The sequence below is a fragment of the Triticum aestivum genome, chromosome 6D (genome assembly GCF_018294505.1).
Source record: "Triticum aestivum cultivar Chinese Spring chromosome 6D, IWGSC CS RefSeq v2.1, whole genome shotgun sequence".
NCBI classification, from domain to species: Eukaryota; Viridiplantae; Streptophyta; class Magnoliopsida; order Poales; family Poaceae; genus Triticum; species Triticum aestivum.
The window spans coordinates 483198414-483250421 of NC_057811.1; the positions used below are offsets into that span (position 1 = coordinate 483198414).

Genomic DNA, 52008 nt, shown 5'->3' on the forward strand with positions numbered 1-52008 from the left:
ATATACATGGTCAAGACATATGATCATATTTTCAATAGATGGTCAACATTTTTTCTTTACACATTCAACATTTTTCAAACGGTTGATTAATTTTTTTTCAAGTACTTGTTTTTTTCAAATGCTTGATTAGCATATTTTAAATACATGATCAAAAATTTTCACATGAATTGTATATTTTTCGTATACATGGTCAACATTTTTTAATACATATTTAACATTTTTCAAATGCATGATTAACATTTTTTAAAACATTATGAAAAGGATATTTTGTAATATATATGTTTAGAATTTTTGTAAGTGTAAACAAAATTAAGAAAATAAATTAGAAAAAGAAAACAGAAGGTCAAACAAACAAAAAAGCGGCAGTGGCCTCACGCTAGCTGGGCCAGCCCATTTAGGTCGGCGCCTTCAACGAGAGCTGACTGTCTCGCTTGCAGCGAGACATAGTCGTGCCCGATTGCAGCGGGGGACTAGTACTAATAATATTAGGTTTAATTATTCGGCCACCGGGCCATTAGCAAAGATATGTATGGGTTAAAATCATGTCAAGCCCAAAAGCAACAAGGGCCATGGCTGCACGTTCTCAGCAATCGTGGAGGTCCCCTAAAAAAACAATCGTGGAGGTAGATGTCATAGTGCAACCCACTGGTCATAATGTCCCGATCTCACTTCAGTTGATATGACACCCCCCTCTCCCCCCGAGCAAAATATCGAGGCATTTGTAGAAGTTCTAGAACAACAAAGAATCGGAAGCACACCATTTGAGCGAGACCATGGCACAAACAAATTTGGGAACTCCCTCTTGATAAGCAAAATGAAGCACACCAATTCTATATTTCCGAAGGCCGATACATGCCATACATGGGAGAGTACCCATATAATGATGATCCACCAAAACATCATCGGCGTTTCCAATACGAATGGCTCGAGTTTTCACCTTACACAAAGCGTGCATATTGCTGCCATTGTTTCCTCTTCTCAAGAAAGCCAATTGGGAAGTGCGGGTCAGAAACATTTAATGTCTTGGGCTTTGATAGGTGGAAGAAGGTGAATAATGGGAAAGAGTGTGCTTTTTAAACTCATATGGGTAAAGATGCTGGTTCAACCCATAAGTTCTCGGTTTGTTGTTATGAGAATTTTAAAAACATCATGACTCATATCGATAAGGTGTTTGTGAAAGCATATGCAAAAACGACTGTAGATGCAAGGTGAAGGCTCAAAGTTACAATTGATTCCATTCGGTAAGCAATATTTTTCTTACATCTTCTGTTACAATAATAAAAATATTGTATATTTTGTAGTATCCTAACAAAAAAATTATACGATATGATGCAGGCGGTTAACATTCCAAGCTTTTGCTTTTAGAGGCCATGATGAATCTCCAGGATCCATTAACCGGGGTAGTTTCATTGAACTGGTAAAAATTTTGGCTTCTCATAACAAGGAGGTGAAAGATGCTGGCTTGGAAAATGCTCCTGGAAATGCAAAGTACACATCTCATTTTGTTCAATAGGAAATTCTTAGTATACTTTCTCGGAAGGTGCAAAGAAGAATTAGAGAAGAAATTGGTGATCGCAATTTTTGTATAATAGTTGATGAAGCTCGCGATGAATCCAAAAAAGGTCAAATGACATTGGTCCTCCGGTTTTTCGACACTGAAGAGTTCATACAGGAGCGTGAATGACACTCTTGCATTGACTCCCAAGGAGACAATTTGTACTATCCTAGCAGATAACAATTTAAATGTGGAAGATATCAGAGGTCAAGCATATGACGGGGCCAACAATATGCGAGGGGAGTGGAATGGATTGAAAGCTTTAATTCTGAAGGAGTGCCATTATGTATATTACATTCATTATATGGTGCATCAACTTCAATTGGCTCTTGTTGGAGAGGTACATGAAGTGCATACTTTTTTTTTCAACATGCCAATTTCTTCCTAAATGTTGTTAGTGCTTCACCTAAATGCAATGACGAATTACTAGCAAATCAAGCCTCCGAGATTGCACGTGAAATTGAACCGAGGGAGCTTGATACGGGAAAAGGGGCAAACCAGATTGACTCTTTACAGAGGCCAGTAGACACTAGATGGAGTTCACACTTCAATTCAGTTCAGATCTTGAGGAAGATGTTTGGTGCTGAAATTACAGTCCTACGAAGTATAGCAAATGATTGTTCGGTCACAAAATATTCCCGTGAAGATGCTGGAGGCGCCCTAAGGATAATTATTTCTTCTGATTTTGTGTTCATTTTGCACCTCATGGAGAGGATTACGAAAATCGCAGATGTCTTGTGCCAAACACTCAAGAAGAATCTTTGGACATTTTGAATGCATTAGATACAGTCTCGAACACTGAGGTGCTCCTCTCTGATCTAAGAGAAGAAGTATGGGAACCTCTCACAGAGGAGGTTATGACATTTTGTATGAAGCATGAATTTGAGATCCCCGATATGAGTCGCAAGTATGTCCCTTTCCTCTATCTATATAATAGAATAATATGAATCACATCTGCTTTACTCTAAGACATATATTGTATCTGCAATTTGCAGGTATATTGACTAAGTCTCATAATAAACATAATGACATCATAGTGCTTCACCACTACAAAATAGATGCGTTCAATGTGGCGATAGACCAACAACCGGTTGAGCTGAATGACCGTTTTAGCATTCAGACTACAAAGCTTATGACACTCTGCGCATCCTTGGATCCAAGGCATGAGTCATTTGACATGTCAAAGATTTGCGGGCTTGGGGAAAAATTCTATCCAACATATTTTTCTAGTCAAGAGCAGGCTCAACTGTAGCCACAACTTCCACACTATCAATTAGATGTTCGCAACCATCCAGAACTAAATTTATTTTCATCACTTGCTGATTCGAGTGTTGCATTGCATCAAACATGTAAAGCTTCTATGTATCAAATGGTTGATAGATTATTGCGACTGGTCATCACTCTCCAGGTGTCAAATGGTTGATAGATTATTGCAACGGTGGAGAGAGCTTTTTCAGTAATGAAGCTTACCAAGACACATCTCCGAAGTAAAACGGGTGACAATTTTCTTCGACATTACATGCTTGTATACATCGGGAAGTAAATAGATACAAAGTTCAATGTCAATGGGATTATTGATTTGTTCGATCGACTGGCCAGGGGGCATAGATCTTCATTCAAACTAGTAGAAATGTAGTTTGTTTAATTGTAAAGCTTATACTGTTACATATTTGATACCGATGCAATATTCAAGACTTGAAATATTTTTGTGTTATGTCTCTTGTGTGTTTCAATGTCCCCCCACCCCCCGCCCATGCCCCCAATGGTGAAATCCTAGCTCCGCCCCTGATTGTGTAGGCGAGGCTTTTAGCAGGGTGAGCACAACAACCTTTAGTGTCGCATGGGGCAGGTCCTCCTCCCCCCAACACTGAACCTAGTCTATTAGTGAGCCCCAACTTCAGCCCTTAGCCGACGCGGCTTACTGCTTCATCAAGCGCTGGAGCGGTCGCTAGACACCTTGTTGGTTCGGCTAAACCAGAGTCAATTGTCCGGAAAGTGTCCTCTTTGATAACTACATGTATGCCATGAATGTGTACCCACATGACAACGGATGGGCCCTTCTTGTCATTTTGGGAGCAACATGGTGGGAGGAGGGTGCATTGTGTCAACAAGTTTGCTAAATGGAGTACATTGCACGAAAATATCCAATGGGTCATGGTGCCATGCAAGGATGGAATGAACACCACACGTTCAGTTGAGATTCATGCTCTTCACTTACCCAGAAACTTGTATAAATCCATTCCTTGTCTAGTTTAGTTTTTACACCCGTGTATATCAACAGAGAGTTATGACGGCCAGACTGTAAGTGCTCAAGTGCCCTCTTAGTGGTTTTGTAGTATTGAAGATAAATAGGTTAGGGACTAATGTGTTTGTGAGTATACACAGGAGTCATAGTCCCTGAAGATTTGGTTTAATTGACGGAAGACGATCCCTAAAAATATATTTCTTCAAGTGAAGAAATTGGTACAGCCTCTGAAGAAATTGATGTGAAGACTTTTGAACCTTGAAGACTTTGTTTTCATGTTTCTTTCTTCTTATTTGAGTCATAGGAAAAACCGTACTATTAAATGGGGTCTAGGTTAAATATGTTTCATATTTCCAATGTGATGCTCAATCCTATTCTACACTTGCAGCTTCTATTGAAGCCTTTGGAAACCTCTGGAACAGCTGACGAATTCGCTAGCGACATTGACGCAGTTCATCTGATCGCTGACGAATTTGGTCAGGCAAAGGAATTAGGATTTCGTCAGTGTGATCTGACTATCGTGAGGAAATTGAGTGCCCCGACGAAATTGAGAGTATAATTTTCCGACCATTGTTGTGCCGCGTGCCAGTTGTCGACTGGATCCTTATCCTTACAATGGTCATGTCCGAAGGGGCATTTATTGTTGGAAATATGCCCTAGAGGCAATAATAAAATGGTTATTATTATATTTCCTTGTTCATGATAATTGTCTATTGTTCATGCTATAATTGTGTTTCGTAATACATGTGTGAACACATAGACCATAGCATGTCCCTAGTGAGCCTCTAGTTGACTAGCTCGTTGATCAATAGATGGTTACGGTTTCCTGACCATGGACATTGGATGTCATTGATAACGGGATCACTTCATTGGGAGAATGATGTGATGGACAAGACCCAATCCTAAGCATAGCACTAGATCGTGTAGTTCGTTTGCTAAAGCTTTTCTAATGTCAAGTATCATTTCCTTAGACCATGAGATCGTGCAACTCCCGGATGCCGTAGGAGTACTTTGGGTGTGCCAACATGGGTATCCAGATCCCGCTGTTGGTTATTGACCGGAGAGTCGTCTCGGTCATGTCTGCATGTCTTCCGAACCCGTAGGGTATACACACTTAAGGTTCGGTGACGCTAGGGTTGTAGAGATATTAGTATGCGGTAACCTGAAAGTTGTTCGGAGTCCCGGATGAGATCCTGGACATCACGAGGAGTTCCAGAATGGTCCGAAGGCGAAGAATTGTATATAGGAAGTCCAGTTTCGGCCACCGGGAAAGTTTCGGGGGTCACCGGTATTGTACCGAGACCACCGGAAGGGTCCCGGGGGTCCACCGGGTGGGGCCACCTATCTCGGAGGGCCCCATGGGCTGAAGTGGGAGGGAAACCAGCCCCTGGTGGGCTGGTGCGCCCCCCTTGGGCCTCCCCCTGCGCCTAGGGTTGGAAACCCTAGGGGCGGGGGGCGCCCCACTTGGCTTGGGGGGCAAGCCACCCCCCTTGGCCGCCGCCCCCCTGGAGATTGGATCTCCCAGGGGCCGGCGCCCCCCAGGGCCTCTATATATAGTGGAGGGGAGGGAGGGCAGCCGCACCACAAGCCCTGGCGCCTCCCTCCCTCCCGTGACACCTCTTCCTCCCCGCTTGCGCTTGGCGAAGCCCTGCCGGGATCCCGCTACTTCCACCACCACGCCGTCGTGCTGCTGGATCTCCATCAACCTCTCCTTCCCCCTTGCTGGATCAAGAAGGAGGAGACGTCGCTGCTCCGTACGTGTGTTGAACACGGAGGTGCCGTCCGTTCGGTGCTCGGTCATCGGTGATTTGGATCACGACGAGTACGACTCCATCAACCCCGTTCACTTGAACGCTTTCGCTCGCGATCTACAAGGGTATGTAGATGCACTCCTCTCTCTTGTTGCTAGATAACTCCATAGATTGATCTTGGTGATGCGTAGAATTTTTTTTAAAATTCTGCTACGATCCCCAACAGTGGCATCATGAGCTAGGTCTATGCGTAGTTACTATGCACGAGTAGAACACAAGATTGTTGTGGGCGTAGATCATGTCAATTTACTTGCCGCTACTAGTCTTATCTTGATTCGGCGGCATCGTGGGATGAAGCGGCCCGGACCGACCTTACACGTACGCTTACGTGAGACAGGTTCCACCGACTGACATGCACTAGTTGCATAAGGTGGCTAGCGGGTGTCTGTCTCTCCCACTTTAGTCGGATCGGATTCGATGAAAAGGGTCCTTATGAAGGGTAAATAGTAATTGGCATATCACGTTGTGGTTTTACGTAGGTAAGAAACGTTCTTGCTAGAAACCTATAGAAGCCACGTAAAAACATGCAACAACAATTAGAGGACGTCTAACTTGTTTTTGCAGCATATGCCTTGTGATGTGATATGGCTAGAAGATGTGATGAATGATATATGTGATGTATGAGATTGATCATGTTCTTGTAATAGGAATCACGACTTGCATGTCGATGAGTATGACAACCGACAGGAGCCATAGGAGTTGTCTTTATTTTTTGTATGACCTGCGTGTCATTGAATAACGCCATGTAAATTACTTTACTTTATTGCTAAACACGTTAGCCGTAGAAGTGGAAGTAATCGTTGGCGTGACAACTTCATGAAGACACGATGATGAAGATCATGGTGTCATGCCGGTGACGAAGATGATCATGGCGCCCCGAAGATGGAGATCAAAAGGAGCAAAATGATATTGGCCATATCATGTCACTATTTGATTGCATGTGATGTTTATCATGTTTTACTTCTTATTTGCTTAGTACGACGGTAGTAAATAAGATGATCCCTTATAATAATTTCAAGAAAGTGTTCCCCCTAACTGTGCGCCGTTGCGAAAGTTCGTTGTTTCGAAGCACCACGTGATGATCGGGTGTGATAGATTCCAACGTTCACATACAACGGGTGTAAGAGAGATTTACACATGCAAAACACTTAGGTTGACTTGACGAGCCTAGCATGTACAGACATGGCCTCGGAACACAAGAGACCGTAAGGTCGAACATGAGTCGTATGGAAGATACGATCAACATGGAGATGTTCACCGATGATGACTAGTCCGTCTCACGTGATGATCGGACACGGCCTAGTTGACTCGGATCATGTATCACTTAGATGACTAGAGGGATGTCTGTCTGAGTGGGAGTTCATTAAATAATTTGATTAGATGAACTTAATTATCATGAACTTAGTCTAAAATCTTTACAATATGTCTTGTAGATCAAATGGCCCACGCTAATGTAAACCTCAACTTCAACGCGTTCCTAGAGAAAACCAAGCTGAAAGACGATGGTAGCAACTATACGGACTGGGTGCGGAACTTGAGGATCATCCTCATAGCTGCCAAGAAAGCATATGTCCTTGAAGCACTGCTAGGTGAAGCACCCGTCCCAGCACACCCAGACGTTATGAACGCCTGGCAAACACGTGTTGATGATTACTCCCTGGTTCAGTGCGGCATGCTTTACAGCTTAGAACCGGGGCTCCAAAAGCGTTTTGAGCAGCACGGAGCATATGAGATGTTCCAAGAGCTGAAAATGGTTTTCCAAGCTCATGCCCGGGTCGAGAGATATGAAGTCTCCGACAAGTTCTACAGTTGTAAGATGGAGGAGAATAGTTCCGTCAGCGAACACATACTCAAAATGTCTGGGTTGCACAACCGCTTGTCTCAGCTGGGAGTTAATCTCCCGGATGACGCGGTCGTTGACAGAATCCTTCAGTCGCTCCCACCTAGCTACAAGAGCTTTGTGATGAACTTCAATATGCAGGGGATGGAAAAGACCATCCCTGAGGTATATTCAATGCTGATATCAGCGGAGGTAGAGATCAAGAAGGAACATCAAGTGTTGATGGTGAATAAAACCAATAAGTTCAAGAAAGGCAAGGGTAAGAAGAACTTCAAGAAGGACGGCAAAGGAGTTGCCGTGCCTGGTAAGCCAGTTGCCGGGAAGAAGACAAAGAATGGACCTAAGCCTGAGACTGAGTCCTTTTATTGCAAGGGAAACGGTCACTGGAAGCGGAACTGCCCTAAGTACTTAGCGGATAAGAAGGCCGGCAATACCAAAGGTATATGTGATATACATGTTATTGATGTGTACCTAACCAGCGCTCGTAGTAGCTCCTGGGTATTTGATACCGGTGCGGTTGCTCATATTTGTAACTCAAAGCAGGAGCTGCGGAATAAGCGGAGACTAGCGAAGGACGAGGTGACGATGCGCGTCGGGAATGGTTCCAAGGTCGATGTGATTGCCGTCGGCACGCTACCTCTACATTTACCTACGGGATTAGTTTTAAACCTCAATAATTGTTATTTAGTGCCAGCTTTGAGCATGAACATTGTGTCTGGATCTCGTTTAATGCGAGATGGCTACTCATTTAAATCCGAGAATAATGGTTGTTCTATTTATATGAGAGATATGTTTTATGGTCATGCCCCGCTGGTCAATGGTTTATTCTTGATGAATCTCGAACGTGATGTTACACATATTCATAGTGTGAATGCCAAGAAATGTAAGGTTGATAATGATAGTCCCACATATTTGTGGCACTGCCGCCTTGGTCACATTGGTGTCAAACGCATGAACAAACTTCATGCAGATGGACTTTTGGAGTCTCTTGATTATGAATCATTTGACACGTGCGAACCATGCCTCATGGGAAAAATGACCAAGACTCCGTTCTCCGGAACAATGGAGCGAGCAACCAACTTATTGGAAATCATACATACTGATGTGTGCGGTCCAATGAGCGTTGAGGCTCGCGGTGGCTATCGTTATGTTCTCACCCTCACTGATGACTTGAGTAGATATGGGTATGTCTACTTAATGAAACACAAGTCTGAGACCTTTGAAAAGTTCAAGGAATTTCAGAGTGAGGTTGAGAATCAACGTGACAGGAAAATAAAGTTCTTACGATCAGATCGTGGAGGGGAATATTTGAGTCACGAATTTGGCACACACTTAAGGAAATGTGGAATTGTTTCACAACTCACGCCGCCTGGAACACCTCAGCGTAATGGTGTGTCCGAACGTTGTAACCGCACTATTGGATATGGTGCGATCTATGATGTCTCTTACCGATCTACCGCTATCATTCTGGGGTTATGCTTTAGAGACTGCCGCATTCACTTTAAATAGGGCTTCGTCTAAATCCGTTGAGACGACACCGTATGAATTATGGTTTGGAAAGAAACCTAAGCTGTCGTTTCTTAAAGTTTGGGGATGCGATGCTTATGTCAAGAAACTTCAACCTGAAAAGCTCGAACCCAAGTCGGAAAAATGCGTCTTCATAGGATACCCTAAGGAAACCATTGGGTATACCTTCTACCTCAGATCCGAAGGCAAGATCTTCGTTGTCAATAATGGGTCCTTTCTGGAGAAAGAGTTTCTCTCGAAAGAAGTAAGTGGGAGGAAAGTGGAACTTGATGAGATGACCCCTCTCGAACCAGAAAGTAGCACAACACAAGAAAATGTTTCTGTGGTGCCTGCGCCGACTAGAGAGGAAGTTAATGATGACGATCATGATCAAGTTGCCACTGAACTTCGTAGGTCCACAAGGACACGTTCCGCATCAGAGTGGTACGGCAACCCTGTTCTGGAAATCATGTTGTTGGACAACGGTGAACCTTCAAACTATGAAGAAGCAATGGCGGGTCCAGATTCCAACAAATGGCTTGAAGCCATGCAATCCGAGATAGGATCCATGTATGAAAACAAAGTATGGACTTTGACAGACTTGCCCGATGATCGGCGAGCGATAGAAAATAAATGGATCTTTAAGAAGAAGACGGACGCGGATGGAAATGTTACCATCTATAAAGCTCGACCTGTCGCTAAGGGTTATCGACAAGTTCAAGGTGTTGACTACGATGAGACCTTCTCACCCGTAGCGAAGCTGAAGTCCGTCCGAATCATGTTAGCAATTGCCGCATTCTACGATTATGAAATATGGCAAATGGACGTCAAAACGGCATTCCTTAAGGAAGAATTGTATATGATGTAGCCGGAAGGTTTTGTCGATCCTAAGAATGCTAACAAAGTATGCAAGCTCCAGCGCTCAATCTATGGGCTGGTGCAGGCATCTCGGAGTTGGAACATTCGCTTTGATGAGATGATCAAAGCGTTTGGGTTTACGCAGACTTATGGAGAAGCCTGTGTTTACAAGAAAGTGAGTGGGAGCTCTGTAGCATTTCTCATATTATATGTGGATGACATACTATTGATGGGAAATGATATAGTATTCTTGGAAAGTATAAAGGCCTACTTGAATAAGTGTTTTTCAATGAAGGACCTTGGAGAAGCTGCTTACATATTAGGCATCAAGATCTATAGAGATAGATCGAGACGCCTCATAGGTCTTTCACAAAGCACATACCTTGACAAGATATTGAAGAAGTTCAATATGGATCAGTCCAAGAAGGGGTTCTTGCCTGTATTGCAAGGTGTGAGATTGAGCACGGCTCAATGCCCGACCACGGCAGAAGATAGAGAAAAGATGAGTGTCATCCCCTATGCCTCGACCATAGGGTCTATTATGTATGCCATGCTGTGTACCAGACCTGATGTAAACCTTGCCGTAACTTTGGTAGGAAGGTACCAAAGTAATCTCGGCATGGAACACTGGACAGCGGTCAAGAATATCCTGAAGTACCTGAAAAGGACTAAGGATATGTTTCTCGTTTATGGAGGTGACGAAGAGCTCGTCGTAAAGGGTTACGTCGATGCTAGCTTCGACATAGATCTGGATGACTCTAAGTCACAAACCGGATACGTGTATATTTTGAATGGTGGGGCAGGCAGCTGGTGCAGTTGCAAGCAAAGTGTCGTGGCGGGATCTACATGTGAAGCGGAGTACATGGCAGCCTCGGAGGCAGCACATGAAGCAATCTGGATGAAGGAGTTCATTGCCGACCTAGGAGTTATTCCCAATGCATCGGGGCCGATGACTCTCTTCTGTGACAACACTGGAGCTATTGCCCTTGCCAAGGAGCCCAGGTTTCACAAGAAGACTAGGCACATCAAGCGTCGCTTCAACTCCATTCGCGAAAATGTTCAAAATGGAGACATAGATATTTGTAAAGTGCATACGGATTTGAATGTCGCAGATCCATTGACTAAACCTCTTCCACGAGCGAAACATGATCAACACCAGAACGCTATGGGTGTACGATTCATCACAATGTAACTAGATTATTGACTCTAGTGCAAGTGGGAGACTGTTGGAAATATGCCCTAGAGGCAATAATAAAATGGTTATTATTATATTTCCTTGTTCATGATAATTGTCTATTGTTCATGCTATAATTGTGTTATCCGGAAATCGTAATACATGTGTGAACACATAGACCATAACATGTCCCTAGTGAGCCTCTAGTTGACTAGCTCGTTGATCAATAGATGGTTACGGTTTCCTGACCATGGACATTGGATGTCATTGATAACGGGATCACTTCATTGGGAGAATGATGTGATGGACAAGACCCAATCCTAAGCATAGCACTAGATCGTGTAGTTCGTTTGCTAAAGCTTTTCTAATGTCAAGTATCATTTCCTTAGACCATGAGATCGTGCAACTCCCGGATACCGTAGGAATGCTTTGGGTGTACCAAACTTCACAACGTAACTGGGTGGCTATAAAGGTGCACTACAGGTATCTCTGAAAGTGTCTGTTGGGTTGACACGGATCGAGACTGGGATTTGTCACTCCGTATGACAGAGAGGTATCTCTGGGCCCACTCAGTATTGCATCATCATAATGAGCTCAATGTGACTAAGTAGTTAGCCACGGGATCATGCATTACGGAACGAGTAAAGTGACTTGCCGGTAACGAGATTGAACGAGGTATTGGGATACCGACGATCGAATCTCGGGCAAGTAAAGTACCGATTGACAAAGGGAATTGTATACGGAATTACTTGAATCCTCGACATCGTGGTTCATCCGATGAGATCATCGAGGAACATGTGGGAGCCAACATGGGTATCCAGATCCCGCTATTGGTTATTGACCGGAGAGTCGTCTCGGTCATGTCTGCATGTCTCCCGAACCCGTAGGGTCTACACACTTAAGGTTCAGTGACGCTAGGGTTGTAGAGATATTAGTATGCGGTAACCCGAAAGTTGTTCGGAGTCCAGGATGAGATCCCGGACGTCACGAGGAGTTCCGGAATGGTCCGGAGGCGAAGAATTGTATATAGGAAGTCCACTTTCGGCCACCGGGAAAGTTTCGGGGGTCACCGGTATTGTACCGAGACCCCCGGAAGGGTCCCGGGGGTCCACCGGGTGGGGCCACCTATCCCGGAGGGCCCCATGGGCTGAAGTGGGAGGGGAACCAGCCCCTGGTGGGCTGGTGCACCCCCCTTGGGCCTCCCCCTGCGCCTAGGGTTGGAAACCCTAGGGGTGGGGGGCGCCCCACTTGGCTTGGGGGGCAAGCCACCCCCCTTGGCCGCCGCCCCGCTGGAGATTGGATCTCGCAGGGGCCGCCCCCCCAGGGACTCTATATATAGTGGAGGGGAGGGAGGGCAGCCGCACCACAAGCCCTGGCGCCTCCCTCCCTCCCGTGACACCTCTTCCTCCCCGCTTGCACTTGGCGAAGCCCTGCCGGGATCCCGCTACTTCCACCACCACACCGTCGTGCTGCTGGATCTCCATCAACCTCTCCTTCCCCCTTGCTGGATCAAGAAGGAGGAGACGCCGCTGCTCCGTACGTGTGTTGAACGCGGAGGTGCCGTCCGTTCGGCGCTCGGTCATCGGTGATTTGGATCACGACGAGTACGACTCCATCAACCCCGTTCACTTGAACGCTTCCGCTCGCGATCTACAAGGGTATGTAGATGCACTCCTCTCTCTCGTTGCTGGATAACTCCATAGATTGATCTTGGTGATGCGTAGAAATTTTTTAAAATTCTGCTACGATCCCCAACATTTATGACATTTCATGTCGGGTTACCCCCTGGCTATAAATAGCCGCCCCCTATAACCACTTATTGGTTGGCTGCTCTAGAGAGAACTTGACACTTGTCATTTGGGAGCAATCCTTCCTCTAACGACTTTGAGAGAAATCCAAGTGAGGAAAAACCCAACCAGAGCCAAAGTGATTGAGCATCACTGAAGAGATTGATCTGTGTGATCCGACACCTGTTATCTTTGAAGACTCTCATTCTTTCAGATGATTAAACTTCATGTTCCGGGCACCCAAGAGTAATTGTGTTTTGCCGGTGAACAAGTCTGTGAAGGTTTTGGAAGTCTATCTTGAAGACTTATCACAAGTTATTGGGCGAGATCTAAGTGACCTTGGGTCAAGAAGAATACGGTGAGAACTAAGTGTCTTCAGAGTTCAACTCAACCGCCTCAACCAGACGTACAATTGATACAGCAACTGGAACTGGTCTACCAAGTCGCTGTATCTTCATCGAGCCTACCTGGTTTCAAATTTCTCACCCCTTTACCTTTAAGTTATTCCGCTGCTGAAGAATTTGCGATCTACCTTTTGAAGAATTTGAAATGAAGACTTTCATAATGCTGCGTTTCATTTCTTCAGCTCATCTTCCTCATGCTTGTCTGCTTGTATGATTATATGTTCTTCACCCGTATGTATCCTGTATGCATGCTCTCTGTATCTGTGATGATTTAGTTTCGTTCTTGTCTTTATTCCTTCACTGTGATCTTCGTCAAATTCCTTAGATTTTGACGAATTTCTAAAAATCTTCCATTCGAACCCCCTCTGGGAGTTAACCTGCGCTTTCATGAACCCGTACCAGCGTCGACGGTCACTAGCGAATAAATGCTCACCATCAAATGGCACACTCCCATTCAACCTACTTGTACTCTCCATAGTATTTACTTCACTTCCCCTCTCCCGAACATCATCGTTCACATCATACTTCCACTCGCTTCCATCTCCTCGACTCACCTTCTCAAGAGCGTTCATATGTTCATACTCAAAAAAACCTCAAGCTTGTCGGTGCCAGCAGCCTATCTTGTCAACGAGGCGGCTCCACTCCAACTAATCATTTGCCCTGAATGCAAGATTGTTCATGTGTAGTGATTCGTCTCAAGGACTAGTCAGAACCGCGGGATACACTTCTATCGATTCCGGCCTCTGACAAATCCTCCTTGGTGACCTCATCAATAGTGTCTAGTCAACTTGGATCATCACCAGAAACCCGCAAATTAGGGAGCTGGGCGTGATCCCATGATCCATCCAGATTGTTATGTTCTCCCCTGACAATACGCTCATGTTTTGGTACAGGGTTTGAAGAGAAATAGAGGTGCTAGCATTAAAAATCATGAACTAACCTGGACATATCTTGCACGTTATTGTCCGGCATGTAAGCGTAGCCGCCATCTGCCACTTCGTTGTTCCTTGAGATCAGACCGCGCGCCATGAAGCTCAACCGGGTTAGCCGCCGCCGTCGTGATGTAAGCCCCCGTTGCTTGTGTCCTCCTCCTCAAATTTTTGTGCATGACTCATTGAACTTATCAATCTATATCTATCCAGCTGTTGAAAGTCGACAGGCTAATCAAACTGCCCGACCATGTGCTGCTCAACATCCTGGAGAGGCTCGGCATGCTCGACGCCGTCAGGACCTGCCTCGTCTCCAAGCAAACGCTCAACCTGCCGGCCTTGCTCTCTCGGATTGTCGTCGACTTCAGCGACGGCGATCTACGCTGGATGAACCGTGATGTAACCGACGCGACTGTCAAGATCCTGAGCACGAGGTCTCCTGGGATCCCCGTCCGCATGCTGAAGCTCAGGTTCATCATGAGAGGCGACGACCATCTCAAGATCGGCAGGGCCGTCGCCCTCGCCATGGCGACCCAGAAGATTTATGAGGCAGAGTTCGAGATCCTGACCAAGGACGTCTATTATAAGACAACTGATGCGGATCTCCTCGACTCTGCGAAGATGTTCAACAGTTTTATCGGGGAGTGTCCGGACGCGTTTGCCGGCCTCACGCGGCTGCATCTGCACAACCTCAGGTTCCGTCAATCGGACATACCCAACATCCTAACCACCTGCAAGAGGCTCGAGTCGTTGCATTTGTCCCGGTGTGATGCAGGGGACAAGTCGGTGCTGCGCGTAGAGCACGCCAGACTCGTTGAGCTTACATTCGTCTATGGGGAATTTTTAAGACTAGAGCTTCACAGTCTACCCAAGCTTCAACGGATGACCTTGCATAGATGGGCATATTGTACTAACAATCCCTTGTTCCTTGGTTTTTGTCCCTCGGCTATCCAAACTAAGCCTCGCTAACGCGTATCATTCATCAAACAACCACAAGCTAAGCCAATTGCTTGTTAATGTCCCCTCGATAAGTGATTCCATCTGGATTTTCTAAGTGAAAAGGTACGTACTCACAAATGATCATCTTTCTTTCTTTCTTTTTGGAAAAGCTCACTACGATCATCTTTGTCTGGTTTTGTCTATTATGATGGATGGTTATATATATGTTTTAAAGGATTTTATATTATCACAATGTTAACAAGCCACCAAAAGAATGTATCCAATTGATCCTGTTATAAATATGCATGTACGCCATCCAAAGCGGGATATAAATTCACTTGTAATCCACAGTTCTACACTGAATTTTTGTGGTCAAAATATGTCACGCCCAATATGCGATACTATCCTAAAGAGACTCGAAGGCCCACCAAGGATAGAACCGCATATTGAAACGCCTTCGCAAGGTGGATATCATTACATCAACATTACATAATATTCGGGGATACATACAAGGCATACAAATGCCGCAAGAATACATCAATACATCATACATGAAGACAACATCCGACTACGGATGAAACATAAACAGAAACCCAAACGACATCCACCCTGCTAGCCCAGGCTGCCGACCTGGAACCTATCCTCTGAACGAAGAAGCAGCAGAAGAAGAACTCCAAAACAAGACATCGCTCTCGCGTCATGATCATCGCATAAACCTGTACCTGCAACTGGTGGTGTAGTAATCTGTGAGCCACGAGGACTCAGCAATCCCATTACCATGGGTATCAAGACTAGCAAACCTTAAGGGGAAAGGAAAGGATAAAGTGGTGAGGTTGCAGCAGCGACTAAGCAAGATATGGTGGCTAACTTACGCAAACAAGAGCGAGAAGAGAAGCAAAGGAACGGTCGTGAACTAGCCATGATCAAGAAGTGATCCTGAACTCCTACTTACGTCAAACAAAACTCAGACCGTGTTCACTTCCCGGACTCCGCCGAGAAGAGACCATCACGGCTACACACACGGTTGATGCGTTTTAATTAAGGTCAAGTGTCAGGTTATCTACAACCGGATATTAACAAATTCCCATCTGCCACATAACCGCGGGCACGGCTTTCGAAAGATAATACCCTGCAGGGGTGTCCCAACTTAGCCCATGATAAGCTCTCACGGTCAACGAAGGATATTCCTTCTCCCGGGAAGACCCGATTAGTCTCGGAATCCCGGTTACAAGACATTTCGACAATGGTAAAACAAAACCAGCAAAGCCGCCCGGATGTGCCGACAAATCCCGATAGGAGCTGCACATATCTCGTTCTCAGGGCACACCGGATGAGCAAGACGTCGGGTTGGCATAGACCCTGGTTGCCCAGGGGGCGCCGGACATCGCTCGGTTTGGACCAGCACTTGGAGAAGCACTGGCCCGGGGGGGTAAAAATAAGATGACCCTCAAGAGAGCGACTCCCTAGGGAAAAGAAATAGGCTAGGCAAATGGTAAAACCAAGGTTGGGCCTTGCTGGAAGAGTTTTATTCAAAGCGAACTGTCAAGGGGGTCCCATAGATCACCCGACCGTGTAAGGAACGCAAAATCCGGGAACATAACACCGGTAAGACGGAAACTAGGGCGGCAAGAGTGGAACAAAACACCAGGCATAAGGCCGAGCCTTCCACCCTTTACCAAGTATATAGATGCATTAATAATATAAGAGATATTGTGATATCCCAACATAAACATAATCCAACATGGAGCAATCTTCATCTTCACCTGCAGCTAGCAACGCTATAAGAGGAGCTGAGCAAAGCGGTAACATAGCCAAACAACGGTTTGCTAGGAAGGGCTAGAAGGTGACAAAGGTTAGAGGTTCATGGCAATTTGGGAGGCTTGAGTAGCAAGTGAATAGGTGGCGCAGCAAAGCGATAGAACGAAGCAACTAGCATAGCAATGATAGTAATGAGATCCAAGGTGGCGGTCATCTTGCCTGAAATCCTGCTAGGAAGAAGAACGAATCCATGAAGAAGATGAAGCCACGAAGACGAACGAATCCTCACGATCGCAATGACACGGGAACTATCGAGAAGAAGCACACAACAAGGTAAACACACCACACATGAACAAGACATGATGCTCAACCAAGAATGATGCATGACAAGTCTAAACGAAGCTACTCATGACAAGAGATGATGCATACAAGAGCAACACATCAAGGCAAGTTTAAATGAGGCCGGAAACAACATATAACAATTCCGGTAAGTCCTCATATGCAAATTTCGAAATTGGTCCAGAACTGAATAAGCATTAAGTTGAAGTTGTTAAACAGCAAGTTAAATAGCACCATGATGATCTAGACGAAATTGTAGTCAAGTTACATATAAAGTTCATTAGATTCGGAGCTACGGCCTATAAGATATGAGCAAAACAAGTTAAACATGGCATTGATGCAAAATGCATACAAACATCAAGCAAACACCTCAAAACAAGGATGCAACATGATAATATGGAACTACATACAATTCTAAGCAAGTTTCATATAGAGCATGCTCAAAACGGAGCAACGGTGCAACACATACACTCCAAACAATACATGGCAACAATCTGTCCAAAACAGCAACTAAGCATCTAGCAAGCATCAAAACAATATGCTATAGCAACTCAACATGAAAACAAAAGGCATGGACATGATGTACAGGTAAAGCACAACAAAACATGAACAGTGAGCTATCTCCAGAAATCACTAGAACATGCTCAAAAGGACATGGCAAGATTGCAAATAATAACAGGTTCGCAGACTTAGTGAAATTACTGGACATGGCAGAAATAACATCAGGTAGCACTGTTCAGAGCACGAAATCAACATGCTACAGAACTTAACATGGCAAAACAAAGCATGGCATTAATCTACTCAAAGCATATGATAAAAGTACCTTACTAACCATAAGCCAAAAAGGACCAGAAGATATGATGGCAAGCATGTAAACATAGCAAGTTTCGTTATCAGGTTTCAGACTTGGCAGAAAACAGAGCATGGCAGAAATAATAATATGAATGCCTCTTTGTGAGCTTGATGCACTCACTACAGAGCAATAAATGACAAACCAAGCACACCTACAGCAAGATGGCATGTTTATGAAGCTAACCATGGCAAGGACAAATGCATAGCATGTATGGATCAACTACAATAAGCTTGGCAAAATTGCATATCATGAAAAGAATCTGCCAGAAATATTTTATAGCAAAAGTAGAGCAAGATTGAGTCATGCTATGGCACACCATAATTGCAAACAAGGGCAGGAATGGATCAATTACAACTATAGCTACAAAACATCCTTACTGAATATCTCCAAAATATGCATGGATATCTGTGTAGCATCAAGTTTACATGGCAACAAAATTACAGCAGACAAGGACTTAGAGAAATCACTAAGTCCCTGAAATCAGAAATATTACGGAGCCTACTTTGCATGCTTGTTCTAGTCACCACAGAGATCACAAAAATACATGGCATACACCCTTGGAAAGATGGCATGGCATACTTCAAAACACATGTAGAGCTCATGCCCAAAAGATGCACAGATTAAATGATACAAAAATGACAAATCTCCAAGTTCTGACAAGAACCAGAGAATAACAGCAACTAGCCCTCTTCCAACGAACATTAGGGTATCAAGATGATCTCTAATGAACATGGTGCAATTGAACAAAATGAAGAGCATCACGACGCGAACAATTCGACATATTATACGCGCGAATCGGAGCTACATGCACGAAGTTACGATGCTATGAACATGGCATGATAATGACATCAGAGAAAGACGGGAAAAATTCGACCTCGAGGGGGGGGGGCGAAGTCAACGCGAACTGGATCGGGGCTCGGCGCTGGGATCGAGGCGGGGCCGCGGGGAGACGGCGACGGAGGAGGCAAGGCGGCGGGCGCGGGCGGCGCTCCGGCGAGGGGAGGTACCGGCGGCGGAGGTCGGAGGGAGGAGATGCGGCGGCGGGGCCCACGGCGGAGCACGGGGCGGCGGCCATGGCGGCGGAGACGCGGGCTGTCGCGGGCGGCGGCGGAGGTGTCCCCGGCGGGCGCTGCGGCGGCGGAGGCAGAGGGGCGGCGCGCCGGCGAGGCGGCGGCGGAGCGCGCCGGCGGGGAGGCGCGCCGGGCGGCAGCGGCGCTGGGAGGCCGGAGGCGGCGAGGCGGACGGGCGGCCGCGCGGGCCTGGGCGGAGCTAGGGTTAGGGTGGAATTCATCCGCGAATTTCGGGGGAGGGGGTGTTTATATAGGTAGAGGGAGCTAGGAGAGTCCAAACGAGGTGCGGTTTTCGCCCACACGATCGTGATCGAACGACCGAGAGCATGGCGGAGACTTAGAGGTGTTTTGGGGCTGTTTGAAAGGGGGTTTTTGCTGGACACTCAAATGGACTTTGCGGATGCCCGGTTAACCGTTGGAGTACCAAACGACCTCCAAATGGAACGAAACTTGACCGGTGGTCTCCCGGTGATATACCCAGGTCACTTGACAAGACTCGGTCCATTCCGAGAAAGTTTGACACCCGCACACGAAAGAAAACAAGAGGGGTGCACCGGAGGAGATAGGAGCGCCGGATTGCAAAACGGACAACGGGGAAAATGCTCGGATGCTCGAGACGAACACGTATGGAAATGCGATGCACATGATGACATGATATGAAATGCAGATGATGACATGGCAAAAGCAACACGCAAGTAGATGACATGGCAACGACAGCGGATAACTGGCAGACACCTGGCGCAACGGATCCGGGGCGTTACAACACTCCTCCACTAACAAGAGATCTCGTCCCGAGATCTTAGGACCGAGACGGAAGAGAAAAAGGATGAGGTGTAATAAGAACAAGACAAAGAGGATGAACAACGTCAAGAACACTCGAGAAGAAAAGAGGAATGTTGAGTTAGACAAGAAGCAAAAGCTCAAGGGATAAGCCTGAACTCGAAGCCACACCGGTTGGGAGAAGACAGGAAAAAGGAATAAGATCGCAAGAGGAAATCAAAGAATCGAGAGCACTCGAGAAGAAAAGGAACGACGATAATGACGAGAATCGAATGCTCACGGAATCAGATAGACTCTGAAACCACTCCTGTTAGAACGAGATAAGAAACCAATAAGACTGAAGGATTTAGGCAGCACGAGCTCGAGAAATGGGAAGATACTTGACTTAAGAAACAACACAAAATCTCCGGAAAGAATTGAATTAATAGAATGAGAGGAACGGGGAGGAAAATGACAACTTGTGCCACGAATGAAATAGAGAGCATCCTTAGCAGGAAAACATTGAACGGAGTTGTTGGAAATTCAACAACGAAAAGAATAAGTTTGTTGTGGACTTATGGATAACATCCCGAAAATTATGAGGTGGTAACCTACCACAAGCGGAAAAGATTGAATAGCTGAGAGAGAACGAAGAAATGCCAAACTCCACTTCAAAAGAAAACAGAGAATTATTTGCACTTCGAGACACGAGAAGAAAAGATACTTGAACTCCAGCAACAAAAACTTGATGAACTCTTGAAGAATGAATTAAATCATGACGACCACCGTGAAGAACTCCGGTAACAAAAGGATGACGAGATAAAATAGAAGAATAGCATAAGCTCTGAGTCTTGCGATGATTTAGATGGAGGTTCCGACGAAATGGCCGAGGAAATTTGAACTCCGGAAAGAAAAGATGAAACACTTGAAACTAGAATTTATTCATCAAGAACAAACTCTGAAGAAAAAGGAATTTCTTGGCGACGATGAAATAAGAATAAGAAATTACGTTATGCTTATCCTTCATCAATTAAATTGATGAAACGCAACGGATTTCGCATACTACTTATTCTCGTTGGAAAGATTAAAAGGAGATATAGCGCCAAAACTTGAGGAAAAATCTTCGTGAACCACCGGTAGGATTAGAAAGAACGAGTTAATTGATATGATAACAACATAAAGAAATCTTGAGTGAACCACCGTTAGAATTCAAAATTGACTGACGAAGGAGAATGACTCACCGGGAAAATAGGAAAAGCACGAATATACTTGAGGGAATCAAATGTAATTGAAAGAAGAGATCGCGAGCTGATTGAAGCATACTTGAACGAAGCACCGGAAGAATAAGGAGACGAACGAAAAGGCATGAATATAGAATAATCAGAGAACGGATTAGAAAACTTAGAACGACGAAATATTTTGAAAAGAAGACCTCCGGATAAATGAGACGGAAAAACAACTCCTGAAATACTCCGGATGGGTGAAAAGAAGTGCACGACTAGAAAGAATTGGATAGGCTAAGATCGAGCTAGCACCGCGAATCTCCGGGAGAACGAACAAGATTTAAGAGAAATGCTACTTCGTTTCTCAGATGTTGAGAATGACGGCGAGAAACAACACCAAAATTGTTGAGATACTCCGGGAGAAAAAATGTTGGCCCGATCATGAAAGAATTTGAAACGATCTTGGAGAAACATCTGACTGATGAAATTCATACTTACGTCAAACTTCAAAAGGATTTGAGAAAAACTCCGGGAAAATTAGAAGAGTCAGGTAAGATCCTGGGAAAAGACCTGTGGGTTAGGGCCCACCGAAAAGAAACACCGTTGAGAAAGGATTGTTGATCAGATAGATGATGCACCGGAACAATTGAAATATTTGAATGAGGTGACAACCTCGAATTAATTCGAACACAGACGAATCTCTTGAGATGTCTTCATCACTCCGGAATGATTAAATGACGAGAGGGGAACGAGCAACGGAACACATTTAGGCCGAGGAAAGAATATGGTTACTACCGAAAAATTGGAATTGAATCCACCTGAGAAGAAAAGAGATGAAGAATGTCGAACGAGGCAAAATTCACCGGTTGAAATAATTGAGGAAAGACTGAAGATACTCCGCACGAATGAAATTGATGCTCGAAAGAGACTCAGACTCCGGGAATAAAAGGGGTGGGAGGGCGGGAAAAACAACGGCAACTTGGAAGGGGAAATCGACGAATGGCTTTGAAGAGAAAAGCACCGGTTGAAATAATTGAGGAGAGAATGCAAAGATTTCGCACGAGTAGAATGGATACTCGATTACAGACTCCGGTTCCGAGAAGAAGAAGGGTGGGCGGGTGGGAAAAACAAGGACAACTTCGGACAGGGAAAACGACATCGGAAGAGAAATAACTGAGAACTGATCTCGCAAAAGATGACGAGGATCGAAAACACTCGAAGAGAAATGCGCCGGATTGAAAAAGGATGGACAACGAACGAAAACTAACCACGTGATCCTAAGAAAAATTTGAAGGGGAAGATGAATAGTTCAAAACACCTACGTCAAGATTTCTCACCAGAGCGACGAAGAGGCAGAGGAGTAAAAAGAATTCCTACTCTCCGATATAACTAGACTCAGAAAAAGTTTTCTTCTAGACTCAACAACGGCCAAACTACACGATCAATCAAGGGGGGGCTCCTAGGGTCGGTCGAGGCTCTGATACCAACTTGTCACGCCCAATATGCGATACTATCCTAAAGAGACTCGAAGGCCCCACCAAGGATAGAACCGCATATTGAAACGCTTTTGCAAAGTGGATATCATTACATCAACATTACATAATATTTGGGGATACATACAAGGCATACAAATGCCGCAAGAATACATCAATACATCATACATAAGATCAACATCCGACTACGGATGAAACATAAACAGAAACTCAAACGACATCCACCCTGCTAGCCCAGGCTGCCGACCTGGAACCTATCCCCTGATCGAAGAAGAAGCAGAAGAAGAACTCCAAACAAGTAACATCGCTCTCGCGTCATGATCATCGCAAAACCTGTACCTGCAACTGGTGGTGTAGTAATCTGTGAGCCACGAGGACTCAGCAATCCCATTACCATGGGTATCAAGACTAGCAAAGCTTAATGGGAAAGGAAGGATAAAGTGGTGAGGTTGCAGCAGCGACTAAGCATGTATGGTGGCTAACTTACGCAAATAAGAGCGAGAAGAGAAGCAAAGGAACGGTCGTGAACTAGCAATGATCAAGAAGTGATCCTGAACTCCTACTTACGTCAAACATAACCCAGAAACCGTGTTCACTTCCCGGACTCCGCCGAGAAGAGACCATCACGGCTACACACGCGGTTGATGCGTTTTAATTAAGGTCAAGTGTCAAGTTATCTACAACCGGATATTAACAAATTCCCATCTGCCACATAACCGCGGGCACGGCTTTCGAAAGATAATACCCTGCAGGGGTGTCCCAACTTAGCCCATGATAAGCTCTCACGGTCAACGAAGGATATTCCTTCTCCCGGGAAGACCCGATCAGTCTCGGAATCCCGGTTACAAGACATTTCGACAATGGTAAAACAAAACCAGCAAAGCCGCCCGATGTGCCGACAAATCCCGATAGGAGCTGCACATATCTCGTTCTCAGGGCACACCGGATGAGCCAAGCTACGGTAAGGCCAGACCCTGAGTTGCCCCAGGTGGCCCCGGCATCGCTCAGGTTTGGACCAACACTTAGAGAAGCACTGGCCCGGGGGGGTAAAATAAGATGACCCTCGAGAGAGCGACTCCCTAGGGAAAAGAAATAGGCTAGGCAAATGGTAAAACCAAGGTTGGGCCTTGCTGGAAGAGTTTTATTCAAGGCGAACTGTCAAGGGGGTCCCATAAATCACCCAACCGTGTAAGGAACGCAAAATCCGGGAACATAACACCGGTATGACGGAAACTAGGGCGGCAAGAGTGGAACAAAACACCAGGCATAAGGCCGAGCCTTCCACCCTTTACCAAGTATATAGATGCATTAATAATATAAGAGATATTGTGATATCCCAACATAAACATAATCCAACATGGAGCAATCTTCATCTTCACCTGCAGCTAGCAACGCTATAAGAGGGGCTGAGCAAAGCGGTAACATAGCCAAACAACGGTTTGCTAGGAAGGGTGACAAAGGTTAGAGGTTCATGGCAATTTGGGAGGCTTGAGGAGCAAGTGAATAGGTAGCGCAGCAAAGCGATAGAACGAAGCAACTAGCATAGCAATGATAGTAATGAGATCCAAGGTGACGGTCATCTTGCCTGAAATCCCGCTAGGAAGAAGAACGAATCCATGAAGAAGATGAAGCCACGAAGACGAACGAATCCTCACGATCGCAACGACACGGGAACTATCGAGAAGAAGCACACAACAAGGTAAACACACCACACATGAACAAGGCATGATGCTCAAACAAGAATGATGCATGACGAGGCTATATGAAGCTACTCATGACAAGAGATGATGCATACAAGAACAACACATCAAGGCAAGTTTAAATGAGGCCGGAAACAACATATAACAATTCCGGTAAGTCCTCATATGCAAATTTCGAAATTGGTCCAGAACTGAACAAGCATTAAGTTGAAGTTGTTAAACAGCAAGTTAAAGAGCACCATGATGATCTACACGAAATTTTAGTCAAGTTACATATAAAGTTCATTAGATTCGGAGCTACGGCCTAGAAGATATGAGCAAAACAAGTTAAACATGGCATTGATGCAAAATGCATACAAACATCAAGCAAACACCTCAAAACAAGGATGCAACATGATAATATGAGACTACATGCAAATCTAAGCAAGTTTCATATAGAGCATGCTCAAAACGGAGCAACGGTGCAACACATACACTCCAAACAATACATAGCAACAATCTGTCCAAAACAGCAACTAGGCATCTAGCAAGCATCAAAACAATATGCTACAGCAACTCAACATGAAAACAAAAGGCATGGACATGATGTACAGGTAAAGCACAACAAAACATGAACACTGAGCTATCTCCAGAAATCACTAGAACATGCTCAAAAGGACATGGCAAGATTGCAAATAATAACAGGTTCACAGACTTAGCAGAAATTACTGGACATGGCAGAAATAACATCAGGTAGCAATGTTCAGAGCACGAAATCAACATGCTACAGGAACTTAACATGGCAAAACAAGGCATGGCATGAATCTACTCAAAGCATATGACAAAAGTCCCTTACTGACCATAAGCCAAAAAGGAACAGAAGATATGATGGCAAGCATGTAAACATAGCAAGTTTCGTTATCAGGTTTCAGACTTGGCAGAAAACAGAGCATGGCAGAAATAATAATATGAAGGCCTCTTTGTGAGCTTGATGCACTCACTACAGAGCAATGCATGACAAAACAAGCATACCTACAGCAAGATGGCATGTTTATGAAGCTAACCATGGCAAGAACAAATGCATAGCATGTACGGATCAACTACAATAAGCTTGGCAAAATTGCATATCATGTAAGAATCTGCCAGAAATATTTTATAGCAAAAGTAGAGCAAGATTGAGTCATGCTATGGCACTCCATAATTGCAAACAAGGGCAGGAATGGATCTACTACAACTATAGCTACAAAACATCCTTCCTGAACATCTCCAAAATATGCATGGATATCTCTGTAGCATCAAGTTTACATGGCAACAAAATTACAGCAGACAAGGACTTGGAGAAATCACTAAGTCCCTGAAATCAGAAATATTACGGAGCCTACTTTGCATGCTTGTGCTAGTCACCACAGAGATCAAAAAAATACATGGCATACACCCTTGGAAAGATGGAATGGCATACTTCAAAATACGTGTAGAGCTCATGCCCAAAAGATGCACGGATTAAATGATACAAAAATGACAAATCTCCAAGTTCTGACAAGAACCAGAGAATAACAGCAATTAGCCCTCTTCCAACGAACATTTGGGCATCAAGATGATCTCTAATGAACATGGTGCAATTTAACAAAATGAAGAGCATCACGAGGCGAACAATTCGACATATTATACGCGCGAATCGGAGCTACATGCATGAAGTTACGATGCTATGAACATGGCATGATAATGACATCAGAGAAAGACTTGGAAAAATTCGACCTCGAGGGGGGGGGGCGAAGTCAACGCGAACTGGATCGGGGCTCGGCGCTGGGATCGAGGCGGGGCCGCGGGGAGACGGCGACGGAGGAGGCAAGGCGGCGGGCGCGGGCGGCGCTCCGGCGAGGGAGGTGCCGGCGGCGGAGGTCGGAGGGAGGAGATGCGGCGGCGGGCCCACGACGGAGCACGGGGCGGCGGCCATGGCGGCGGAGACGCGGGCTGTCGCGGGCGGCGGCGGAGGTGTCCCCGGCGGGCGCTGCGGCGGCGGAGGCAGAGGGCGGCGCACCGGCGAGCGGCGCGGAGCGGCGGCGGGGAGGCGCGCCGGGCGGCGGCGGCGTGGGAGGCCGGAGGCGGCGAGGCGGACGGGCGGCGCGCGGGCCTGGGCGGAGCTGGGTTAGGGTGGAATTCATCCGCGAATTTCGGGGGAGGGGGTGTTTATATAGGTAGAGGGAGCTAGGAGAGTCCAAACGAGGTGCGGTTTTCGCCCACACGATCGTGATCGAACGACCGAGAGCATGGCGGAGACTTAGAGGTGTTTTGGGGCTGTTTGAAAGGGGGTTTTTGCTGGACACTCAAATGGACTTTGCGGATGCCCGGTTAACCGTTGGAGTACCAAACGACCTCCAAATGGAACGAAACTTGACCGGTGGTCTCCGGTGATATACCCAGGTCACTTGACAAGACTCGGTCCATTCCGAGAAAGTTTGACACCCGCACACGAAAGAAAACAAGAGGGGTGCACCGGAGGAGATAGGAGCGCCGGATTGCAAAACGGACAACGGGGAAAATGCTCGGATGCTCGAGACGAACACGTATGCAAATGCGATGCACATGATGACATGATATGAAATGCAGATGATGACATGGCAAAATGCAACACGCAAGCAGATGACATGGCAACGACAGCGGATAACTGGCAGACACCTGGCGCAACGGATCCGGGGCGTTACAACACTCCTCCACTAACAAGAGATCTCGTCCCGAGATCTTAGGACCGAGACGGAAGAGAAAAAGGATGAGGTGTAATAAGAACAAGACAAAGAGGATGAACAACGTCAAGAACACTCGAGAAGAAAAGAGAAATGTTGAGTTAGACAAGAAGCAAAAGCTCAAGGGATAAGCCTGAACTCGAAGCCACACCGGTTGGGAGAAGACAGGAAAAAGGAATAAGATCGCAAGAGGAAATCAAAGAATCGAGAGCACTCGAGAAGAAAAGGAACGACGATAATGACGAGAATCGAATGCTCACGGAATCAGATAGACTCTGAAACCACTCCTGTTAGAACGAGATAAGAAACCAATAAGACTGAAGGATTTAGGCAGCACGAGCTCGAGAAATGGGAAGATACTTGACTTAAGAAACAACACAAAATCTCCGGAAAGAATTGAATTAATAGAATGAGAGGAACGGGAGGAAAATGACAACTTGTGCCACGAATGAAATAGAGAGCATCCTTAGCAGGAAAACATTGAACGGAGTTGTTGGAAATTCAACAACGAAAAGAATAAGTTTGTTGTGGACTTATGGATAACATCCCAAAATTATGAGGTGGTAACCTACCACAAGCGGAAAAGATTGAATAGCTGAGAGAGAACGAAAATGCCAAACTCCACTTCAAAAAAACAGAGAATTATTTGCACTTCGAGACACGAGAAGAAAAGATACTTGAACTCCAGCAACAAAAACTTGATGAACTCTTGAAGAATGAATTAAATCATGACGACCACTGTGAAGAACTCCGGTAACAAAAGGATGACGAGAAAATAGAAGAATAGCATAAGCTCTGAGTCTTGCGATGATTTAGATGGAGGTTCCGACGAAATGGCCGAGGAAATTTGAACTCCGAGAAAGAAAAGATGAAACTCTTGAAACTAGAATTTATTCATCAAGAACAAACTCTGAAGAAAAGGAATTTCTTGGCGACGATGAAATAAGAATAAGAAATTACGTTATGCTTATCCTTCATCAATTAAATTGATGAAACGCAACGGATTTCGCATACTACTTCTCGTTGGAAAGATTAAAAGGAGATATAGCGCCAAAACTTGAGGAAAAATCTTCGTGAACCACCGGTAGGATTAGAAAGAACGAGTTAATTGATATGATACCAACATAAAGAAATCTTGAGTGAACCACCGTTAGAATTCAAAATTGACTGACGAAGGAGAATGACTCACCGGGAAAATAGGAAAAGCACGAATATACTTGAGGGAATCAAATGTAATTGAAAGAAGAGATCGCGAGCTGATTGAAGCATACTTGAACGAAGCACCGAAAGAATAAGGAGACGAACGAAAAGGCATGAATATAGAATAATCAGAGAACGGATTAGAAATCTTAGAACGACGAAATATTTTGAAAAGAAGACCTCCGGATAAATGAGACCGAAAAACAACTCCTGAAATACTCCGGATGGGTGAAAAGAAATGCACGACTAGAAACAATTGGATAGGCTAACATCGAGCTAGCACCGCGAATCTCCGGGAGAACGAACAAGATTTAAGAGAAATGCTACTTCTTTTCTCAGATGTTGAGAATGACGGCGAGAAACAACACCAAAATTGTTGAGATACTCCGGGAGAATGAAAAGAGGAAAAAGGTTGACCCGATCATGAAAGAATTTTAAAACGAACTTGGAGAAACATCTGACTGATGAAATTCATACTTACGTCAGACTTCAAAAGGATTTGAGAAAAACACCGGAAAAATTAGAAGAGTCAGGTAAGATCCTGGGAAAAGACCTGTGGGTTAGGGCCCACCGAAAAGAAATACCGTTGAAAAGGATTGTTGATTAGCTAGATGATGCACCGGAACAATTGAAATATTTGAATGAGGTGGCAACCTCGAATTAATTCGAACACAGACGAATCTCCTGAGATGTCTTCATCACTCCGGAACGATTAAATGATGAGAGGGGAACGAGCATCGGAAAACATATTTGAGCCGAGGAAAGAATATGGTTACTACCGAAAAATTGGAATGGAATCCACCTGAGAAGAAAAGAGATGAAGAATGTCGAGCGAGGCAAAAATTCACCGGTAGAAATAATTGAGGAAAGACTGAAGATACTCCGCACGAATGAAATTGATGCTCGAAAGAGACTCAGACTCCGGGAATAAAAGGGGTGGGAGGGCGGGAAAAACAACGGCAACTTGGAAGGGGAAATCGACGAATAGCTTTGAAGAGAAAAGCACCGGTTGAAATAATTGAGGAGAGAATGCAAAGATTTCGCACGAGTAGAATGGATACTCGATTACAGACTCCGGTTCCGAGAAGAAGAAGGGAGGGCGGGTGGGAAAAACAAGGACAACTTCGGACAGGGAAAACGACATCGGAAGAGAAATAACTGAGGACTGATCTCGCAAAAGATGACGAGGATCGAAAACACTCGAAGAGAAATGCTCCGGATTGAAAAGAGGATGGACAACGAACGAAAACTAACCACGTGATCCTGAAGAAAAATTTGAAGGGAAGAGGAATAGTTCAAAACACCTACGTCAAGATTTCTCACCAGAGCGACGAAGGGGCAGAGGAGTAAAAGAATTCCTACTCTCCGATATAACTAGACTCAGAAAAAGTTTTCTTCTAGACTCAACAACGGCCAAACTACACGATCAATCAAGGGGGGCTCCTAGGGTCGGTCGAGGCTCTGATACCAACTTGTCACGCCCAATATGCGATACTATCCTAAAGAGACTCGAAGGCCCCACCAAGGATAGAACCGCATATTGAAACGCTTTTGCAAGGTGGATATCATTACATCAACATTACATAATATTTGGGGATACATACAAGGCATACAAATGCCGCAAGAATACATCAATACATCAAACATAAGATCAACATCCGACTACGGATGAAACATAAACAGAAACTCAAACGACATCCACCCTGCTAGCCCAGGCTGCCGACCTGGAACCTATCCCCTGATCGAAGAAGAAGCAGAAGAAGAACTCCAAACAAGTAACATCGCTCTCGCGTCATGATCATCGCAAAACCTGTACCTGCAACTGGTGGTGTAGTAATCTGTGAGCCACGAGGACTCAGCAATCCCATTACCATGGGTATCAAGACTAGCAAAGCTTAATGGGAAAGGAAGGGGTAAAGTGGTGAGGTTGCAGCAGCGACTAAGCATGTATGGTGGCTAACTTACGCAAATAAGAGCGAGAAGAGAAGCAAAGGAACGGTCGTGAACTAGCAATGATCAAGAAGTGATCCTGAACTCCTACTTACGTCAAACATAACCCAGAAACCGTGTTCACTTCCCGGACTCCGCCGAGAAGAGACCATCACGGCTACACACGCGGTTGATGCGTTTTAATTAAGGTCAAGTGTCAAGTTATCTACAACCGGATATTAACAAATTCCCATCTGCCACATAACCGCGGGCACGGCTTTCGAAAGATAATACCCTGCAGGGGTGTCCCAACTTAGCCCATGATAAGCTCTCACGGTCAACGAAGGATATTCCTTCTCCCGGGAAGACCCGATCAGTCTCGGAATCCCGGTTACAAGACATTTCGACAATGGTAAAACAAAACCAGCAAAGCCGCCCGATGTGCCGACAATCCCGATAGGAGCTGCACATATCTCGTTCTCAGGGCACACCGGATGAGCCAGACGTCGGTTGGCATAGACCCTGGTTGCCCAGGGGGCGCCGGACATCGCTCGGTTTGGACCAGCACTTGGAGAAGCACTGGCCCGGGGGGGGTAAAATAAGATGACCCTCGAGAGAGCGACTCCCTAGGGAAAAGAAATAGGCTAGGCAAATGGTAAAACCAAGGTTGGGCCTTGCTGGAAGAGTTTTATTCAAGGCGAACTGTCAAGGGGGTCCCATAAATCACCCAACCGTGTAAGGAACGCAAAATCCGGGAACATAACACCGGTAAGATGGAAACTAGGGCGGCAAGACTGGAACAAAACACCAGGCATAAGGCCGAGCCTTCCACCCTTTACCAAGTATATAGATGCATTAATAATATAAGAGATATTGTGATATCCCAACATAAACATAATCCAACATGGAGCAATCTTCATCTTCACCTGCAGCTAGCAACGCTATAAGAGGGGCTGAGCAAAGCGGTAACATAGCCAAACAACGGTTTGCTAGGAAGGGTGACAAAGGTTAGAGGTTCATGGCAATTTGGGAGGCTTGAGGAGCAAGTGAATAGGTAGCGCAGCAAAGCGATAGAACGAAGCAACTAGCATAGCAATGATAGTAATGAGATCCAAGGTGACGGTCATCTTGCCTGAAATCCCGCTAGGAAGAAGAACGAATCCATGAAGAAGATGAAGCCACGAAGACGAACGAATCCTCACGATCGCAACGACACGGGAACTATCGAGAAGAAGCACACAACAAGGTAAACACACCACACATGAACAAGGCATGATGCTCAACCAAGAATGATGCATGACAAGGCTATATGAAGCTACTCATGACAAGAGATGATGCATACAAGAACAACACATCAAGGCAAGTTTAAATGAGGCCGGAAACAACATATAACAATTCCGGTAAGTCCTCATATGCAAATTTCGAAATTGGTCCAGAACTGAACAAGCATTAAGTTGAAGTTGTTAAACAGCAAGTTAAAGAGCACCATGATGATCTACACGAAATTCTAGTCAAGTTACATATAAAGTTCATTAGATTCGGAGCTACGGCCTAGAAGATATGAGCAAAACAAGATAAACATGGCATTGATGCAAAATGCATACAAACATCAAGCAAACACCTCAAAACAAGGATGCAACATGATAATATGGAACTACATGCAAACTAAGCAAGTTTCATATAGAGCATGCTCAAAACGGAGCAACGGTGCAACACATACACTCCAAACAATACATAGCAACAATCTGTCCAAAACAGCAACTAGGCATCTAGCAAGCATCAAAACAATATGCTACAGCAACTCAACATGAAAACAAAAGGCATGGACATGATGTACAGGTAAAGCACAACAAAACATGAACACTGAGCTATCTCCAGAAATCACTAGAACATGCTCAAAAGGACATGGCAAGATTGCAAATAATAACAGATTCACAGACTTAGCAGAAATTACTGGACATGGCAGAAATAACATCAGGTTGCAATGTTCAGAGCACGAAATCAACATGCTACAGGAACTTAACATGGCAAAACAAAGCATGGCATGAATCTACTCAAAGCATATGACAAAAGTCCCTTACTGACCATAAGCCAAAAAGGACCAGAAGATATGATGGCAAGCATGTAAACATAGCAAGTTTCGTTATCAGGTTTCAGACTTAGCAGAAAACAGAGCATGGCAGAAATAATAATATGAAGGCCTCTTTGTGAGCTTGATGGACTCACTACAGAGCAATACATGACAAACCAAGCACACCTACAGCAAGATGGCATGTTTATGAAGCTAACCATGGCAAAAGCAAATGCATAGCATGTATGGATCAACTACAATAAGCTTGGCAAAATTGCATATCATGTTAAGAATCTGCCAGAAATATTTTATAGCAAAAGTAGAGCAAGATTGAGTCATGCTATGGCACTCCATAATTGCAAACAAGGGCAGGAATGGATCAATTACAACTATAGCTACAAAACATCCTTACTGAACATCTCCAAAATATGCATGGATATCTCTGTAGCATCAAGTTTACATGGCAACAAAATTACAGCAGACAAGGACTTGGAGAAATCACTAAGTCCCTGAAATCAGAAATATTACGGAGCCTACTTTGCATGCTTGTGCTAGTCACCACAGAGATCACAAAAATACATGGCATACACCCTTGGAAAGATGGCATGGCATACTTCAAAACACATGTAGAGCTCATGCCCAAAAGATGCACAGATTAAATGATACAAAAATGACAAATCTCCAAGTTCTGACAAGAACCAGAGAATAACAGCAACTAGCCCTCTTCCAACGAACATTTGGGCATCAAGATGATCTGTAATGAACATGGTGCAATTGAACAAAATGAAGAGCATCACGAGGCGAACAATTCGACATATTATACGCGCGAATCGGAGCTACATGCATGAAGTTACGATGCTATGAACATGGCATGATAATGACATCAGAGAAAGACGGGAAAAATTCGACCTCGAGGGGGGGGGCGAAGTCAACGCGAACTGGATCGGGGATCGGCGCTGGGATCGAGGCGGCGGGGCCGCGGGGAGACGGCGACGGAGGAGGCAAGGCGGCGGGCGCGGCGGCTCCGGCGAGGGAGGTGCCGGCGGCGGAGGTCGGAGGGAGGAGATGCGGCGGCGGGGCCCACGGCGGAGCATGGGGCGGCGGCCATGGCGGCGGAGACGCGGGCTGTCGCGGCGGCGGCGGAGGTGTCCCCGGCGGGCGCTGCGGCGGCGGAGGCAGAGGGGCGGCGCGCCGGCGAGGCGGCGGCGGAGCGCGCCGGCGGGAGGCGCGCCGGCGCGGCGGCGCTGGGAGGCCGGAGGCGGCGAGTCGGACGGGCGGCCGCGCGGGCCTGGGCGGAGCTAGGGTTAGGGTGGAATTCATCCGCGAATTTCGGGAGGGGGTGTTTATATAGGTAGAGGGAGCTAGGAGAGTCCAAACGAGGTGCGGTTTTCGCCCACGCGATCGTGATCGAACGACCGAGAGCATGGCGGAGACTTAGAGGGGTTTTGGGGCTGTTTGAAGGGGTTTTTGCTGCACACTCAAATGGACTTTGCGGATGCCCGGTTAACCGTTGGAGTACCAAACGACCTCCAAATGGAACGAAACTTGACCGGTGGTCTCCCGGTGGTATACCAAGGCCACTTGACAAGACTCGGTCCATTCCGAGAAAGTTTGACACCCGCACACGAAAGAAAACAAGAGGGGTGCACCGGAGGAGATAGGAGCGCCGGATTGCAAAACGGACAACGGGGAAAATGCTCGGATGCATGAGACGAACACGTATGCAAATGCAATGCACATGATGACATGATATGAAATGCAGATGATGACATGGCAAAATGCAACACGCAAGCAAATGACATGGCAACGACAGCGAATAACTGGCAGACACCTGGCGCAACGGATCCGGGGCGTTACAACACTCCTCCACTAACAAGAGATCTCGTCCCGAGATCTTAGGACCGAGACGGAACAGAAAAAGGATGAGGTGTAATAAGAACAAGACAAAGAGGATGAACAACGTCAAGAACACTCGAGAAGAAAAGAGGAATGTTGAGTTAGACAAGAAGCAAAAGCTCAAGGGATAAGCCTGAATTCGAAGCCACACCGGTTGGGAGAAGACAGGAAAAAGGAATAAGATCGCAAGAGGAAATCAAAGAATCGAGAGCACTCGAGAAGAAAAGGAACGACGATAATGACGAGAATCGAATGCTCACGGAATCAGATAGACTCTGAAACCACTCCTGTTAGAACGAGATAAGAAACCAATAAGACTGAAGGATTTAGGCGGCACGAGCTCGAGAAATGGGAAGATACTTGACTTAAGAAACAACACAAAATCTCCGGAAAGAATTGAATTAATAGAATGAGAGGAACGGGGAGGAAAATGACAACTTGTGCCACGAATGAAATAGAGGCATCCTTAGCAGGAAAACATTGAACGGAGTTGTTGGAAATTCAACAACGAAAAGAATAAGTTTGTTGTGGACTTATGGATAACATCCCGAAAATTATGAGGTGGTAACCTACCACAAGCGGAAAAGATTGAATAGCTGAGAGAGAACGAAGAAATGCCAAACTCCACTTCAAAAGAAAACAGAGAATTATTTGCACTTCGAGACACGAGAAGAAAAGATACTTGAACTCCAGCAACAAAAACTTGATGAACTCTTGAAGAATGAATTAAATCATGACGACCACCGTGAAGAACTCCGGTAACAAAAGGATGACGAGATAAAATAGAAGAATAGCATAAGCTCTGAGTCTTGCGATGATTTAGATGGAGGTTCCGACGAAATGGCCGAGGAAATTTGAACTCCGGGAAAGAAAAGATGAAACACTTGAAACTAGAATTTATTCATCAAGAACAAACTCTGAAGAAAAGGAATTTCTTGGCGACGATGAAATAAGAATAAGAAATTACGTTATGCTTATCCTTCATCAATTAAATTGATGAAACGCAATGGATTTCGCATACTACTTATTCTCGTTGGAAAGATTAAAAGGAGATATAGTGCCAAAACTTGAGGAAAAATCTTCGTGAACCACCGGTAGGATTAGAAAGAACGAGTTAATTGATATGATAACAACATAAAGAAATCTTGAGTGAACCACCGTTAGAATTCAAAATTGACTGACGAAGGAGAATGACTCACCGGGAAAATAGGAAAAGCACGAATATACTTGAGGGAATCAAATGTAATTGAAAGAAGAGATCGCGAGCTGATTGAAGCATACTTGAACGAAGCACCGGAAGAATAAGGAGACGAACGAAAAGGCATGAATATAGAATAATCAGAGAACGGATTAGAAAACTTAGAACGACGAAATATTTTGAAAAGAAGACCTCCGGATAAATGAGACGGAAAAAAAAACTCCTGAAATACTCCGGATGGGTGAAAAGAAATGCACGACTAGAAACAATTGGATAGGCTAACATCGAGCTAGCACCGCGAATCTCCGGGAGAACGAACAAGATTTAAGAGAAATGCTACTTCGTTTCTCAGATGTTGAGAATGACGGCGAGAAACAACACCAAAATTGTTGAGATACTCCGGGAGAATGAAAAGAGGAAAAAGGTTGACCCGATCATGAAAGAATTTTAAAACGAACTTGGAGAAACATCTGACTGATGAAATTCATACTTACGTCAGACTTCAAAAGGATTTGAGAAAAACACCGGAAAAATTAGAAGAGTCAGGTAAGATCCTGGGAAAAGACCTGTGGGTTAGGGCCCACCGAAAAGAAATACCGTTGAAAAAGGATTGTTGATTAGCTAGATGATGCACCGGAATAATTGAAATATTTGAATGAGGTGGCAACCTCGAATTAATTCGAACACAGACGAATCTCCTGAGATGTCTTCATCACTCCGGAACGATTAAATGATGAGAGGGGAACGAGCATCGGAAAACATATTTGAGCCGAGGAAAGAATATGGTTACTACCGAAAAATTGGAATGGAATCCACCTGAGAAGAAAAGAGATGAAGAATGTCGAGCGAGGCAAAAATTCACCGGTAGAAATAATTGAGGAAAGACTGAAGATACTCCGCACGGATGAAATTGATGCTCGAAAGAGACTCAGACTCCGGGAATAAAAGGGGTGGGAGGGCGGGAAAAACAACGGCAACTTGGAAGGGGAAATCGACGAATAGCTTTGAAGAGAAAAGCACCGGTTTAAGTAATTGAGGGGAGAATGCAAAGATTTCACACGAGTAGAATCGATACTCGATTACAGACTCCGGTTCCGAGAAGAAGAAGGGAGGGCGGGTGGGAAAAAACAAGGACAACTATGTATGGGGAAAACGGCATCGGAAGAGAAATAACTGAGGACTGATCTCGCAAAAGATCACGAGGATCGAAACCACTCGAAGAGAACTGCTCCGGATTGAAAAAGAGGAAGGACAACGAACGAAAACTAACCACGTGATCCTGAAGAAAAATTTGAAAGGGAAGAGGAATAGTTCAAAACACCTACGTCAAGATTTCTCACCAGAGCGACGAAGTGGCCGAGGAGTAAAATAATTCCTACTCTCCGATATAACTAGACTCGGAAAAAAAGTTTTCTTCTAGACTCAACAACGGCCAAACTACACGATCAAACAAGGGGGGCTCCTAGGGTCGGTCGAGACTCTGATACCAACTTGTCACGCCCAATATGCGATACTATCCTAAAGAGACTCGAAGGCCCCACCAAGGATAGAACCGCATATTGAAACGCCTTCGCAAGGTGGATATCATTACATCAACATTACATAATATTCTGGGATACATACAAGGCATACAAATGCCGTAAGAATACATCAATACATCATACATGAGAACAACATCCGACTACGGATGAAACATAAACAGAAACCCAAACGACATCCACCCTGCTAGCCCAGGCTGCCGACCTGGAACCTATCCCCTGAACGAAGAAGAAGCAGAAGAAGAACTCCAAACAAGGACATCGCTCTCGCGTCATGATCATCGCAAAACCTGTACCTGCAACTGGTGGTGTAGTAATCTGTGAGCCACGAGGACTCAGCAATCCCATTACCATGGGTATCAAGACTAGCAAAGCTTAATGGGAAAGGAAAGGATAAAGTGGTGAGGTTGCAGCAGCGACTAAGCATGTATGGTGGCTAACTTACGCAAACAAGAGCGAGAAGAGAAGCAAAGGAACGGTCGTGAACTAGCAATGATCAAGAAGTGATCCTGAACTCCTACTTACGTCAAACATAACCCAGAAACCGTGTTCACTTCCCGGACTCCGCCGAGAAGAGACCATCACGGCTACACACGCGGTTGATGCGTTTTAATTAAGGTCAAGTGTCAAGTTATCTACAACCGGATATTAACAAATTCCCATCTGCCACATAACCGCGGGCACGGCTTTCGAAAGATAATACGCTGCAGGAGTGTCCCAACTTAGCCCATTATAAGCTCTCACGGTCAACGAAGGATATTCCTTCTCCCGGGAAGACCCGATCAGTCTCGGAATCCCGGTTACAAGACATTTCGACAATGGTAAAACAAAACCAGCAAAGCCGCCCGATGTGCCGACAAATCCCGATAGGAGCTGCACATATCTCGTTCTCAGGGCACACCGGATGAGCAAGACGTCGGGTTGGCATAGACCCTGGTTGCCCAGGGGGCGCCGGACATCGCTCGGTTTGGACCAGCACTTGGAGAAGCACTGGCCCGGGGGGGGTAAAATAAGATGACCCTCGAGAGAGCGACTCCCTAGGGAAAAGAAATAGGCTAGGCAAATGGTAAAACCAAGGTTGGGCCTTGCTGGAAGAGTTTTATTCAAAGCGAACTGTCAAGGGGGTCCCATAAATCACCCGACCGTGTAAGGAACGCAAAATCCGGGAACATAACACCGGTAAGACGGAAACTAGGGCGGCAAGAGTGGAACAAAACACCAGGCATAAGGCCGAGCCTTCCACCCTTTACCAAGTATATAGATGCATTAATAATATAAGAGATATTGTGATATCCCAACATAAACATAATCCAACATGGAGCAATCTTCATCTTCACCTGCAGCTAGCAACGCTATAAGAGGAGCTGAGCAAAGCGGTAACATAGCCAAACAACGGTTTGCTAGGAAGGGTGACAAAGGTTAGAGGTTCATGGCAATTTGGGAGGCTTGAGGAGCAAGTGAATAGGTAGCGCAGCAAAGCGATAGAACGAAGCAACTAGCATAGCAATGATAGTAATGAGATCCAAGGTGGCGGTCATCTTGCCTGAAATCCCGCTAGGAAGAAGAACGAATCCATGAAGAAGATGAAGCCACGAAGACGAACGAATCCTCACGATCGCAACGACACGGGAACTATCGAGAAGAAGCACACAACAAGGTAAACACACCACACATGAACAAGGCATGATGCTCAACCAAGAATGATGCATGACAAGGCTAAACGAAGCTACTCATGACAAGAGATGATGCATACAAGAACAACACATCAAGGCAAGTTTAAATGAGGCCGGAAACAACATATAACAATTCCGGTAAGTCCTCATATGCAAATTTCGAAATTGGTCCAGAACTGAATAAGCATTAAGTTGAAGTTGTTAAACAGCAAGTTAAATAGCACCATGATGATCTACACGAAATTCTAGTCAAGTTACATATAAAGTTCATTAGATTCGGAGCTACGGCCTATAAGATATGAGCAAAACAAGTTAAACATGGCATTGATGCAAAATGCATACAAACATCAAGCAAACACCTCAAAACAAGGATGCAACATGATAATATGGAACTACATACAATTCTAAGCAAGTTTCATATAGAGCATGCTCAAAACGGAGCAACGGTGCAACACATACACTCCAAACAATACATGGCAACAATCTGTCCAAAACAGCAACTATGCATCTAGCAAGCATCAAAACAATATGCTACAGCAACTCAACATGAAAACAAAAGGCATGCACTTGATGTACAGGTAAATCACAACAAAACATGAACACTGAGCTATCTCCAGAAATCACTAGAACATGCTCAAAAGGACATGGCAAGATTGCAAATAATAACAGGTTCGCAGACTTGGTGAAATTACTGGACATGGCAGAAATAACATCAGGTAGCACTGTTCAGAGCACGAAATCAACATGCTACAGGAACTTAACATGGCAAAACAAAGCATGGCATGAATCTACTCAAAGCATATGACAAAAGTACCTTACTAACCATAAGCCAAAAAGGACCAGAAGATATGATGGAAAGCATGTAAACATAGCAAGTTTCGTTATCAGGTTTCAGACTTAGCAGAAAACAGAGCATGGCAGAAATAATAATATGAAGGCCTTTTGTGAGCTTGATGCACTCACTACAGAGCAATACATGACAAACCAAGCACACCTACAGCAAGATGGCATGTTTATGAAGCTAACCATGGCAAGGACAAATGCATAGCATGTACGGATCAACTACAATAAGCTTGGCAAAATTGCATATCATGACAAGAATCTGCCAGAAATATTTTATAGCAAAAGTAGAGCAAGATTGAGTCATGCTATGGTACTCCATAATTGCAAACAAGGGCAGGAATGGATCAATTACAACTATAGATACAAAACATCCTTACTGAACATCTCCAAAATATGCATGGATATCTCTGTAGCATCAAGTTTACATGGCAACAAAATTACAGCAGACAAGGACTTGGAGAAATCACTAAGTCCCTGAAATCAGAAATATTACGGAGCCTACTTTGCATGCTTGTGCTAGTCACCACAGAGATCACAAAAATACATGGCATACACCCTTGGAAAGATGGAATGGCATACTTCAAAACACATGTAGAGCTAATGCCCAAAAGATGCACAGATTAAATGATACAAAAATGACAAATCTCCAAGTTCTGACAAGAACCAGAGAATAACAGCAACTAGCCCTCTTCCAACGAACATTTGGGCATCAAGATGATCCCTAATGAACATGGTGCCATTGAACAAAATGAAGAGCATCACGAGGCGAACAATTCGACATATTATACGCGCGAATCGGTGCTACATGCATGAAGTTACGATGCTATGAACATGGCATGATAATGACATCAGAGAAAGACTTGGGAAAAATTCGACCTCGAGGGGGGGGGGCGAAGTCAACGCGAACTGGATCGGGGCTCGGCGCTGGGATCGAGGCGGGGCCGCGGGGAGACGGCGACGGTGGAGGCAAGGCGGCGGGCGCGGGCGGCGCTCCGGCGAGGGGAGGTGCCGGCGGCGGAGGTCGGAGGGAGGAGATGCGGCGGCGGGTCCCACGGCGGAGCACGGGGCGGCGGCCATGGCGACGGAGACGCGGGCCGTCGCGGGCGGCGGCGGAGGTGGCCCCGGCGGGCGCTGCGGCGGCGGAGGCAGAGGGGCGGCGCGCCGGCGAGGCAGCGGCAGAGCGCGCCGGGCGGCGGCGGCGCTGGGAGGCCGGAGGCGGCGAGTCGGACGGGCGGCCGCGCGGGCCTGGGCGGAGCTAGGGTTAGGGTGGAATTCATCCGCGAATTTCGGGGGAGGGGGTGTTTATATAGGTAGAGGGAGCTAGGAGAGTCCAAACGAGGTGCGGTTTTCACCCACGCGATCGTGATCGAACGACCGAGAGCATGGCGGAGACTTAGAGGTGTTTTGGGGCTGTTTGAAAGGGGGTTTTTGCTGGACACTCAAATGGACTTTGCGGATGCCCGGTTAACCGTTGGAGTACCAAACGACCTCCAAATGGAACGAAACTTGACCGGTGGTCTCCCGGTGATATACCCAGGTCACTTGACAAGACTCGGTCCATTCCGAGAAAGTTTGACACCCGCACACGAAAGAAAACAAGAGGGGTGCACCGGAGGAGATAGGAGCGCCGGATTGCAAAACGGACAACGGGGAAAATGCTCGGATGCTCGAGACGAACACGTATGCAAATGCGATGCACATGATGACATGATATGAAATGCAGATGATGACATGGCAAAAGCAACACGCAAGCAGATGACATGGCAACGACAGCGGATAACTGGCAGACACCTGGCGCAACGGAACCGGGGCGTTACAAAATAGCAAGTCCTTGTGATGTGCCCGCGTTCTAGGCCCATGACTGATGTAATTTATGTAGAACATCTTGTAATTAATCTGTTCTGCCTATATCACAGATTTGGGTGCAACCAGAATGCAGGAAACTGGTTGCGCCTGTGCTCAGCAAACTACGCCTTGTGAATCTCAACAATCTTCCTGAGGAATGTGATATCGCTTGGACATTGTTCTTTCTTGAAGCCGCACCATCTGTAGAAGAGCTTTCCATCACAATATGGGATCATAAGTGCCAAATGGAGTCGCAAAAAAGTCGCTCCATGAAAACAGATGTAAAGTGGGAGCCATCTACTCCTGATTTCAAGCACAAAAATCTGGCAAAGCTAACTATCTATGGCTTCCAATCCGATGAAAACTTCATGGAATACGTCAGGCGCGCCATTCAAGCTGTGGTGAACATCAAGGAGGTATCTCTGCATGATAGGAAGGTGTGCAAGCTATGCACTCACAAGTTCCCTGATATTGGGGTTCGTCCTTCGAGTTATCCACGGACTAGCGAGGAGGTTGATTTATTCAGGAAGAAGATCACCGAGGCGAAGGCCGGTTCCCATGCTATGATTCACTTGCGCACCATCGGTGAATCTTTTGCTCTCACCATGGCGGCTGACAACCAAGATGCGGCCGATTAGTTCCTGGACTCGAGAATTTATACTAGTAGCTATTGCGTGTGTTATTGTTTTTCTCTTGAATTGTTTCTTAATTGACTAGATAGTATAAAATATATCTCGGCTACTCTCTTGTTGGAGTAACTCTTGTATACTACTTTGAAGCCCGTGTATATACGTTTGCTCTCTTTTGTGCCATGGTCGTGTTGAATACAGTATGATTATTTTTCTTTTATTTTTTCTTTATTTCATCTATGAGAGCAAAGTCAATGTGTTGATCCCTCTTGAAGATGAGTCGGCGGAAGATGGCTACGGAGACGGCGGATTCTATAGCATGTGCATGCGGTGCTCCTGGCTTGCCATTGAGCGGCTTGGTACGACCAACGGCTTAGATAGTGTGTGTTGGTGCGAGGTCAAGGTACATCAACAAGCTTGTAGGTGTAGGGAGGGACCATAGGTCACTAGAAAGGTGGCTTTGGGTTAAGGCCAATGCTGGTGCCGCCGACCGGCCGAAATATCACCTGGTGGCGTGCTAGTCCTTAGATTCGGTCAGTAACAGTTGTGGGATTGTAGTTGTCTCCCTCCCTCATCCCCATTTGGTTAACGCAGGCAGAAAAAATCCCCCCGCATCACGTGCGCGCACATCTCATGCCCACCCTCGATGCAACGCCCGGAGTAGCCCCCCCCACCCGCCCGCGAGACGCAGCAGGACCTCGCAGCTCACCAAATTCTCGCCCCGTCCCCTACCATGGGTGCTCGCTGATCTTTGCAGCACGGCCGCCACGGTTGCAACTCTGTGGTCAATTGCTCTAGCACACGACATCACGAGCACAACTTCCTCCGCTGTTGGCCGGCTCTAGCATGCCGAGACACCAGGTTGAGCACGCCTAGACGCCGGCCTACCAGCCGCTACATGCAGCTCGCCATGCTCACATCTCATGGTGTGGAACATTGTAGCAAGCTGAGGATCCGGTCCCAGCAAATCAGGGTTGGTTCAAGCAAATCAAGTCGCGGATGCCATCAAAATTGGGCACCGGTTCCAGCTTATCCCCATGCCGGTCCCAGCAGCCCATTGCAACAAATCTGGGTGCGGGTTCCAGCTCCTTGTGATGCCGGTTCCAGCAAGTTGCCAACATGGTTGTACCATCATCGCCGCCGGTTCTAGCCTGCGGCTAACACGGCTATAGCCAAAAAGGGTGCATGGTGGCGGCACACAACACCTTGCCAGTTGAAGCACCGTGCCTAGCCAGTTCCAGCATGCCGCCGACTTGGTTGCAGCATCGCTGCTGGCTGGTTCAAGCTCGCGGTGACCGCAGTCTCTGCATCGCCGCTGGCTGGTTCTAGCGTGCGGTGACCGCGGTTGCAGCATCTCCGCTGGCTGGTGCCATCTCGCGACAAGCACAGACACACCACATGGGGAGGCGGTCGTAGCCTTCACCGGGAGGCTGTGGTAGAAAAAAAACTCGCCTCTCTGTCGCAACTCGGACGCCGGCTGCACCCGTTGCCGTCTCCTCATGCATGTGATGTTGCTCTGCTCACGGCGTCGATGGTCGCCGTTGATGGCACCGGTGATGGCCTCGCAACACCCCAGCAATCACCACCCCCGTCACCTCCATTACAATGTCGGTGACCCATCTGTTAGCCGCGGCGGAAGCTGATAAGTGTGGCTGGGAGAGAAGATGCGAGAGAATGAGATGTGTGCTGGGAAAAAGTGGTTGTGAAGAGATACGGTGGGCGCATGCAAAAAGCGGTGAATGGGCCTCAGCTACGGTCCATGAAGTGTAACAAACAGGAACAATGGATTGCGTCCCATCCGACGAAGTGGGTGAGACCGCCTGAATCTTCAATAGATCGGCTGGAAGGGAATGTTTCCCTTGGGTTGATGTCGGCGTTCTGGAACGGGGGTCCCCAGACTTGCCTGCCCGCGGCCCGCGGCGTGGCTCCACCAGTGGCCAAGTACGGACCCTCGCGAGGGGCCAAGCCTCGCGGGACGGACGACACCAGGCCTCCTTAGGAGCGGCCTCACCAGGCAGGCTCGCGAGGAGGCGGAGAGATCAAGGCAAGGGGTACCTCGCGAGGTTCCCATGACGCAAGCCATGACGACCAAGGCCAGGCGGGCGCCAGCGCGCAGTGTCCTCGTTTCTCCTTTGGTGCTAAGGGGGCAAGCGCAGGCGTGGAGTACCGAGGCGTCAAGCAAAGGTTCCCATGTCGGTGCAACAAGACCAAGACCAGCAGGACGACGGGACGGAGGTCATCGTGGAGCCCAAGACGGTGTCACCACCAGCGCCTTTGACAGGCGAAGTGTTGGAAATATGCCCTAGAGGCAATAATAAAATGGTTATTATTATATTTCCTTGTTCATGATAATTGTCTATTGTTCATGCTATAATTGTGTTATCCGGAAATCGTAATGCATGTGTGAATACATAGACCACAACATGTCCCTAGTGAGCCTCTAGTTGACTAGATCGTTGATCAACAGATAGTCATGGTTTCCTGACTATGGACATTGGATGTCATTCATAACGGGATCACATCATTAGGAGAATGATGTGATGGACAAGACCCAATCCTAAGCATAGCATAAGATCGTGTAGTTCGTTTGCCAGAGTTTTTTCTAATGTCAAGTAACATTTCCTTAGACCATGAGATCGTGTAACTCCCGGATGCCGTAGGAGTGCTTTGGGTGTACCAAACGTCACAACGTAACTGGGTGACTATAAAGGTACACTACAGGTATCTCTGAAAGTGTCTGTTGGGTTGACACGGATCGAGACTGGGATTTGTCACTCCGTATGACGGAGAGGTATCTCTGGGCCCACTCGGTAATGCATCATCATAATGAGCTCAAAGTGACCAAGTGGTTGGTCACGGGATCATGCATTACGGTACGAGTAAAGTGACTTGCCGGTAACGAGATTGAACGAGGTATTGGGATACCGACGATCCAATCTCGGGCAAGTAACGTACCGATTGACAAAGGGAATTGTATACGGGATTGATTGAATCCTCGACATTGTGGTTCATCTGATGAGATCATCGTGGAACATGTGGGAGCCAACATGGGTATCCAGATCCCGCTGTTGGTTATTGACCGGAGAGTCGTCTCGGTCATGTCTGCATGTCTCCCGAACCCGTAGGGTCTACACACTTAAGGTTCGGTGACGCTAGGGTTGTAGAAATATTAGTATGCGGTAACCCGAAAGTTGTTCGGAGTCCCGGATGAGATCCCGGACGTTACGAGGAGTTCCGGAATGGTCCGGAGGTGAAGAATTATATATAGGAAGTCCAGTTTCGGCCACCGGGAAAGTTTCGGGGGTCACCGGTATTGTACCGGGACCACCGGAAGGGTCCCGGGGGTCCACCGGGTGGGGCCACCTATCCCGGAGGGCCCCATGGGCTGAAGTGGGAGGGGAACCAGCCCCTGGTGGGCTGGTGCACCCCCCTTGGGCCTCCCCTGCGCCTAGGGTTGGAAACCCAAGGGGTGGGGGCGCCCCCCACTTGGCTTGGGGGGAAGCCACCCCTTGGCCGCCGCCCCCCTTGGAAATCAGATCTCCTAGGGCCGGCGCCCCCCAGGGGGCCTATATATAGGAGGGGGGAGGGAGGGCAGCCGGATGACAGCCCCTGGCGCCTCCCTCTCCCTCCCGTGACACCTCTCCCTCTCGCTGAGCTTGGCGAAGCCCTGCCGAGATCCCCGCTACTTCCACCACCACGCCGTCGTGCTGCTGGATCTCCATCAACCTCTCCTTCCCCCTTGCTGGATCAAGAAGGAGGAGACGTCTTCCCCAACCGTACGTGTGTTGAACGCGGAGGTGCCGTCCGTTCGGCGCTCGGTCATCGGTGATTTGGATCACGACGAGTACGACTCCATCAACCCCGTTCACTTGAACGCTTCCGCTCGCGATCTACAAGGGTATGTAGATGCACCCTTTTCCCTCTCGTTGCTAGAAGACTCCATAGATTGTTCTTGGTGATGTGTAGAAAATTTTAATTTCTGCAACAATCCCCAACAGTGGCATCATGAGCCAGGTTTATGCGTAGTTTCTATGCACGAGTAGAACACAAAGCAGTTGTGGGTGTAGATCATGTCAATTTACTTGCCGCTACTAGTCTTATCTTGATTCGGCGGCATCGTGGGATGAAGCGGCCTGGACCGACCTTACACGTACGCTTACGTGAGACAGGTTCCACCGACTGACATGCACTAGTTGCATAAGGTGGCTAGCGGGTGTCTGTCTCTCCCACTTTAGTCGGATCGGATTCGATGAAAAGGGTCCTTATGAAGGGTAAATAGTAATTGGCATATCACGTTGTGGTTTTACGTAGGTAAGAAACGTTCTTGCTAGAAACCTCTAGAAGCCACGTAAAAACATGCAACAACAATTAGAGGACATCTAACTTGTTTTTGCAGCAAGTGTCATGTTATGTGATATGGCCAGAAGATGTGATGAATGATATATGTGATGTATGAGATTGATCATGTTCTTGTAATAGGAATCACGACTTGCATGTCGATGAGTATGACAACCGGCAGGAGCCATAGGAGTTGTCTTTATTTTTTGTATGACCTGCGTGTCATTGAATAACGCCATGTAAATTACTTTACTTTATTGCTAAACACGTTAGCCATTGAAGTAGAAGTAATCGTTGGCGTGACAACTTCATGAAGACACGATGATGGAGATCATGATGATGGAGATCATGGTGTCATGCCGATGACGATGATGAACATGGCGCCCCGAAGATGGAGATCAAAAGGAGCAAATGATATTGGCCATATCATGTTACTATTTGATTGCATGTGATGTTTATCATGTTTTGCTTCTTATTTGCTTAGTACGACGGTAGTAAATAAGATGATCCCTTATAATAATTTCAAGAAAGTGTTCCCCCTAACTGTGCGCCGTTGCGAAAGCTCGTTGTTTCGAAGCACCACGTGATGATCGGGTGTGATAGATTCTAACGTTCACATACAACGGGTGTAAGACAGATTTACACATGCAAAACACTTAGGTTGACTTGACGAGCCTAGCATGTACAGACATGGCCTCGGAACACGGAAGACCGAAAGGTCGAGCATGAGTCGTATAGAAGATACGATCAACATGAAGATGTTCACCGATGTTGACTAGTCCGTCTCACGTGATGATCGGACACGGCCTAGTTGACTCGGATCATGTTTCACTTAGATGACTAGAGGGATGTCTATCTGAGTGGGAGTTCATTGAATAATTTGATTAGATGAACTTAATTATCATGAACTTAGTCTAAAATCTTTACAATATGTCTTGTAGATCAAATGGACCACGTTGCCCTCAACTTCAACGCGTTCCTAGAGAAAACCAAGCTGAAAGATGATGGCAGCAACTATACGGACTGGGTCCGGAACCTGAGGATCATCCTCATAGCTGCCAAGAAAGATTATGTCCTAGAAGCACCGCTAGGTGATGCACCAATCCCAGAGAACCAAGACGTTATGAACGCTTGGCAATCACGTGCTGATGATTACTCCCTCGTTCAGTGCGGCATGCTTTACAGCTTAGAACCGGGGCTCCAAAAGCGTTTTGAGCAACACGGAGCATATGAGATGTTCGAAGAGCTGAAAATGGTTTTCGAAGCTCATGCCCGGGTCGAGAGATATGAAGTCTCCGACAAGTTCTTCAGTTGTAAGATGGAGGAAAATAGTTCTGTCAGTGAGCACATACTCAAAATGTCTGGGTTACACAACCGCTTGACTCAGCTGGGAGTTAATCTCCCGGATGACGCGGTCATTGACAGAATCCTTCAGTCACTTCCACCGAGCTACAAGAGCTTTGTGATGAACTTCAATATGCAGGGGATGGAAAAGACCATTCCTGAGGTATATTCAATGCTGAAATCAGCGGAGGTGGAGATCAAAAAGGAACATCAAGTGTTGATGGTGAATAAAACCACAAAGTTCAAGAAAGGCAAGGGTAAGAAGAACTTCAAGAAGGACGGCAAGGGAGTTGCCGCGCCCGGTAAGCCAGTTGCCGGGAAGAAGCCAAAGAATGGACCCAAGCCTGAGACTGAGTGCTTTTATTGCAAGGGAAGTGGTCACTGGAAGCGGAACTACCCCAAATACTTAGCGGACAAGAAGGCCGGCAACACCAAAGGTATATGTGATATACATGTAATTGATGTGTACCTTACTAGTACTCGTAGTAGCTCCTGGGTATTTGATACCGGTGCGGTTGCTCATATTTGTAACTCAAAACAGGAGCTGCGGAATAAACGGAGACTGGCAAAGGACAAGGTGACGATGCGCGTCGGGAATGGTTCCAAGGTCGATGTGATCGCCGTCGGCACGCTACCTCTACATTTACCTACGGGATTTGTTTTAAACCTCAATAATTGTTATTTAGTGCCAGCTTTGAGCATGAACATTGTATCTGGATCTTGTTTAATGTGAGATGGCTACTCATTTAAATCCGAGAATAATGGTTGTTCTATTTATATGAGAGATATTTTTATGGTCATGCCCCGCTGGTCAATGGTTTATTCTTAATGAATCTCGAACGTGATGTTACACATATTCATAGTGTGAATACCAAAAGATGTAAAGTTGATAACGATAGTCCCACATACTTGTGGCACTGCCGCCTTGGTCACATTGGTGTCAAGCGCATGGAGAAGCTCCATGCTGATGGACTTTTATAGTCTCTTGATTATGAATCATTTGACAAATGCGAACCATGCCTCATGGGCAAAATGACCAAGACTCCATTCTCCGGAACAATGGAGCGAGCAACCAACTTATTGGAAATCATACATACCGATGTGTGCGGTCCAATGAGCGTTGAGGCTCGCGGTGGCTATCGTTATGTTCTCACCCTCACCGATGACTTGAGTAGATATGGGTATGTCTACTTAATGAAACACAAGTCTGAGACCTTTGAAAAGTTCAAGGAATTTCAGAGTGAGGTTGAGAATCAACGTGACAGGAAAATAAAGTTCTTACGATCAGATCGTGGAGGGGAATATTTGAGTCACGAATTTGGCACACACTTAAGGAAATGTAGAATTGTTTCACAACTCACGCCGCCTGGAACACCTCAGCGTAATGGTGTGTCCGAACGTCGTAATCGCACTCTATTGGATATGGTGCGATCTATGATGTCTCTTACCGATCTACCGCTCTCATTTTGGGGCTATGCTTTAGAGACTGCCGCATTCACTTTAAATAGGGCAGCGTCTAAATCCGTTGAGACGACACCGTATGAATTATGGTTTGGGAAGAAACCTAAGCTGTCGTTTCTAAAAGTTTGGGGATGCGATGCTTATGTCAAGAAACTTCAACCTGAAAAGCTCGAACCCAAGTCGGAGAAATGCGTCTTCATAGGATACCCTAAGGAAACCATTGGGTATACCTTCTACCTCAGATCCGAAGGCAAGATCTTTGTTGCCAAGAACGGGTCCTTTCTGGAGAAAGATTTCTCTCGAAAGAAATAAGTGGGAGGAAAGTGGAACTTGATGAAGTACTACCTCTTGAAGCGGAAAGTAGCGCAGCTCAGGAAAATGTTCCTGTGGTTTATGCACCGACTAGAGAGGAAGTTAATGATGATGATGATCAAGGTACTTCGGATCAAGCTCCTACTGAACTTCGTAGGTCCACAAGGACACGTTCCGCGCCAGAGTGGTACGGCAACCCTGTCTTGGAAATCATGTTGTTAGACAACGGTGAACCTTCGAACTATGAAGAAGCAATGGAGGGCCCAGATTCCGACAAATGGCTAGAAGCCATGAAATCCGAGATAGAATCCATGTATGAAAGCGAAGTATGGACTTTGACTGACTTGCCCGATGATCGGCGAGCCATAGAAAATAAATGGATCTTTAAGAAGAAGACAGACGCGGATGGTAATGTGACCATCTATAAGGCTCGACTTGTCGCTAAGGGTTATCGACAAGTTCAAGGGGTTGACTACGATGAGACTTTCTCACCCATAGTGAAGCTGAAGTCCGTCTGAATCATGTTAGCAATTGCCGCATTCTATGATTATGAGATATGGCAAATGGACGTCAAAAAGACATTCCTTAACGGCTTTCTTAAGGAAGAATTGTATATGATGCAGCCAGAAGGTTTTGTCGATCCTAAGAATGCTAACAAGGTATGCAAGCTCCAGCGCTCCATCTATGGGCTGGTGCAAGCATCTCGGAGTTGGAACATTCGATTTGATGAGATGATCAAAGCGTTTGGGTTTACACAGACTTATGGAGAAGCCTGTGTTTACAAGAAAGTGAGTGGGAGCTCTGTAGCATTTCTCATATTATATGTGGATGACATACTGTTGATGGGAAATGATATAGAATTCTTGGAAAGTATAAAGGCCTATTTGAATAAGTGTTTTTCAATGAAGGACCTTGGAGAAGCTGCTTATATATTAGGCGTCAAGATCTATAGAGATAGATCGAGACGCCTTATTGGTCTTTCACAAAGTACGTACCTTGACAAGATATTGAAGAAGTTCAATATGGACCAGTCCAAGAAGGGGTTCTTGCCTGTATTGCAAGGTGTGCAATTGAGCACGGCTCAATGCCCGACCACGACAGAAGATAGAGAAAAGATGAGTGTCATCCCCTATGCCTCGGCCATAGGGTCTATTATGTATGCCATGCTGTGTACCAGACCTGATGTAAACCTTGCCGTAAGTTTGGTAGGAAGGTACCAAAGTAATCCCGGCATGGAACACTGGACAGCGGTCAAGAATATCCTGAAGTACCTGAAAAGGACTACGTATATGGAGGTGACGAAGGGCTCGTCGTAAAGGGTTACGTCGATGCTAGCTTCGACACAGATCTGGATGACTCTAAGTCACAAACCTGATACGTGTATATTTTGAATGGTGGGGTAGTAAGCTGGTGCAGTTGCAAGCAAAGCATCGTGGCGGGATCTACATGTGAAGCGGAGTACATGGCGGCCTCAGAGGCAGCACAAGAAGCAATCTGGATAAAGGAGTTCATTACCGACCTAGGGGTGATTCCCAATGCATCGGGCCCAATGACTCTCTTCTGTGACAACACTGGAGCTATTGCCCTTGCCAAGGAGCCCATGTTTCACAGGAAGACCGGGCATATCAAGCGTCGCTTCAACTCCATTCGTGAAAATGTTCAAAATGGAGACATAGATATTTGTAAAGTACATACGGACCTGAATGTAGCAGATCCGTTGACTAAACCTCTCCCTAGAGAAAAACATGATCAACACCAGAACTCTATGGGTGTTCGATTCATCACAATGTAACTAGATTATTGACTCTAGTGCATGTGGGAGACTGTTGGAAATATGCCCTAGAGGCAATAATAAAATGGTTATTATTATATTTCCTTGTTCATGATAATTGTCTATTGTTCATGCTATAATTGTGTTATCCGGAAATCGTAATGCATGTGTGAATACATAGACCACAACATGTCCCTAGTGAGCCTCTAGTTGACTAGCTCGTTGATCAACAGATAGTCATGGTTTCCTGACTATGGACATTGGATGTCATTGATAACGGGATCACATCATTAGGAGAATGATGTGATGGACAAGACCCAATCCTAAGCATAGCATAAGATCGTGTAGTTCGTTTGCTAGAGCTTTTTCTAATGTCAAGTATCATTTCCTTAGACCATGAGATCGTGTAACTCCCGGATGCCGTAGGAGTGCTTTGGGTGTACCAAACGTCACAACGTAACTGGGTGACTATAAAGGTACACTACAGATATCTCTGAAAGTGTCTGTTGGGTTGACACGGATCGAGACTGGGATTTGTCACTCCATATGACGGAGAGGTATCTCTGGGCCCACTCGGTAATGCATCATCATAATGAGCTCAAAGTGACGAAGTGGTTGGTCACGGGATCATGCATTACGGTACGAGTAAAGTGACTTGCCGGTAACGAGATTGAACGAGGTATTGGGATACCGACGATCGAATCTCGGGCAAGTAACGTACCGATTGACAAAGGGAATTGTATACAGGATTGATTGAATCCTCGACATCGTGGTTCATCCGATGAGATCATCGTGGAACATGTGGGAGCCAACATGGGTATCCAGATCCCGCTGTTGGTTATTGACCGGAGAGTCGTCTCGGTCATGTCTGCATGTCTCCCGAACCCGTAGGGTCTACACACTTAAGGTTCGGTGATGCTAGGGTTGTAGAGATATTAGTATGCGGTAACCCGAAAGTTGTTCGGAGTCCTGGATGAGATCCCGGACATCACGAGGA

The 52008-nt window shown here is 46.0% G+C and overlaps 1 pseudogene; it reads left to right on the plus strand.

The window, feature by feature from the left end:
- Positions 1-14207: 14207 nt before the first annotated feature.
- LOC123142779 (uncharacterized) lies at positions 14208-41794 on the plus strand (annotated as a pseudogene).
- Positions 41795-52008: the final 10214 nt, after the last annotated feature.